Source organism: Saimiri boliviensis, chromosome 7, assembly GCF_048565385.1.
Source record: "Saimiri boliviensis isolate mSaiBol1 chromosome 7, mSaiBol1.pri, whole genome shotgun sequence".
Taxonomy (NCBI): domain Eukaryota; kingdom Metazoa; phylum Chordata; class Mammalia; order Primates; family Cebidae; genus Saimiri; species Saimiri boliviensis.
In genome coordinates this window covers 14,251,925-14,324,013 of record NC_133455.1, presented here as the reverse complement: position 1 = coordinate 14,324,013, position 72,089 = coordinate 14,251,925, and positions in this window count along the sequence as shown.

Sequence of the window (72,089 nt, the reverse complement as noted above, 5' to 3'; positions counted from 1 at the left end):
TCAAGGAAATAAGAGAGGACACAAACAGATGGAAAAACATTCCATGCTCATGGTTAGGAAGAATCAATATTGTGAAAATGGCCATATTGCCCAAAGTAATTTATAGATTCACTGCTATCCCCATCAAGCTACCATTGACCTTTACAGAACTGGAAAAAACCACCTTAAACTTCATATGGAACCAAAAAAGAGCCAGCATAGCCAAGACAATCCTAAGCAAAAAGAAAAAAGCTGGAGGTATCATGCTATCTGACTTCAAACTATACTATAATGCTACAGTAATCAAAACAGCATGGTACTGGTACCAAAACAGAGATATAGACCAATGGAACAGAACAGAGGCCTTGGAAGTAATGCCACACATCTACAGCCATCTGATCTCTGACAAACCTGACAAAAACAAGCAATGGGGAAAGGACTCCCTGTTTAATAAATGGTGTCAGGAAAACTGGCTAGCCATGTGCAGAAAACTGAAACTGTACCCCTTCCTTACATCTTACACAAAAATTAATTTCAGATGGATTAAAGATTTAAACATAAGACCTATAAAAATCCTAGAAGAAAACCTAGGCAATACCACTCAGGACATAGGCATAGGAAAGGACTTCATGACTAAAACACCAAAAGCAATGACAACAAAAGCCAAAATAGATAAATAGGATCTAACTAAACTTAAGAGCTTCTGCACAGCAATAGAAACAATCATTAGTGTGAACTGGCTACCAACAGAATAGGGAAAATTTTTTTGAAAGCTACCCATCTGACAAAGGGCTAATATCCAGAATCTACAAAGAACTAAAACAAATATAAAAGAAAAAAACAACCCCATCAAAAAGTGGGCAAAGGATATGAACATACACTTTTCAAAAGAAGACATTTATGTGGCCAACAAACATATGAAGAAAAGCTCATCATCACTGCTCATTAGAGAAATGCAAATCAAAATCACATTGAAATACCAACTTATGCCAGTTAGAATGGCGATCATTAGGCTGGGCGCGGTGGCTCAAGCCTGTAATCTCAGCACTTTGGGAGGCTGAGGTGGGTGGATCACGAGGTCAAGAGATCAAGACCATCCTGGTCAACATGGTGAAACCCCGCCTCTACTAAAAATACAAAAAATTTAGCTGGGCATGGTGGCACGTGCCTGTAATCCCAGCTACTCAGGAGGCCGAGGCAGGAGAATTGCCTGAACTCAGGAGGCGGAGGTTGCGGTGAGCCGAGATCGTGCCATTGCACTCCAGCCTGGGTAACGAGAGCGAAACTCTGTGTCAAAAAAAAAAAAAAAAAAAAAAAAAAAAAAAAAAAAAAAAGGCGATCATTAAAAAATCTGGAGACAACAGATGCTGGAGAGGATGTGGAGAAATAGGAACATTTTTACACTATTGGTGGGAGTGTAAATCAGTTCAACCATTGTGGAAGACAATGTGGTGATTCCTCAAGGATCTAGAAATAGAAATAACATTTGACCCAGCAATCCCATTGTTGGGTATATACCCAAAAGATTATAAATCATTCTATTATAAAGACACATACACACGTATGTTTATTATGGCACTGTTTACAATAGCAAAGGCTTGGAACCAACTCAAATACCCATCAATGATAGACTGGATAAATGTGGCACATATATACCATGGAATACTATGCAGCCATAAAAAATGATGAGTTCCTGTCCTTCACAGGGACATGGATGAACCTGGAAACCATCATTCTCAGCAAACTGACACAAGAACTGAAAACCAAGCATTGCATATTCTCACTCATAAGTGGGTATTGAACCATGAGAACACATGGACACAGGGAGGGGAACATCACACACTGGGGTCTGTTGTGGGTTAGGTGGCCAGGGGAGGGATAGCAGGGTGTGGGACTGGGGAGGGATGACATTAGGAAGAATATCTCATGCAGGTGTTGGGGGATGGAGGCAGCAGACCACCATGGCACATGTATACCTATGTAACAATCCTGCAAGATCTGCACATGTACCCCAGAACTTAAAATATAAAAAAAAAAAAATTTTTTTAAATGTATCTTGGAGATTTTTCTGTGTCAGTTCAAGTCTATCTCAAAAGTCTCAACAGCTGTGTAGTAAGAAACCCTTTTAAAGAATCAGGGCAGTTCAACGATGTAGTGGGCTACTTAAGAGCTTCTTTTTAAGAGGTTCGTTTTTGTCCCTGGAGGAACCAAGTAGAAGGAAGATAACAATTTGGAGAGGGAGGTTAGCATTACATGACAGGTTGGACTATGGTGGACTTCAACAACCATACTTACCCTGGAATCCTATCATTCTCTGGCTTGACAGGAAGTTATCTAGATTTCTTCTCCTTGGCATAAGGTTGCTTGAGTACCTGACAGTGGTTGACTAAGCTGTGTTAAAAAATCATGATTCGGCCAATAATGCCACATGGATGATTAAACATGGAATGTTAGGTCCATGGCCAGGCGTGGTGGCTCACGCCTGTAAGCTCAACCCTTTGGGAGGCCAAGTTGGGCAGATCACCTGAGGTCAGGAGTTTGAGACCAGCCTGGCCAACATGGTGAAATCCCATCTCTACTAAAAATACAAAAATTAGCTGGGCGTGGTGGCACATGCTGGTAATCCCCACTGCTCAGGAGGCCGAAGGAAAAGAATCACTTGAGCTCGGGAGGTGGAGGTTGCAGTGACCAAAATTGTGCCACTGCACTCCAGTTTGGGCGACAGAGCCAGACTCCGTCTCAAACAAGCAAGCAAGCAAACAAACAAAAACAACAAAACAAAGAGAGAGAGGGAGAAGAAGAAAATTAGATCCATGCGATGCCAAACAACTTTGTGAAGTGCTACCCTCCTTACTGGGCTATTTCCTTGAATGCTCACAGTCAAAGCAAGACACGCTGCTCCTGTGGACTGGGGTTGCCTGATCTTTTGCTGTGGGTGAAACAGCCTCCTTGATGAGAAAGCAGGTGTGACAGGCAGAATAATGGCCTCCCAAAGATGTCCACATCCTAATTTCCAGAACCCATGAATATGTCATGTTACAAGGCAGAGAAGAATTAAGGTAGTATATGGAATTAAGTTTGCTAATTAGCTAACCTTAGGGAGATCAGACTGGAATTGCCAAAAATAACCACAGGGTTCTTAGATGTGGAAGAAAGAGGAAGAAGGGCCGGTGTCAGAGTGGTGCAAGATGAGAAACACTTGACCCCCATTGCTGACTTTGAAGACGGGAGACGGGGCCATGAGCCAAGGAAAAGAGCCGCTGGAAGCAGGAAAAGGCAAGAAAATGGAAAATGGAGTCTCCAGAAAGGAATACAGCTCTGCAAGACCCCTTGATTTTAACCCATTGAGACCAGTTAGCAAAAACGGGCTTCACAACGGTAAGATAATAAATGTGTGTTTTTAAGTCACTAAGTTTGTGATGGTTTGTTACAGCACCAGCACAACCTAGTACAGAGCCTAGTACAGAACCAGGTAAATAACTTGGGCGATCTAACAGCAATCTGCATTTAGTGAAAGAGAAAGCCGTTTTCCAGTTTTTGACGTATCTTAAAATAGTGGTTAAAGGGACAATGTGCTAGATATGTAATCTTGAGAAAGTCACTTCACCTCGATGAGCCTCAATTACCTCATAAGCAAAGTAGGACATTGCTTATACCTGGCTCCGTGGTTTGCAAACTTGGCTGCATATTAGAATCTCTGGGGAGGCTTTTTAATCAGCATCAATGAATAGGCCCCTTCCTACACCAGCTGAAAAGAAACGTTTTGGGTGGGATCTAGACATCTGTAACCAGAAAAAAAAAAAAATGTCCACAGGTGATTCCAGCACATTGTTGGAGTAGCTGAGAACCATTGACCTGGCCCAGGTAGTGGGAGGTGTGGGGAGAGAGGATGTTAGACCAATGATTAGAATCACCTGGAGGAGCTTTTGCAAATCCTGGTACCCAGGTCATATCTCAGACCAAGGAAATGAGACTTTCTGGGAGTGAACCTAGGGATCAAGATTGTCTAAAGCCCCCAGGTGATACTAATGAGTAATCAAGGTTGACAATTTCTGGTACAGATATAGTGGAAAAAAAGAAAGCACTTGTTATAGGAGGAGTTTACTCACTGTTATTATTGTTTTGTTTTTCTCTTGAGGGGCAGTATAGCAATTGTGATTGATCGTATGAGTGTTGGGATCAGCCAGACCTGGCTGGGATGACTGGGATCACTCTGGCGCTTTCTGGCTGCAAGACCCAAGCAAGTGCTTCTCTCTGAGCTTCACCTTCGTATCTAGGAAGTGTGCCCCAAAACATGGTGAGTGTCATGGTTGGACAAGAGAATGTTTGTAATGTACTGTGCATCTGGTCAGGCAGACAGTGGGCACTAAAACATGTTTTGGGGGGCAGTAATTACTGTGATTAATACTAAGACCCCAGAGTGGGTTGACAATATTGGCTTCACTTGCTAAACTAAGTGTGTTCACAGCTCCAAGCCTCAGTTTCCCCTTCTGTGACATTGACACTACTTACCTTAAAGGCTTCTTGTGAAATGGGTATACATTTCATAATGTACTGTATACATTTAAAAAATGGCAACTTGAATGAACACACACACTAAAGAGAGGTCACATACCTCCCCTCGTTGCTCTGTCAAACACACCTAGTTTTAGAGCTGAGATCACAGTCTGGCTACGTCTATCCAAAATATGTAATTATTTGATCTGAATCATGTTTATATATATTTTGAAACTGGTTTCCATTTCTTTAAAATCAAAAGCTTAGCCAGGCGCAGTGGCTCATGCCTATAATCCCAGCACTTTGGGAGGCCGAGGTGGGCAGATCATGAGGTCAAGAGATTGAGACCATCCTGACCAGCATGGTGAAACCCCATCTCTACTAAAAATTCAAAAAAATTAGCCAGGCATGGTGGTGTGTGCCTGTAGTCCCAGTTACTCGGGAGGCTGAGGCAGGAGAATTGCTTGAAACTGAAAAACGGAAGTTGCAGTGAGCCATGATTGTGCCACTGCACTCCAGCCTGGCAATAGAGTGGGCTCTGTCTAAAAAAAAAAAAAAAAAAAAAAAAAAAATCCAAAAGCTTGGCCAGGTGCAGTGGCTCATGCCTCTGATCCCAGCACTTTGGAAGGCTGAGGTGGGTGGATCATGAGGTCAGGAGACTGAGAGCATCCCGGCTAACACAGTGAAACCCTGTCTCTACTAAAAATACAAAAAATGAGCCGGGCATGGTGGTGGGTGCCTGTAATCCCAGCTACTCAGAAGGCTGAGGTAGTAGAATCACTTGAACCCTGGAGGCAGAGGTTGCAGTGAGCCAAGATTGTGTCACTGCACTCCAGCCTGAGTGACAGAGTAAGACTCCATCTAAAAAAAAAAAAAATCAAAAGTTTGTATATACATATATAAATGCCTGATTTCTCTTGAAATATGAAGTTCTGGCAGCTGTTCCCAAGTTCACAGGTCATACTTTCTAAAACTCAGTAGTAGCATTTAGATGACATCAGGACTTAGTCAGACTCAATGCCCCTTTTTATAATAGAAAAATCTTATAACACCCTCTTTACTAACTGGAAATGAATTTCACAGATAATATAATCTATATATACATATAACTTCAAAAAATCAATATTATGTCCTAACAATATTATCATAGAGAATAAAGTGAAAGCATTTACAATAAGATAGCACCTATATCCAGTATTTCAATATGTAAATGTTGCATAGGACTCTACCATAAAACATAATGATATAGCCAGATAATTGCTTCTATATATAATCACTGTGACAGCCACAACTGCAAACACAGACTTGTACAGATGTGTTGTGTCACCTACAAAAAGTATCACGCACAGGGCTCCTATCCGTGACCTGATTTTCTGAAACAGCGCCTAACTTTTATTGAAGCTCTTAACAAAACAAAGACTAACCTTTGATCAATTGACTCAGCAGTTGTCTCCCTGTAAAACTCAATGTCTACTTAAACCATGCAGAAATGTTGAAGGGGGTTTATATGTACAAGGGAGTTAGGGTTAGGCTCAGGCGATTATGAAGAATTTGCTTTTTACGGATGTACGTATTTGGAAGGACATTTATGAGATTGTATTGCACATCCCCAGACCTGGTGACAAGCCAAACAAACCCCACGGTGTTCCAGACCTCCCCCAGGGGGCAGCACCATCCCCATCGAGAACTTTTGCTTTAGGACAAGAAACTCGTAGACACTTTTGGGCTCAAGGGCTTTCATGGAACTTGATTATGGAGACTGTTTAGCCACGTCTCATATTTCCACTTATCAAGTGCTTGCAGTAGGAGATTGTTTTTGTTTTGCTTTTGTTTTTCATGGTGAGAGGCATTTCTTTGGGTGAGAAGAATCTCTTACTGTTATTATGGAGTCAACCGAGGAAGCACAGATTTATTATCCCAAGCCAGGAAAGCCATAAAAATATGAGATCTGTCAAAAAGAGCAATTATTTACTTAAAATGTAATAATTATGATAACAGTAATGGCTGTCTTTACTGAGCACCTACCGGGAACTATGCTGAGTGCTTTCTAAGGGCATTCTTATTTAAAATCAAGACATGTTTTTAATTTAGATCAGATATGTGCTATCAAGATCGAGATTAGTCTGTTTGTCTCTCTCTTTCTCTCTCTCCCTCCTCTTTCTTTCTGTCTCTCTCTTACACACAGATGTGGTCCCTGGATATTGCCACACAGGTAGTCCCCACGTGGGGAAGCAAGGGAGAACGATGCAACATTTATTGAGCACCTACTATGTGCTGGCTTTCAGGAATTTTATATTTTATCTCCATTTAAATTGCTCAGGTCAAAAACCTTGCAGCCACCCTTGATGTTTCAGAACTCTGCATCTAATCTGCGGGCAGTTTTGCTGGTGTTACCTGCAGAACGTTTCCAGGGTTTGATCACATCCTCATCCCCTGCTGCTAGCAGCTTGGCCCCGCCCCCTGTTACTATAAACACTGATTATTCCCGCAGTTTCCTAACTGCTTCTACCCATCTTTGTCTTCCTCTTCCTCTCATTAGTCGCCCAGTTCTATGCCAAGCTATATGGGAGCTGAGGCCAAAGGAAAAATCAGAACACTAATCTTCCATTTTATTTAAAAATGTTGATATTTTGTTCATGATGGCTTTTTGCATAAATTTTGAGATTTTAAAAAAGATTGCACTAAAATATTATTTATCTTGATTACTGGGGGGATTTTTAGCTCAAGGCAAATGTCTCACTTGCCACACTCTAGTTTTTAAAACATAAGCCCAGTAGTATGATACCATTGCTCACAAACAACAGCTTACTCAGGAAAATCCCAAGTCCTTACTGCAGCCCACACAGCCACGCATGGTCCACTGTAGCCTTTCCTCCCATCTCCTTCCCTGCGATTCTTGGGTTTGATCACTCCATTCCAGCCAGCCTGGCTTCCTTGCTGTTCCTTGGACACTGCAGGTCAACTTCTGCCCAGGGCTTTGCTTACGTTTTCTAGAATGTTCCTTCCCTACCCATCTGCTTGGCACATTCCCTCACCTCCTTCAAGCCTTTGCTCAGAGCTCACCATTGCAAGGAAGGCCATCCCAATCACCTTCATCACCCAACCTGTGGCAACCTCAGCCCACACCCCTCCCCTGCTCTGCCCTGGCACCCCTGGCCTTCTAGAACCTGCTCTGTGTTATCAGTTTTCCATAGCATTTATCACTTTGCAAATCCTAGATAAAATACTCATTTATTAGGACTGTTGTTTATCTTCCTCCTAGTGTGTAAGCAACTCAGGAGGAGGAATCTTGAACTCTTTTGCTCACTGAAATATCCCATGTGCCTAGAACAGTGCCTAGCACATGGTGGATGCTCCAGAAATATGTATTACATGAATTCAAAATTGCATATAGTTCTTATATTCTTCTCCTGGGACACTACTATTATTCCCATCATACACTTGAGCAAACTGAGGCTCAGACATAGATGGGTTTCCCTGAGCCGCACAGTGACTGAGCAGGATTTCAGCCTGGAGTTTGGACTCCCACGTCCTCTTTGTTTAATTGTGGCAGCACTAGGGGTGGTGGTTAAGAGCACAGGCACTCAGGGCAAACCACTAGAGTTCAAAGGCTGGGTCAGAATGGTCCTAGCTGTGTGATCCTTTACTCTGCATGACTTATATGATCTCCCTAGGTATCCTTTCACACTTTCAAAAATAAAGCAAAACAAAAAGACTAATGCAGTATGGTCCTAAATCCAGCAGTTACATAAAATAAATCCTTTCTCTCAGCTCAACATCAAATACAAGGTCAAACTTTGACCGTTTTGTCTTCTGAGTATGTCTCTTAAGCCTGTTCCCTTCTCTCCATCTTCACTCTACCACCCTAAGCCAAGCTGTGAGCATTTTTTTGCTTGGATTATTGCAGTAGCTCATCTCCCTGCATTCATCCTTGCCTGTACATCATCCTTTACATGCCAGCCAGAGTCATCTTTTATATAAATCAGATAATGTTTCTCACATGCTTTAAACCCTTCATTATCTTCCCATCAACCTTAGAACGAATCTGGCCTCCTTACCTACCCTGTCCAGTGCTGCGTGGCCTGGCCCCTGCCTCTCTCCCTTGCAATGCACCAGTCCCTGGGCCTTCTGTCACTGCCTAGGACCTGCCAGACTTTTCTGCCACAGGACCTTTGCACTTGCTTCTCCTTCTGCTTGGAAGGTTCTTTCCTTGTCATGCAAAGCTTAGCTCAAAAGCAACCTCCTCAGAGGGCTAATGCAGAGCTTGGGGATGGTGATGATGATGGTGATGGTGATGGTCATGGTCATGGTGATTGTGATGGTGATTGTGATGGTGATGATGATGGTCATGGTCATGGTCATGGTGATTGTGATGGTCATGGTGATTGTGATGGTGATAGTGATGGTGATGGTGATGGTGATGATGATGGTGATGCTGATGGTGATGATGATGGTGATGATGATGGTGATGGTGATGGTTATGGTGATGATGATGATGGTGATGGTAATTATGATGGTGATGGTAATGGTGATGATGATGATGGTGATGGTGATGGTGATGATGATGGTGATGGTGATGATGATGATGATGATGGTGATGGTAATTATGATGGTGATGGTGATGATGATGGTGATGGTGATGGTGATGGTCATGATGATGGTGATGGTGATGGTGATGATGGTGATGGTGATGATGATGGTGATTGTGATGATGATGGTGATGGTGATGGTCATGGTGATGATGGTGATGGTGATGGTGATGGTGGTGGTGATGGTCATGGTCATGGTGATTGTGATGGTCATGGTGATTGTGATGGTGATAGTGATGGTGATGGTGATGATGATGATGATGCTGATGGTGATGGTGATGGTGATGGTGATGATGATGATGATGGTAATTATGATGCTGATGGTGATGGTGATGGTGATGATGATGGTGATGGTGATGGTGATGATGATGATGATGGTGATGGTAATTATGATGGTGATGGTAATGATGATGGTGATGGTGATGATGATGATGGTGATGGTGATAGTGATGGTGATGGTCATGATGATGGTGATGGTGATGGTGATGGTGATGATGGTGATGGTGATGGTGATGATGATGGTGATTGTGATGATGATGGTGATGGTGATGGTCATGGTGATGATGGTGATGGTGATGGTGATGGTGATGGTGATGATGATGGTGATTGTGATGATGATGGTGATGGTGATGATGATGGTGATGGTGATTATGATGGTGATGGTGGCAGGCATTGCAACAGGAGATAAGACTCACCTTCCTTTGTTCCTTTCTTCATATTTCAGGTTCACCTTGTGTCTCCTCACCATGCGTACAGCCCCAATCATCTGGGGCGCCAACTTTGGGCAGGTGACAGTTTTGGCTCTACATGTGTCTACAGCTGAAGCTACTCCCCTCACCCCCCAGGAATTTCATCTGGCTTTGCTGATGTTCTGGTATGCACCTGTCTTTTTGTTTTGCTTTGTCTAAGCCATGCTAGTTAGGTTTTCCTGTTATTGGCACTTACCTTCTCAGTGGGTCCAGTGTAGGGCAGGCAAGAAGGAGCTTTGTGCTCCTTACAGCAGGCGGTGGTGCAGATTCAAGTGAAGGGGATCGCGTGGAGTAAGGGGTCACCGGGGAACTGCTGAAGCCCATATGAACTCCCTGGGGCTCTCTGCTGTGGTTCACATCATTCGGACCGAGGGAGCCTACCTGGCTACTTCATTTCCAGCTGTTCCCCTAGGTGTGCCCTGGCCCTTGTCTATTCATTGTTCAATGCTTTGTATCTTGCCTAGAGGCTTCCCTTTCACCTCTCCACCTGAAACATGTCACTGCAGCCTCCAAGGCTCAGCCTGAAAGTCACCTCTTCCTGGAAGCCTTTCCAGGTCTGTGATCACATTCCTATATGCACTTCTGTAGTTCTTTCCATGTGCCTTGTTATGATGGCACTGAATCTCGTTACATTATAGGTTGTTTCCTGTCAATGACTTAGTCCATTCATTTATTCACTCATCAACTTTATACAAAGCTCTCGTTGTGTGCTGTGCAGTATTCTAAAACAGTGTTTCTTTTTTTTCTTCCTTTTTCTTTTTTCTTTTTTGAGATCGACTCTTACTCTGTCACCCAGGCTGTAGTGCAGTGGTGTGATCTCAGCTCACTGCAACCTCCGCCTCTTGGGTCAAGTGGTTCTCCTGCCTCAGCCTCCAGAGTCGCTAGAATACGGGTGTGCATCACCACATCTGGCTAATTTTTGTATTTTTAGTAAAGATGGAGTTTCACCATGTTGGCCAGGCTGGTCTTGAATTCCTGATCTCAGGTGATCCACTTGCCTTGACCTCCCAAAATGTCAGGATTACAGGCGTAAGCCACTGCACCCAGCCAAGAACAGTGTTTTGTAAGCGTGTTTTTGAAGAACTTTCTGCTTCAGAGTCAACAGGAGCCCTTGTTAAAATGCAGAGTCTCAGGCACTACACACAAGCTGTCAAGCTAGATTGTCTGAGATCAGGGCCCACGGATCTGCACAATTAAGATGGAGAAGATCTACTTGCTATACTTGCTGTTTAGATAAAAAGATCTAAATATCTACTTGCTCTTGTAGAGAGTGCTAAGTTGACAAGGACATGGTCCCTATCCTTGCCATACTCTTAGTCTGGTGGACTGTCCGTCTTCCTCACTAGCTGTGAATAACTCAAGGACATGGATCATCAGGACCTAGACCAGTGCTTTGTATGAAGCAGTGGATGTTTGTGAATGAATAAGTAACACATTCATTCAAAAGTGCTTATAGAGTACCTTCCACGTTCTGTATACCATTCTAGACAGGAAATAGCAATATCTATATCTGCTTCTGTATCTGATACTGCAAGTCCAGTATCATGTCTAAACCAAATAGACATCTCTGCTGTCTTAGTTCATTTGAGTGTTGCTTCAAAAGAAAACCCAAAGCTGGGTAATTTATAAGGAAAAGAGATTTACTGGGCTCACAGTTCTGCAGGCTGTACAAGCAGCATAGGGCCAGCATTTGCTTCTGGGGAGGGCTTCAGGCTGCTTCCATTCATAGCAGAAGACAAAGTGAAGCTGCCATGTGAGGAGTTCACATGGCAACAGAGGCGAGAGAAAAAGAGAGAGAGAGGGAGAGAGAGAGAGAGAGAGACAGAGAGAGAGAGAGAGAGAGAGAGAGAGAGAGAGATGAGAGACAGAGAGAGAGTGAGTTACTAATCACTGCGAGGATAGCACCAAGCCATTAGGGAAGGATCTGCCCCCGTAAACCAAACACCTCCCATTAAGTCCCACCTTCAACACTGGGGATCAAACTTCAACATGAGGTTTTGGGGGACAAATTCCCAACCTATGGCACTTGCCCTCACAGAACTCACAAAATGAAGCAGTAAATAAAGGAAATCCTAATTTTGCTTTGTGACATTGGTCTGAGCCTTTTGCTTGAGTCCCAAGTCCCATATGGCTGATTCCTGGTGATGCCTCTAGCTTTACCCCATAACACACTCCTTGCTGTCTCTGCTGCAGCCACTCAAATCTTCTTTCAATCTCTCCTACTTCCATGCTCCCTCCTGCCACAGGGCCTTTGCCTATGCAGTTTTTTCTACTCGAAATGGCTTTCTCTCCCTTCTTCATGTGGATAATGACTTTTTTTTTTTCTGAGACAGAGTTTTGCTCTTGTTGCCAGGCTGGAGTGCAATGGCATGATCTCGGCTCATCATAACCTCTGCCTCCCAGGTTCAAGTGATTCTCCTGCCTCAGCCTTCTGAGTAGCTGGGATTACAGGCATGCGCCACCATGCCTGGCTCATTTTGTATTTTTAGTAGAGATGGGGTTTCTCTATGTTTGTCAGGCTGGTCTCGAACTCCTGACCTCAGGTGATCTGCTGGCCTCAGCCTCTCAAAGTGCTGGGATTACAGGCATGAGCCACCGCACGTGGCCAATAATGGCTTTTATCAGTCACTCCCTATGTTGGTCATTGTCTTGGCAGAGAAGCCTCTCCAACCCTTTTCTTGGGTCACTTCCTCCATTGTAGATCCTCTGAGCACCAAGACTGCTCTTTCTGGGCACAACCACAGTTACATATTTGCCTGATTTTTAGATGAATGTCTGCGTCCCCTGCAAAACTGAGCTCTGTGAGGTTCAGAGGCCAAACCTGTCTTGCCCATCACTTTGTTCCCCACATCTATTTTAGGGCATTGCGCCATAAATATGTAATGAGTGAAAAAATGTGTGGTTTAAACCTTGAATCTTGACTTCTGTGTCAACAGCATGCAGTTATGTGTGCCTGTGACAAGAACAAGCCATTGCAAGAGCAACAGAGGGTCCACGGAGGACAGAGGGCCTGACCTTTTCTCCTTCCCAGGGTGAAGGCACAATGAACATATCCCTATGATAATGGGATACTACAAATGGTAAAGAGCCCAGCACTGGGATGTGAAGAGCGGAGGTTCCAATCTTATCTCTGCACTCATTAGCCAGGTAGTATCGGGCAACTCACTGCACACATATGGGCCTCAGTATTCTCATCTGCAAAATGGGTTGATGACCTACTTCACAGGGTCATTGGGAGAATCAACACTTGCTGACATTTATGGAACACTAACCATGTGCTCATCTCATGCTCAGAATTGCCCAATGGACACGGTAGCAATAATATCATCAAATTTTAGAGATGGAAACACTGAGGCCCAAGGTCACGTAGTGAATGGTGGATCCCGAGTTTAAGGCAGTCTGGCTCCAGAGCCTGTGTATCTAACTGCTGTGCTGTATTGTCGGATGGCCTATATGTGGTTCAGGAGAGCACAGAGCACGGTGCCTGGCACATACAAGCACTCGCTAAATGTGGTCTGACCTTCTTATTGTCCCCATGGCTCGAGTTAGGGGTCAGAGAGGACTTCTCTGGCAACTATTGATGGCTTGGCACAGTCAGAGAGAGAAGGAAAAGGTCTGAGGAGGGAACCTCAGCCTTCGAGATGCTTAACATACTCCTGCAAGTCGCTCAGCCCCACATGAAAAGGCTTTTTGACAAACATCTTTATCACCAACATGAAAGAGACCATTTTATGCTGGGGAAATGGTGGTGCTCAGACCCTGGCTTTCCAGCCATTTCTAAAGGTGACCTGAAGCTGGGAAATTTAACCCTTTTTCTTTTGGCACTTCTGAAATCCTTTCCATATTGTTCATCATCTCAGCAGATACTTATTCAGCAACTGCTGCATGCCTAGCACCATGCCAGGCATCATGGGGCATACAAAAGAAACAGGAGACGCAGCCTCTGCCCTCTAGGAGAGTGTGGTCTTACAGGGTAGGCTTGGGATTCAGACAAACTTGCCTTGCATCCCAGCTCTACAAGCAAAGTGACTTCAGATGTGTATCTTAACTTTGCAAAACCTGTTTCCTCACCTGTGAAATAGAGATGATAACATCATCTTCTTCAAAGGCGTGTTATGAGCTAATGAGCATAAAATACTCAATACGAAGACTATTTGAAGAGAATTGTTAAATAAATGTTAGCCATTAGATGGTGACGGTGATGATGATGGTGGTGATGCTGGTGAGGAGTAATGATTACGGGAATAATAGTGATGGAGATGATGCTGATGACAGTAAGTTAAGTCCCAGTTTGTGATGGGCAGATTTATGACCTTTACTTACATGGGTTCAGACGGACCTGGGTTCAGATCTAAGCTCTGCCGTATCTTCATCTGTGTGACCTTAGACCAGTTCCTCAACCTCACTGAGGTTGAAGTTCACCATGTTTAAAACCGTGATGAGTGTCCCAATGTTGTACAACTGTCTCACCACATTCAGGAGTGCACTCACAGAGGGGCTGCTGCCCAGTAAGCACCTGTTAAGTGGCATTTTTCCTCCCTTTCCTTTCCTCCCTCATAGAATCTCTTATTAAATCCCAAGGAATTGCATATTCTCAAGAAAAGAGCCTGAACCCTGAAGTCTGTGCTATGGTCTCAGCACTCTTCTCCAAGGAAGAGGAATCTCCTTAGACTAGGGTTGCATCAGGAAGTGTGTGGGGACCAGGTGCATCCAGGCCTTCCATAACCCTAGAACTGTGAGTCAGAAAAGGTCTAGAACTCAGACAAATACCTACATTCTTTCTTTCTCTCTCAGTGGCCATAGACTCTTTCTCTTCTTTTGTGGTTACTTGGTGAGAAATGTCATCCTCCTGACTCCTGAATTTCCAGGTCTTCAGTTTAAACAGACAGCAGAGCCTGAATAGCTCCTTTAATTCCATCCCAGGTATTCTTGGGAAGAAGACTCTGATTGGTCCAGTTCTAGGGAGGCATCCTCCACTGTCCAACCCCCATTGGCTGGGAATGTGGGATAAGGGGGTGGGGCTCAGAGAGTATAAATATAGCTGCCAAGGGTTTCAGTGGAGTGTGGAGTGAGGGATATTCTTAGAGGAGGATGAACACCAAACTGCTTATTGTAGCTTGGCTAAGATTTGTTGCACAATTCCTATGAGCAAGGCACTGTGCTAAGACCTCTGCATGTATTATTATTGAATCCTCCCAATAGTCCTCTGAGTGAGGTTCTGCTTTTATCCTTACTTCAAAAATGGGTAAAGTGAGACTTGAAGAAAGATAGCAATGTGCCCAAATGCACACAGTTGGAAGTGGCAGAGCCTTCACCCAGCCTCCCCTCATGTTACCGTTTCCCTGGGGAGCTGCTGCCAGACTGATGTGCTCTTGCTCTTTGAATCTTGAACAAGAGGCTCCATGCTTTGGTGAAACTCCAGCTGCCTGATGACGGTTGTTTTAAAGTTAGAGCACCTGAGGTTTGATCACTTAGCATTAGCTATGCTGGTCATAGCCTGTTTTCCCGAACTGTGTTGAGAAATGCAATTTGTAGTATCCCAGGTGGAAAATTTCTGATTCTCTCTGACGGAGGGTGCCAAGGAGAATTGGTCTCTATCCTGGTGGAAACATAAACGTCAATTCTGAGAATGAAGGGGGAAAATAAGGTCCTGGAAATTGATGGAAAGCTGTCTGTTTGGCATCTTGAAATTAACCAGGACTCCCCCTGTTGCTGCCTTCTTGGGCTCTGTCTATAGAGTTCTGAGGTACATTTCTAATCCTCCTGTTACTTCCTTTGACCTGGAAAAGAATATAGATTGTTAGGTGCTTGGGCCATGGAATTTACACACGGGGGGAATTGACCTGATGGGGGATGATGAGGCTGTTCACTGACTAACCACACAATTTTATGTGCAGATGATGGACGTGTCCAGGACATTGCCTGGTACACAGCAGGTGCTCAGCACATATCTGTTTTGTTCCTTTCTGTTCCTTTAGAGCAAATGTCATGCTGAGTTTGGGCCATTATTTGCTGTTATTGACAAATATCTGTTGCTAACCAGCAGAGGGCGCGATGAATGCATTTGGTGCAAATGGAAGGGAGGACATTCTAGGAAAGAGGAAGTAGTACACCACAATGCAACATTGCACTGTGTAGTAAGCTTACTGATAGTTAATGCCTCCAAGGACATACTCTTCCAGATATTCAGCAACCAGTTATTAAACACTCATTATAGTCTTGATCCCGGATTAGATGCTAGTAGGGATGTAATAAACCACATTATTCTCTACCTCCATCAGCTATAGTAAAGCAGAGCCCTCAGTTTACAAGGTTAAGGGGACAAGGGTAACAAAAGATATAAAGTGATAGCTACCACTTATTAAGCACTCACCAAGTGCCAGGCATTGTAGCTTGGCCAAGATTTGTTGCACATTTCCCATGAGCAAGGCACTGTGCTAAGATCTCTGCATGTATTATTATTGAATCCTCCCAATAGGAGGATGCATTTGAATCCTGTCAAATGCATTTCATATGTCATCTCACTTCAGCTGCCCAACAACTCCTGCAAATAGGTAGACATTTTACAGAAGAGGAAAGTGAGGCTTATGAAAAGAGTTTAAGTAAATACAGTTTTGAAGGGTAGAATGGGGATTTAAACACAGGTCCCTATGGCTTCAAAGTCCACACATTTAACTTCAAAGCATAGTGGCTTCGACAAGCAGTTTAGGCAGTAGAGAACTGTGATTGTGAGGGATAATGAGAGTAACTATTCTTTCATCTTGCCATGTTAGCTATCCCTGGGCATTTAGTATTACAGTTAAACTGTATGTGTCTTGGCAAGCAGATTTAGGATGCTATATTGTGATCTAATGTCTGTAATAGCATATATGAAGCAGAGAAGCAGATATACCCTCTCCCTTCCATACACCTTTCTTAGGGTCTTCAGAGTAAGTGGAACAAGAATAAATGCTTAAAGTGAGAGAAATATGGTCTTATACATTCCTTCTCTGAATAAATAAAGTCTGGTGCACCCTCACCCTTAACATTTGCACAGGAAGTTGATATTAAAGAGCTTGAATAATGTTTCACATTCATTAGGATATTAGTTATCTGTTTATAACAAGCTTGTTTTCCAAAATATTCAGGGTAGCTTACAAGAATGCATAAAAAACAGAATAAAATAAATAAAAATTAAGATAAAGAAGACAAAGAAGGGAAACTATCTGGAAAAATAAGATAAACTCAGGAAAGAGAATAATGCATAAATTACACAGCAAATAGCATGATCCTGATCTGTAAGCATCCTGAAGCCAATGCAGAGAGGGAAATGTGCCAATCAAAGAATGAGTAGAGTTCATAAAGCAAAAAATTTGGTGGCTCAGGAGATACACATCTATTCCTGATTCTAAGACCAGGAAGACACTGATATTTTCTCCTGGGGCCTGATAGAAAGGACACTATGTAGAGTAGTGAACAGTATCTTTAGCGATGCCCTTATAGAAAACATGACTTTCATTTGACTGCTTTGTAATATGTCCCACCAAAGTGGAATTTAGAAAAGCAAAAGAGTTCTCATGAAGGGAAGCAATATAAGGTACAAGTAATCTGCTTCCTGATAACATAGGATGCTATTAAGATCACACTGTTAGCAACATAAAGAGAAAATAGCTAACGAGATTGTTAGAATCATGAAGATTACACAGGTAGTGTAAACATCTAGGTCAAGTTTGGAAAGTGGGTTTAATATTGCATGGCATCCCCAATCAATTACAATGGAGAGACATTTGAGGTTCTGTCTGTGATGAAAGTGTGCTGTAATTGATTAGTGATGTCTACCATGGGTGAGGGGTATCATTGATGCTAAGAATTTGCCATCTGAGGTTTGGACTGCTGTTGATGCTTGTTAAGGACCCTAGCCCTGAATGAGGTCATGGGTCACTTCAGTCACTCTAACCCCTTACTTCATGACAGTTTTGTTCCTAATTGATCTCATGCAGATGGGTATCTCTTATCTTGATATATTCCCTAAATCAGCCAAATGTAATGTTTCATGAAGCACTAAAGGAGAGTCAATAAATCTTCCTATTGGTGTCTACGTCCTGTTTTGCCTCCAACTGTCTGGGGCCATAGGAGAAATCCCAGGTCACTGTACTCCATTCTCTCATAACACAGAGTTGGAAGACAGCCAGTCAGCAGAGTGCTTTGAGCAAGAGAAGTGGCTTGAGGAGAGCTGGTTTTCTTGTGTGTTTCTGGAGCTCAAATGTTTCCAAACCAGGAGAAGCCCTTTGTTCTTCAGGGTCCTCACCCCAGACACAGCAGCTTCCTATTGTAGGAACTGCATCTGGAGTTCTTCACCATCACAGATGATCAGAATCACGTAGTGAGCATGACTGACAGGAAGGACTCTTGGATTTCTCAAGTCACTTTCCACAGCAACAGCTAGGAGGAAAAACCAGGGAATCCACCAAAAGCCAGCAGAATGGAATGCAGAATCTTGATTACACTCTCATTCATTCATTTACTCCTTCAACAAACACTTCCTGAGCATTTCCCATGTGTTAGGATATTTCTGTTTGTTGAATACAAAAACATAAATACTTTTTTTCTGCCCCAATCACTCAGAGCCCATCTGGATAGACAGTCATGTATATAATTCCAGTGCAGAACGGCAGGACGTGTGTAGTTAGAATATATTCAGAGTACAAACTGGAGAAATGGTGAAAAAGAACAATGGCAGCCATTTATTGAAAGCCACTTGCTGTGTGTCAGGCACTGTGTGGAGTGTTTATATACATTATTCCACTGAGTGCTCACAACAATCTATGCAATAGAAAGGCACTATTATTGTCCCCATTTCACAATGAAATTGAGGCTTATGGTAGGGGGTGCCCAAGGTACCAGGTAGCAGAGCTAAGATTTGAAGACAAACTGTCTTTAGATGCAATGAAGGGACAGGCGTAGGATAACTGCTATAGACATTTCTACTAGCAAAGGGGAGATTGTGAGGTATGCAGAAATCACTGGTCCATAGCAATCCTAAACTCTAGCTAGGCTCAGATTGGCAGTCTTTTGGTTCAGACTCAAGGCCTGGAAATAATTCTCCATGGCATTGGCTTCATTATCTGGGGCTCTTGGTTTCACCATTCAAGTTATCTTTTTTTTTTTTTTTTGAGATGGAGTCTCACTCTACTGCTTAGGCTGGAGTTCAGTGGCATGATCTCGGCTCACTGCAACCTCTGCCTCCTGGAAGTTGCTCACTGCAACCTCCGTCTCCTGGGTTCAAGCTTCAAGAGATTCTCATGCCTCAGCCTCCTGAGTAATTTTTGTGTTTCTAGTGGAGATGGGGTTTCACCCTGTTGGCAAGGCTGGTCTGGAACTAAGTTATCCTTCCTTTTTTTAAAAAAAGGTGGTGTGTGTCATTGCTGAGTAATTTTTGCAGCCTGTCTCCCACTTATAGAAATGTTGTGATCTGAAGGTCTCTTTCAGTTTTGTTCTCTCTCTGTCCCTATCAGTTTAAGATCATAGTTTTTTTTACAAATATAATTATCTTAAAAATTTGTGTGTTTCCAGTAAAGTGTCTAATTTAATTTCACGTGCATAAACCACTGTTCTGTACACTGCAAAGTGAGCAACTTTGGAAGGGTGTAAGTGTCAAAGAAGAATTCACAGAAAAAGATGAGACTCTTACGCTGTCCCTCTGTGATGTCTGGAGCAGCTGCAGTCATATTACATCCATGAGGGGAGGAACAAAATCATTGCAGAGAAGCTGATGCAGAACGCTTCTGTAGTTGAGCTACTGAAATAACTAGAGCCATCTGCCCCTAAATATTTTTATCATGAGAAAAAAAATATATGTTTTTAAAGGCCAAACAGTGAAAGCATCCTGGCTACCTACATTCTATTTTTTTCTTTTTCTTTTTGGCTTGGTATGCTTTGCCTACCTGACGTTTTCTTGTCCAGCTAATTTGTATTTGCTCTATAAGACTCAGACCCACTCCTTTCCTGACACCTCCTGCCCTTTCTCGCCCCAGGCTAGGGACCCCTTCTCTGGGCTCCAGCAACTCCTGTGCTTACCTTTCTTATAATACCTATCACAATCATGAGTAACTCAGATTCTTTCTGTAGAAAGCCAGGGTTGAAATAAATAGTAGTCCTCACATGGTGCTACAAGTGAGCGATTACTTGTCTGTATACTTTCATCTGGTCCACAGACTAAGTAAGCAGTGTCTTTTTCTTCTTTGTCCCAAAGCCCATCATTTGGCATATGAGAGACATTTGGTATATGCCTTTCAAATGAAAGGGTGAATGAAAAAGGTGCTATACCAACTTCTCTCAGAACGGAGGCATGGGTGTCCGCCATTCAGGATGCCTGAAAAGAAAGAAAAGACCTGGATCCCTGGTAGCAGACCTAAGGTCCCTGACCTCTGGATTTCTTGTAATGTGGTAGGAACAAACACGCCTTTGTCTGCTGTTACTTGCAGCCAGATGCATTCTGAGCTGAAACAGAATTGTCTTCAGGAATGCAAAGCAGTACCTAGACTGAAACTGATTCAGTTCAGCCAAGGACCTGCCCTCATTAAGACTGGCCTCCCAGCCAGAACTTATGGCAAAAGGAGGGCTCTGGGCTCAGGCTTAGAGGTCAAGTGAGGTGGCAAAAAAGGAGGACCCCAGAGTCAGAATGAAAGAGTTCAAGTCTTGACTCTACCACACATACTTGGGAAAATAGCTTAACCTCTCTAAGCTTGCATTTCCTCCCCTAAAATGGGGATCCCAACAGTGCTTACCTTATAGGGTTGAGTAGAATAATTAAACAAGATGATGCATGTAAATCCTTGGCTCATAGTAAGGATGCAATAAATATTTACTCTTAACTATTGTTACGTGTCTGTGAGTGAGATCAATGCGTAGGTCAGTGCCCAAATCAAAGATTTCTATTTGGAGATGCTGCACACCACAGCCCTCCCTCTCTTGGAGATTCACAATGTCATGAAATGTTCTGAGAGGTCCTGGAGTAAACTTGTTTCTCTACCTTTTAAAAATTTGTAGCACATTAAAAGCTTGAGAAAAAGCAATGTTATATAAAATGCCCTAGCCTCTTGCTACTCAAAGTAGAATCAACATCACCTAGGAGCTTGTTAAAAATACAGAATCTCAGGCCCTCCCCAAGACATACAGAATCAGAATCTGTACATTCTAACAAGAGTCTCCAGGGGAATCATGTGCACATTACGGTGTGAGAAGTGCTGGACTAGGAAGGATTGCTAAGGGGGATATTGAGGCACGTGAGTCAGTCTCAACCATCAAGGGGGCTCCAAGCTCTCATACCTGAAACCAGTAAAGCACAACGTAAATATATATATATATATATATATATATATATATATATATATATATGTATAAAATAGGGGGAGGAGTTAAAATGTTTGATGTCGACTGTGCCGTAGGGATAACTAGATGGGAAACAGAGTATGTAGCTTGCAAAAGCCTGGGAAGTCTGCCTAGATGAGGTGAGCCTAAAACTGAGATTTGGAGGATAGGGATGTGGGAAGGCATGGGAGTTTGAAAGCTGTGAGTTTGAAGAGGAAGACAAGCATGGCTTTTCTGGGCCAGTTAGACTCAAAGGCTTTGAGATGTTCACCCTGATGTGAGCTCCTTGCTCCAGTTTCTCAACCAGTCAACTATCTTAGGACTATTTTAATTTAGCCCTTTTAGTCTTAGAAGACCTTAAAAGCAAGAGTGGAACTGTGAAACTCCTAGCTTCAAAGCCTCCACTTTAGTTGTGTGCAGAAAGTCTGTTGGTGCCAACATACCAAAGTCCTGGGCTGAGAAGCCTTTCTTTCCAGGTCCCTGCCTGTTCTAGGCACTGATGTGTGATTGGCATCATAACAATACTTACCACTCAGTGAGCACCTACTGTATACTGGCTGATATGGTTTGGATCTGTGTTCCCACCTAAATCTCATGTTGAAATGTAATCACCAATGTTGGAGGTGGGCCATATTGCCCAGGTTGGTCTTGAACTCCTGGGCTCAAGTAATCCTCCTGCCTGGGCCTCCCAAAGTGCTGGAATTACAGGCATAAGCCACTGTGTTTGGCCAATAAAGTCCTTTCATTTGGAGCTTCCCTATCTATCTCTCTTGGCACTTCTGGGGTCTATGTTCATCAAAGCCCTCCAGGGCACTGTTGCCTTCTAACACTGTGCCATGCTCAGCAGTGATGAAACTTGAATTTCCCGCAGGCATCTGTTTGTCTTGGTGCTTCCAAGAGTCCACGGCCTCATCCCTATTCCATTCTGGGTAAAAATATAGACAGACCAGGGATATTGTGACATTTAGAAGCCTCCAAAATGTTGTTAATTTACATCAGTTTATTAGGAACTGGGAACTTAGAATCTCTTTAAAGGATTATTTGCAAGAGCTGTTTTTATTAGCATGCTGGGTTTAGGTTTCTGTTTAATAATGCCCTGGTGGGCGAGTTGGAGGGAGAGTTGATTGTGTATGGGAAAATGCATTAATCAAGAGTACTACTGATGCAGACAGAGTTGGATTAAGAAGCAGAGTTGGATTAATCAGGGCAGTGGTCCTGTTTCAAGAGGGGATAAAACATCACTGGAAATAAAATCAGACAGAAAAAAAAAGTGTGTTGTCCAGAATATCCTTCAGGAAGATTCCAGGATCAGGTAACTTGCATAAGATGCTTGGATGGGGATGGGGAGAGACAGGCTGTCACAATAACTGAAGTTCAATCAATTTCCTTCCAGGTAAGTGGGACCCTGTTACCTGAGGGTTTTGCTCAGTGGGCCATGCAGGCTTGGTGCTGGAGCTGAGTTCCCTGGGCAATGGAGGAGAAGCTCTGGTGATTAAGATAGGGCTTTCCATAAACTCATTTATTCACTGTATCAATCAATCATTCAATCATGTGTCTAGTAACTATTTACCTGGCTCCTACCTGGAGGAGCCATGGCTATTCTAGATGCTGGTGATGTGGCAGTGACCATGACAGACAGGGTTCATGTCCTTCAGGAACATTCTAGTAGGGATGGTGGTAGACAATAAACAGATACATGAATAGCATAATTTCAGGTTGCACTAAGGTGTGGGCTGGCCAGTGGTCTACGAGTTGACTTTTTCTGGAAACTCCTCAAACAGGGATGAAGGTGAATCCCTGCACCAACTGGATCCTCTCCTTTGGGAATTTGAACCAGAAAGATGGCAAAGTTGGTCAGTTAGTAGCAGTAAGAGGAAAACCTCCATCTTGTTGCTGCCTAATTTATCATAGTTCATTAAAATACTCACTTCTTTATTTTATTAAGTTCTGGGACACAAGCGCGGATTTGTGACATAGGTGAACATGTGCCGTGGTGGTTTGCTGCACCTAAAATACCTACTTGTACTCTCTTGGAAATACTGCGGAAGGCATCAGTCTATTCTTCCTCCTTTCTTCCTCACTCTACCCGATAGGAGTACGTAGTTCATCTGTTGGTGACGCTGGGAACAACACCTGAGCACGACCAGCTCAATCTTTTCTTCAAGCTCCAGTTTCGGAGTTGCCCCACTCTAAGGAGCTCCATGCCTGGCTCTTGCTTCTATGTCACAGAGTGAGATGCTTTCCATACCCCCTCAGGCCTCTTCTGGCTCAGCAGGTGCGGAGCTGGCTGTGCCGGGAGCCTCTACTCTTGGCTCAGACCTCTGCTCCAATTTCTAGTCTTGAAGAGAAAGAGTAGAGTTCTTGCCACTGGTCGCAAGTCTACACTGTGTTTGTTGCCCAACTTTACCTCCCCTAAAGCTGATATCTTTATTTTGATTTGAGGGGTGGGGGGGGTGAGGCCTGGGAAGGATGGCAGCTGCTTACAGGTGGATCTAGAATTTGAACCCAGGTGGCCGGGCCTAAACCTGCACCCTTGATAATTTTGGTGTATAGATAAGGCCCTGTACCTCCCTCGAGGAGCTGCCCACTCTATGCTCTGTGACTATTTCTCTGTGACTATTTCCCAGTTGGGTCATAACCCAGAAGGAGAAGAGATGTGATTGGAAACACAGAGAGCTCAATGGAACTAGAAGCTTGTACAAAGAGAGGCAAGACAGAATTTGTGAACTGTGTCAGCAACAGATCTCTAGAAGGAAAAACATTCTGCAGCTCAGGGGATGACAAGATAACCCATACCTTGAGCTGTTCTTAGATTTTGAGGCTTCGTATTTCCCAATTATGCTCCTGCCTTGGTATGGCCTGTGGTCTGGCTGGCTGATTGTTCTACGGTTCCCTAGAGATGCCTGTCTCTATTCCTACAGTCATAGTCTTACAACAAGCTTCCTTGCTTGTGTTAGCTTGAGTGAATTCTTGGCAACCAGAAGAACCTCACTAACATGAAATAAAAAGACTTAATAGACAGCCTTTCTTCATCCCCAGAGATTCAACACGCTTTAATGGGCAAACTTCTTTTTTGGAAGCTGTGGCATAGGCAAGGTTCGTTTCTAGACCTTGAGAATAATAACAGCTAATATTTAGAGTGTTTTCTATATATCAGGTAGTTTCCAAGCTCATATTAGCTCATCTCATCCTCATAACACGATTGCATAGGTAAAATTATTTCCACTTACAGAAAACTGAGACACAGAGCATGTAAGTAATGTGCTCAAGATTTCATAGCTGGTAGGAGTTATGGTCACAGCTAGTAGAAGTTTCATTTTCTCTAGAAGTAGCTCCTAATTCAAGGATTTGAGAGCAAGTGGGGAGCAAAGGGGAGTGAGGGCATGAGACAAGAAAAGGAAGACAGCTACTCAAGGGTGAATTTTCCAGCTAGCTACCACTGTGGGCATCTAGAACTTAATTCCGCTGGAGAAACACTGGGAGCCAGGTAGACCACGCGCCTTAGCTATATCCCACCCGAGGGAGGAGGGGATTCTGACTCTATACAGTTGACCTTTGGACAACACAGGCTTGAACTTTGCGGGTCTACTTATATGCAGATTTTCTTCCCCCTCTGTCACCCCTGAGACAACCCCTCCTCTTCCTCGTCCCCCTCAGCCCACTCAACATGACAATAAGGATGAAGACCGTTACGATAATCCACTTCCACTTAATGAGCAGCAAATATATTTTCTATTCTTTATTATTTTCTTAATAACATTTTCTTCTCTCTAGCTGGCTTGATTTTAAAAATACAGTACATAATGCACATACAAATATGTGTTAATAGACTATGTTATTGGTAAGGCTTCCAGTCAACACTAGACTGTTAGTAATTAAGTTTTGGGGGAGTCATAAATTGTGTGCAGATTTTCAATTGTGTGAGGGTAGGCACCCCGAGCCTCGTCGTTGTTCGAGGGTCAGCTGTATCCAGTACTCACTTCTCTCAGGCATTGCTGGAGCAGTGCTCCTGCACTGGAGGGCAGGTATTAACGCTCTGGCACTTCTGCCTGGACATACAGGCAGCAAAGTGGACTCCAGCGTCAGGCAAAGGCCCTCAGGTAAACACGTGCAGGTGCCAGCTGTTGAAAGAACATGAGCTCAAAAGTCAGACTGCCTGGGTTCAAATCGTGGCCCTGCCACTTGTAGCGACATGACCTAAAAACATCACTCAGTCTCCTATTGAGCCTCACCTTCCTCATCTGCAAAGTGGGAATTAAAGGGTGACCAGCAGCTGGGGATTGCTGAAAGCAGGAAATAAGATTACATATTCGAAATCCTAGCACAGAGTAAGCCATCAGTCAAAATAGCCAGTACTGCTGCTGCTGTTGATGTAACTCTGGTGCTAAGCTGTCATTACCCTCCCTTCTCTGTTCTTCCCAATTCCAGCCATACACAGCTCCTCAGATAGCCCCACGCTCCTTCATATGTCTCTGCTGTGGCTGGGATATTTTTCTCTATACCTCACCTACTTCCCAGCCTGTTCCATTCATTCCTCTAGACCCAGCCCCATAGTCACCTCCTTAGAGAAGCCACCTAGAGCTCCTGCCCAATCCCAGCAGAATCAAGGGGTGGGGGTGAGGCATGGGAAGGATGGCAGCTGCTTACAGGTGGATCTAGAACTTGAACCCAGGAGGCCGGGCACCAGAGCTGCACCCCTGGCCATTGTGGTGTCTGAATAAGGCCCATACCTCCCTCGAGGAGCTCACCATGGGCTGGCTTCTTTCTTATGAGACAGCATGCTCAGATTTTCACAGAGAGTGAGCACGGGGCCAGCAGAGCTGGATTCTGCTGGCATTGGGGTAGGGGCTCTAGGCAGCTTCTCTAAGGAGGTGACTATGGGGCTGGGCATATAAGAATGAACAGGACAGGCTGGGAATTGGGTGAGGTGTAGAGAAAAACATCGCAGCTGAAGCAGAGACATACAGAGAAGCACGGGTATGGCTGGAAGAACGGAGAAGGGAGGGTAATGACAGGTTAGCACCAGAGTTACATCAACAGCAGCAGCAGTACTGGGTATTTTGACAGATGACTTACTCTGTGCTACGATGTCCAATATGCAATCTCATTTACTGCTTTCAGCAATCCCCAGCTGCCGGCCATCCTTTAATTCCCACTTTGCAGATGAGGAAGTTGAGGCTCAGTAGGAGACCGAGTGATTTTCTGAGCTCCTGTAGCTAACTACTGGCAGGGCCATGATTTGAACCCAGGCAGTCTGACTGCTGTGCTCATGTTCTGACACTTAACCATAAGGATCTCTCAAAAGGCCTTGTAGTTCATGAGAGAGATCTGAACTTGACTTTTTAGAGCAAGAGACTGATTTAAGTGACTTTTCAGAGATTGAGCCAACAGGAGATGGTGACCAAGTGAATATGGGCTGAGGATGTTTGACCCCAAGGACTGTAGACATGTGCAGCACAGAGGAAAAAAAATGAGATGTAGGATTTGGAATTAGACCTGTATTTTAAAATGCTGTCTTGGCTAGGTACAGTGGCTCATGCCTGTAAGCCCAGCACTTTGGGAGGCCAGAGCAGGCAGATCATTTGAGGTCAGGAGTTCAAGACCGGCCTGGCCAACATGGTGAAACTCTGTCTCTACTAAAAATACAAAAATTAGCTGGGCGTGGTGGTGGGCTCCTGTAATCCCAGCTACTTGGGAGGCTGAGGCAGGAGAATTACTTGAATCCAGGACGTGGAGGCTGCAGTGAGCCAAGATGGCATCACTGCATTCCAGCCTGGGCGACAGAGCAAGATGCCATCTAAAAAAAAAATACTGTCTTCTAGATTCATCCATCTCTCTACAAAGGACAGGAACTTGTCGTTTTTTATGGTTGCATAGTATTCCATGGTGTATATGTGCCACACAGTTTTGTCCAGTCCATAATGAGAACACTTGGGCACAGGGAAGGGAACAACACTCACAGGACTAGGTAGGAGAGGGGAGGGGAGGGGAGGGGAGGGGAGGGGAGGGGAGGTACAGCGACGGGGGTCAGGGAGGATGGGGAGGGATAACGCTGGGAGAAATGCCTGATGTAGGCGATGGGTGGGGTGGGGAATGGAGACAGCAAACCACCATGGCATGTACGTAGCTATGCAGCAATCCTGCAGGATGCAGGTCGTGCACATGTACCCCAGAGCCCAAATGCAATTTTTTTAAAATGCTGTCTTTTTTTTTTATTATTGCATTTTAGGTTTTGGGGTACATGTGAAGAACATGCAAGATTGTTGCATAGGTACACACATGGCAGTGTGGTTTGCTGCCTTCCATCCCCTCGCCTGTATCTGTCCTTTCTCCCCATGCTATCTCTTCCCACCTCCCCACCCCGCCGTCCCTCCCCCATTTCCCCCCAACGGACCCCAGTGTGTGGTGCTCCCCTTCCTGTGTCCATGTGTTCTCATTGTTCAACACCCGCCTATGAGTGAGAACATTCGGTGTTTGATTTTCTGCTCTTGTGTCAGTTTGCTGAGAATGATGTCTTAATCCCGTTTTGAGGCCCTGGCTAGTGGTCAGTCAGTTCCTCTTTGTGAACATCTGATTAAGTCACACTCCAGGCACTCTGCACCACCTTGGGGCTCTCACACTTGGGGCCGCTCTGTACCACCCCAATTGCCCCAGTGCCAGGTACCATGTAACTAGGGTTAGTCCCTTGTGCTGGAACCCACACAATTATTCAACTTAGCAAATCCACGAGAAGTCAGTGAAACCTAGCTAATTCCACCCTCCTTGTCATATATAAGCTTTTCCTTATGGTCCAGCTTGTTGTCACCCTGTCCCCAGGTACAGGCCCTTGCATGGCCCTGCATGGTGAACAATTCTGTTTCAGAGCTGGAAGTAACAACAGGTTCTGCCCTCCATCTATCTGAGTGTCACTGGATTGTATGTCACCATCCAAAGAATCCTTAAATCTCACACACCACCACCTGGGCTGGAATCCCGGGCTCTGCCACTTAACCACCGAGTGATCCTGGGAAACTCACTCATGTCTCTGAGTCTCGGGTTTGGTTTGGTTTGGTTTGGTTTTTTGAGCATTTTTGAGACAGAAAACATTTTTTTTTGAGACAGGGTTTCACTCTGTTGCCAGGCTGAGGTGTAATGGTGCTGTTTTGGCTCATTGCAACCTTTGCCTTCTGGGTTCAAGTGATTCTCATGCATCAGCCTCCTGAGTAGCTGGGATTACAGGCACACACCACCACACCCAGCTAATTTTTGTATTTTTAGTAGAGATGGGCTTTCACCATGTTGGCCAGGCTGGTCTCGAACTCCTGACCTTAGGTGATCTACCCACCTTGACCTCCCAAAGTGCCGGGATTGCAGGCAGGAGCCACCGCACCCAGACTTGAGTCTCAGTTTTTTCATCCATAAAGCAGAGTCAATATTCAATGCCTTGAATGGACCAAGGAGAAGAGAAAATTAAATAATGCAGACAGAGTCTCCGGCACATGTTAGACGCCCCCCTTTTCCTCTCATTTTCACAAAGAGCCAGTGTGGGCGTTAGAGAGCAGGGATAAGGCTTCCCAATGGTTTCCAGAAATCCCAGAATAAAAATATCATCTCTTTTGTCCACTATGAAGACCCTGGTCAAGTCCTCTTTTGAAAACATCAGCAAAATATATTTTTGGGGGGCAGTACTGAGAGGCTCGGGGGGGACCCTTAGATGAACAAATAAGCCATTTGTGCTGTGTGCAGACCTTGCTTTTCTGGCACCGGTACACCTATTTCCTCCTGGCCTACAAATGCCAGAACACCACTGAGCGTGCCCATTCGACTTCAGAGATGTTTATGCTACAGGGCAGGGAACACGATTCCTCCAAATGGCTGTGGAGCCAGGAGAAGGTCTGCAAATCACAGCACGGAGCCCCTCCCAGCTTCCATCACCGTGTTTCCTTCTACCACGCAAGCAGCGGAGGAAGAGCCCCCTGAGACCATCAAAATGAAAAACACCAGCCTGTTTTCCACGCATGGGGGGACGTTGATGCATCCGGAATCAGCTATTTCACAACCTGTTTGTCCGGAATCTTCTATCTAAATTATATTCCTCGAAATTTAATAAATGAGGTTTAATAGAATGCACTCGGGCAGCACTGATGAAATCTGTCGTGGAAAATATTACGATTTCATTGTTTTTCTATAACCTCCTTGGGACCCGTTTCTTCTTATTTCCACACCTCCTCCTTTCCCTCCCATTTGCAGGTTTTTAAGTTTTTAGCTTAGCTTTGGAGTCTGGTGAGGCCGCTGGAGAGTGATTCGCTCTCTCTCACCTCCATTACCCACAGCAGGGAGGGGCTGGATGCCTGGGTCTCACACTTGCTGGGAGTAAACAAAGTTATAAACAGTTGTTTTAAAAAATAGTTGGTTTCCGATGAGAAATTTCTGCATTCGATTTGTCTTGTGTACCTAGAATGCCACAGTAGCACTTCTCCCCCAGGGAAATATGTTGGACATTTCAGCTTCGGTGTATAGCCTGTCACGAATGCCATGGAAACCCAGAGCTGCACAGAACAGATAAGATCATTGCAGACGCAGAGACTGCCTGGTCTGTGCTGGGCACTGCACTTCACAGCTCTACATGATGTTTAATCCCTAGGACAACCCTGTGAAGTAGGTCCTTTGATCGTCATCAGTTACTGCAAAGGAAATTAGGACTCAGAAAGGTTTAGTAACTTACTCAAGTTGCACAGCACCGAGCAGTGAAGGCAGAATTTGAACTGAAGTCCATCTGGATTGAAGGCTCATAGCTTCAGCTTCTTTATAACACTGATTTCTGCTGTCTCACTTTACAGATAGGAAAACTGAGACTCAGGGAAGTGAAGAATGAGTCATGGTTAACAGCCTGGGTTATAGAGGACAAATTCTTTTTGACAGGGTCTTGCTCTGTCACCCAGGCTGGAGTGCAGTAGTATAATCTTGGCTCAGTGCAACTCCCACCTCCCAGGCTCAAGTGAACCTCCCATCTCAGCCTCCTGAGTAGTTGGGACCACAGCTGTGCACCACCATACCTAGCAACGTTTTTGTATTTTTTGTAGAGACAGGGTTTGGCTGTCTTGACAGCCTGTTGCTCAGGCTGGTCTTAAACTCCTGAGCTTAAACAATCCACTTGTCTTGGCCTCCCAAGGTGCCAAGATTACAGGCATGAGCCACTAGAGATCAAATGCATTTGTGGTATCACCTGCGGCAAATTGCTTACCCTCTCTGAGCCTTGGTTTGTACATTTGTAAAATGGATTACTATGAGGATTAGGAGAGAACAGATGTGATGTGCTTAGCACATGCTTGTCATGGAGTAAATACTCAATGAATTTTAATGGAAAAAGAAATGACCACTTCAAGGTCAGTTAGAATTGTGTGTGGCTGTAACTGAAGACCAGGCAATCTTGTCAGGAATTGTATTTGGTTCATAAATCAAGAGGCTTGCTATCAGATGCTCAGGATTACATCTGCAAGAACATCCTCAGGGACCCAGGCCCCTTCTACTTGCCTGCTGTACCATTCTCCATTTTCATAGTGTGGATCTCTTCCTCATGGTGTCAGAAAGGCTGCTGTTGCACCTTCAAGCCCTCTGTCCATGATCCAGGCAATAGAAAGTGGGTGTGGCAAACCCCTTTCTCCGCAGAAGCTTTGTCTTTCTGTCCCGGAAGACACTATCCCTAGATTTGTGTCTCCTCTCTGGCCATAACCACCCCTAGCTGCAAAAGCCTCTGGGAAGGTGAAGGTGTTGGCCACATGGGCTGAGTATTTGTGAGTTGATATTTGAACTTGGATCTTATTAAGGCCAAAGCCTCAGGTCTTACTACAATGCTACCCTTCCCCTCACTGCCTCTGGTATGGCCACTGGAAAACCGAGGCCCCAAGAGGAGAGATGACTGATCACTGCCACCAGGACACAAGTTAGAGCCGGAGCCGGTTTCCTGAGCTCCAGTCCAGTCTTTCCACCATGCCAAGCAATCTTACCAATGGTAATTTTATGTTTACGTAAATTGAAGCCCTCTAGTTCTAAATCCCAGACCTTATCTTCAAAGAAATAGGCCAGAGGATGTGACGGGGCTGGAGGACAAAGCCAGCTCAGGGGCAGTGCTGGCCTCCGGCAAAAGGCACTCAAGAACCCTCCTCTAGCTTCAGTGTTTCATAGCCAGAGCCCTTTGATGTTTCCTTAATGGCTCTGACGTTCCTCATCCCCAACCCTCACTTTAGGGATCCGAGTGTCATCCATTCCCATCCTGTGCCCTCATTCCATGGAACGCTGCCTGCTGCTCTGTAAGGGGACACTCCTGTCACACAGGTGCCTCCACGCTCAGATAACCCAATAGGCATCGGTGACATTGAACGTATCAGTAAATGAGCTCATTCCACGGGTGGACTTTGCATAACCATATGATGGATACTCCTCTGAAAGAATTTTATTTTATTTTTATTTTTTTTCTTTTTATGTATATATATATTTTATTGTATTTGGGCTCTGAGGTCCATGTGCACATCCTGCATCCTGCAGGATTGTTGCATAGGTACATACATGCCATGGTGGTTTGCTGTCTCCATCCCCTCCACCATTGCCTACATCAGGCATTTGTCCAGGTGTTATCCCTCCCACCCTCCCAGCCCCCTCCCCTACTGTGCCCCCCTCCCCTCCCCTCCAACCCCCACCTAGCCCCGTGAGTGTTGTTCCCCTCCCTGTGCCCAAGTGCTCTCATTGTTCATCACCTGCCTGTGAGTGAAAACATGCAGTGTTTGGTTTTCTGTTCTTGTGTCAGTTTGCTGAGAATGATGGTTTCTAGATTCTTCCATGTCTCTACAAAGGACATGAACTCATCATTTTTTAGGGCTGCATAGTGTTCCATGGTGTATATGTGCCACATTTTTTTTTGTCTAGTCTATCATCGATGGGCATTTGGGTTGGTTCCAGGTCTTTGCTATTGTAAACAGCACCGCAGTGAACATACGTGTGCATGTGTCTTTACGATAGAACGATTTATAGTCCTTTGGGTATATACCCAGTAATGGGATTGCTGGGTCAAATGGAATTTCGATTTTTAGACCCTTGAAGAATCACTGCACTGTCTTCCACAATGGTTGAACTAATTTACACTCCCACCAACAGTGTGAAAGTGTTCCTTTTTCTCCACATCCTCTCCAGGATCTATCTGTTGTCTCCAGATTTTTTAATGATCATCATTCTAACTGGCGTGAGATGGTATCTCAATGTGGTTTTGATTTGCATTTCTCTGATGACCAGTGATGATGAGTATTTTTTCATATGTTTATTGGCCGCATATTTGTCTTCTTTTGAAAAGTGTCTGTTCGTATCCTTTGCCCACTTTTTAATGGGTTTGTTTGTGTGTGTGTTTTTTTTTTTCCTGTAAATCTGCTTTAGTTCTTTGTAGATTCTGGATATTAGCCCTTTGTCTGACAGGTAGATTGCGAAAATTTTTTCCCATTCTGTTGGTTGCTGGTTTACTCTAATGATTGTTTCTTTTGCTGTGCAGAAGCTCTTAAGTTTAATTAGGTCCCATTTGTCTATTTTGGCTCTTGCTGCCGTTGCTTTTGGTGTTTTAGTCATGAAGTTCTTGCCTGTGCCTCTGTCCTGAATGGTGTTGCCTAGGTTTTCTTCTAGGCTTTTTATGGTGTTAGGACTTATGTTTAAATCTTTAATCCATCTGGAGTTAACTTTTGTATAAGGTGTAAGGAAGGGGTCCAGTTTCAGCTTCCTGGATATGGCTAGCCGGTTTTCCAAACACCACTTATTAAACAAGGAATCCTTCCCCCATTGCTTGTTTTTATCTGGTTTGTCAAAGATCAGTTGGTTGCAGATGTGCGGCATTGCCTCTGAGGCCTCTGTTCTGTTCCATTGGTCTATATTTCTGTTTTGGTACCAGTACCATGCTGTTTTGATTACTGTAGCCTTGTAATATAGTTTGAAGTCAGGTAGCGTGATGCCTCCGGTTTTGTTCTTTTTGCTTAGGATTGTCTTGGCTAGGTCAGCTCTCTTTTGGTTCCATATGACATTTAAACTGTTTTTTTCCAGTTCCATGAAGAAGGTCAATGGTAGCTTGATGGGATAGCATTGAATCTATAAATTACTTTGGGTGGTATGGCCATTTTCACAATATTGATTCTTCCTAACCATGAGCATGGAATGTTTTTCCATCTGTTTGTGTCCTCTCTTATTTCCTTGAGCAGTGGTTTGTAGTTCTCCCTGAAGAGATCTTTCACCTCCTTTGTTACTTGAATTACTAGGTATTTTATTCTCTTTGTAGCAGTTGTAGATGGGAGTTTGCTCATGATTTGGCTCTCTGTTTGTTTGTTATTGGTATATAGAATGCCTGTGATTTCTGCACATTGATTTTGTGTCCTGAGACTTTGCCGCAGTTGCTTATTAGCTTAAGGAGGTTTTGGGCTGAGATGATGGGGTCTTCTAAATATACGATCATGTCGTCTGCAAATAGGGACAATTTGATTTCTTCTTTTCCTAATTGAATGCCCTTTTTTTCTTTTTCTTGCCTAATTGCTCTGGCTGGAACTTCCAATACTATATTGAATAGAAGTGATGAGAGAAGGCATCCTTGTCTAGTGTCAGTTTTTAAAGAAAATGCTTCTAATTTTTGCCCATTCAGTATGATATTGGCTGTTGGTTTGTCATAAATAGCTTTTATTGTTTTGAGATATGTTCCATCATTACCTAGTTTATTGAGAGTTTTTAGCATAAAGGGCTGTTGAATTTTGTCAAAGGCGTTCTCTGCATCTATTGAGATAATTGTGGGTTTTGTCTTTGGTTCTGTTTATGTGGTGAATTACGTTTACAGATTTGCATATGTTGAACCAGTCTTGTATCCCCAGTATGAAGCCTACTTGATCATGGTGGATAAGCTTTTTGATGTGCTGTTGGATTTTGTTTGCCAGCATTTTATTGAAGATTTTTGCATCAATGTTCATCATGGATATTGGCCTGTAGTGTTCTTTTTTAGTTGGGTCTCTGCCATATTTTGGTATCAGGATGATGTTGGTCTATAGAAAGAGTTAGGCAGTATTCCCTCTTTTTGTATTGTTTGGAACAGTTTCAGCAAGAGTGGTATCAGCTCCTTGTTGTATGTCTGCTAGAATTCAGCTGTGAACCCATCTGGACCTGGACTTTTTTTGGTGGTTAGGCTATTAATTGCTGCCTCAACTTCAGCCCTTGTTATTGGTCTATTCAGGGCTTCAGCTTCTTCCTGGCTTAATCTTGGGAGTGTTCAAGTGTCCAGGAATTTATCCATTTCTCCCAGATTTACTGGTTTATGTGCATAGAGTTGTTTGTAGTAATCTCTGATGGTAGTTTGTATTTCCAAGGCATTGGTGGTGATCTCTCCTTTATTGTTTTTTATTGCATCTATTTGATTCTTCTCTCTTTTCTTTTTTATTAGTCTAGCTAGCAGTCTGTCTATTTTGTTGATCTTTTCAAAACACCAGCTTCTGGATTTATCGATGTTTTGAAGGTTTTTTTGTGTCTCTATCTCCTTCAGTTCTGCTTTGATTTTAGTTATTTCTTGTCTCCTGCTTGCTTTTGAGGTTTTTTGATCTTGCTCCTTTAGCTCTTTCAATTTTGATGGTAGGGTGTCAATTTTAGATCTTTCCTTGTTTCTCATGCAGGCATTTATTGCTATAAATTTCCCTCTAGACACTGCTTTAAATGTGTCCCATAGGATCTGGTACATTGTGTCTTCACTCTCATTGGTTTCAAAGAACGTTTTTATTTCTGCCTTCATTTCGTTGTTTATCCATTGGTGATTCAGGAGCAAGTTGTTCAGTTTCCATGTGATTGTGTGGTTTTGAGTGCTTTTGTTAATCCTGAGTTCTAATTTGATTGCACTGTGATCTAACAGACTGTTTGTTACGATTTCCATTCTTTTGCATTTGCTGAGGAGTGCTTTACTTCCAATTATGTGGTCAATTTTAGAGTAAGTGCAATGTGGTGCTGAGAAGAATGTATATTCTGTGAATTGTCCTGTAAATGTGTATTAGGTCTTCTTGGTCCAAATCTGCGTTCAAGTCCAGGATATCCTTGTTGACTTTCTGTCTCATTGATCTGTCCAATATTGTCAGTGGAGTGTTGAAATCTCCCACTATTATTGTGTGGGAGTCTAAGTCTCTTTGTAGGTCTTTAAGAACTTGCTTTATGTATCTGGGTGCTCCTACATTGGGTGCATAAATATTTAGGATTGTTAGCTCTTCTTGTTGCATTGATCCTTTTACCATTGTGTAATGCTCTTCTTTGTCTCTTTTGATCTTTGTTGGTTTGAAGTCCGTTTTATCAGAGACTAGGATTGCTACCCCTGCTTTTGTTTTCGTTTTTGTTTTTTTGCTCTTCATTTGCTTGGTACTTCTTCTTCCATCCCTTTATTTTGAGCCTGTGCGAATCTTTGCGTGTGAGATGGGTCTCCTGAATACAGCACTCTGATGGGTCTTGGCTTTTTATCCGGTTTCCCAGTCTGTGTCTTTCGGTTGGGGCGTTTGGGCCATTTGTATTCAACGTTAATATTGTTATGTTTGAATTTAATCCTGCCATTTTGTTGCTGGCTAGTTGTTTTGCCCGTTAATTGACATGGCTCCTTCATTGCGTCGTTATTCTTTACCATTTGGTATGTTTTTGCAGTGGCTGGTACTGGTTATTCCTTTACTTGTTGAGTACTTCCTTCAGTAGCTCCCGTAAGGCAGGTCTTACAGCGACAAAATCTCTGAGTAATTGCTTGTCCATAAAGGATTTTATTTCTCCTTCACTTATGAAGCTTAGTTTGGCCAGAGATGAAATTCTGGGTTGAAAGTTCTTTTCTTTAAGGATGTTGAATATTGGCCCCCACTCCCTTCCTTCTTGCTTGCAGGGTTTGCCGACATATCCACTGTGAGTCTGATGATCTTTCCTTTGTGGGTGACTCGAACTTTCTCTCTGGCTGCCCTTAGGATTTTTCCTTTCAACCCTGGTGAATCTGACAACTATGTGCCTTGGGGTTGCTCTTCTTGAGGAATATCTTTGTGGTGTTCTCTGTATTTCCTGGATTTGAATGTTGGCCTGCATTGTTAGGTTGGGAAAGTTCTCTCGGATAATGTCTTGAAGAGTGTTTTCCAACTTGCATTCATTCTCCCTGTCGGATTCAGGTATGCCAATCAAGGGTAGATTAGGTTTTTTTCACGTAATCCCATAGTTCTTGGAGGCTTTGTTCATTTCTTTTCACTCTTTTTTCTCTAATCTTGCCTTCTCGTTTTATTTCATTGATTTCATATTCTATCTCTCATACGCTTTATTCTGCTCGATCGATCTGGCTGTTGAAACTTGTGTATGCCTTGCATAGTTCTCGTGCTGTGTTTTTCAGCTCCATCAAGTCGTTTATGTTCTTCTCTAGGCTGGTTATTCTAGTTACCATTTCGTATAACCTTTTTTCAGGGTTCTTAGTTTCTTTGCATTGGGTTAGAACATGGTCTTTTAAATCAGAGAAATTTGTTATTACCCACCTTCTGCAGCCTGCTTCTCAATTCGTCCGATTCATTCTCTTTTTTTGTTCCCTTGATGGCAAGGAGTTGCGATCCTGGGAGGAGAAGAGGTGTTCTGTTCTTTGATGGTTTCCTCCTTTTTGCGCTGGCTTTTCCCCATCTTCCTGGATTTCTCTCCCTTTAATCTTTGAAGTTGGTGATTTCAGGAGGAGTCTCTGAGTGGACGTTTTTTCCTATTGAGGTTGGAGCTGTATCTTTTTCGGCCTGCAGAGGGCGCCGCTGGGCTCTCGGCGCGGTCAGGTTGCCGGGTGGGTGGTCCCTCCCTGGGGTTTGTCTGCAGGTGAGAGCGGCCCCGCCTTCCCCATGGCGTCTTCCCAGAGCTCCATCTTCCTGGTTGGGGTCAAGCTGGGGTATTTGCTGCCAAGCTCTCTGGCCAGGGCTTCAGTTTGAGCTCTGTGGAGGTGGGGCCTGCCGGCCTCATGGCCTGTGTCCCTGCCTTCAACTCTGCCTCCCTCTGTGGGACGGTCCCTCCCGCTGGCGTTAGTCCTCACTCCCGCCCAGGTCCCTGCAACGACTTGTTGCGCCCCGCTGTAGCTGCTGCTTAGATTTGCATGGACTCTGGCAGGCCGCCGTCCACCGTGGGTTGCAGGAGGGATGAGGTAAGCCAGGATCTGAAACTGAGCACCGAGGGGGTTAAGTCCCCCGACCCTCCCAGCCGGCTGCACGTTTCAGGTGGGGACCCCCCTCCTGGCTTGATTCCCACCCCCACCCCCACCCCCACCCCCACCCCCGCGGCTCTCGCCCTGCTGTTCCTTCCTGGGCCCAGTTCCAGGCCCTATCAGCCCCACAGAAAAGAACCCGGCACCTGGTTTGGAACTGTGAAGTCCTTCAGCGGTTTGCTCTCATTAGCTGGGAGCTGCGTTCCAGCGCTGGCTTCTCTCGGCCATCTTGGCATCCCCTCCCCCACACTATTTTTTTAAGACAGGGTCTCACTCTGTCACCCAGGCTGGAGTGTAGTGGTGCAATCACAGCTCACTGCAGCCTTGACCTCCCCAGGCGCAAGTGATCCTCCCACCTCAGCCTCCCCTACTAGCTATGACTCCAGGCGTGCACCACCATGCCCAGATAATTTTTATATTTTTTTGTATAGGCAGGGTCTCTCTATGTTGCCCAGGCTGGCCTTGAACTCCTGGCACCTTGGTGGATCACTTGTAATCCCAACGTGCTGGGATTACAAGTGTGAGCCACCGCACCTGGCCTGAAAAAACATTTTAACAGGGGCCTTCTGGAGACAATTTTCTCCTCCAAGGGTAACTCCACTAGGGAAGGTCCTAATTCAGCAAGTGGTTGGGTGGGCTCCCCCCTACAGACACACACACACACACACACACACACACACACACACACACACTCGCCAGAAGTGTCAGGAGACCATCAGGTGATGGTCAGGCTGTTAACTGTCTCTAAAATAACAATTGGTCACAGTTGGTGCCAGGGAAAGGCTGTCTCTCAATAGATAGAAAACACCTGAAACTGGTGATCAGCAGCTTCCCAGTAAGCTCTCAGGAGTTGGGCAGGTGGGCTCAAGCATGTGCATGTGGACAGCCCACCCCAAGGGCAAAATCGGGGGAGTTGTAACGCAAGACCCTGGCATTATGCCGGCGTATAAAACTCCAAGTCAAAAGATCAAACCGTACACTTGATCTCTCAAGTGGTCTGATTGGCCCTCTTCCAAATGTACCTTCCTTCTTTTCATTCCCATTATAAAGCTTTTTAATAAACTTTAACTTCTGCGCTAAAACTTGCCTCGTTCTCTCTGCAATTCTGCCGCCTCTTGAGTTCTTTCTTCTGAGGAGGCAATAATTGAGGTTGCCGCAGATGTGTATGGATTCACCACTGGTACCGTACTTTGGTGCCATGTCTCAGATATGTTCCACCACTAGCCCCTGTCTCTCCTCTTCTGCAGTGAGTGGAGGTCATGCATTGAAGACTGCAGCAACACATGACGAACGGAGCCTGGATCCCTGAGTGATTGGTTGGAGGAGAGCGGTCAGGAAGACCTTCGGAGCTGCATCAAACTGTGAAGTCGGTAAGAAATAAACTTTGATTGTCTTAGGCTACTGTGATGTTAACTTGGTTTATTATGGCAGCCAGCAATGTCTTCTTATATCACACAGGGTCTGTGATGCCAGAAATTGCTATCCATTGTTATCTGTTTGCATCTACTGATTTGCACTGGAGGCTTCTGGGGGATAAATGCCACCAGCCTCAGTGACTTGGTGTTCAGACGTAATGCCATGCATGATAGCTAGGGTAGAGGGAGATGGAGCTGAATAAGGAAAAGTTGTAAAGGGACCAAAGGATCCATTGAGGTGAATCCACTGGTAGGGGAACGTTTCAGTGGGCATTGTGACTCAGTTTCAGCAACAAGTCCTGGGGGCTCAAGGAAGAGTAGTTCTGAAAAACAAAAAAAAAACAACTGTGATTCTTACTTTTATCATCACAGATTTAGCACTGTTGGGAGAAAAGGATTGTATGGGTAAAAATGCAAAGTGCCACAACACAGTGGTTCCCAGCACCAGTGCAGTGGGGTCTCCTGCGGGGCAGGTGATAAGCTATTTACATCGTTAGGAAAGTCAGTGCCAATCTGAGGGAGCTCTGAGTGCCACAGCTGGAAAGCAGTGCTGTGGCAGTGGTGGTATAGAAACAGCAGCTTCCCTGTAATCCCAGCACTTTGGGAGGCCAAGGTGGGCGGATCATGAGGTCAGGAGATGGACATCATCCTGGCCAACATGGTGAAACCCCACCTCTACCAAAAATACAAAAAAAAAAAAAAAAAAAAAAAAGAAAAGAGCCAGGCATGGTGGCGCATGCTTGTAGTCCCAGCTACTTGGGAGGCTGAGGCAGGGGAATTGCTTGAACCCGGGAGGCGGAGGTTGCGGTGAGCCGAGACCGCGCCACTGCACTCTAGTCTGGCAACAGAGGGAGAGTTGTCTCAGAAAAAAAATAAAAATAAATAAAGAAACAAAACAAAACAAAAAAACCCAGCAGCTTCCAGGAGTACGAAATACTAATGCGACGTCATCCCATAGGAATTTCTAGACTGGAATGAGAAACTTGATGGGGATCAGGGATTTTGCCAGTTATGCCTGTGGGAAGGGGGACCATGGAGCTGTTGAACTCGGGTTTCTCCCTGCGCGTGACTGTATTTGTGTGCATACCAGCCCTAGAGTCCTGGCAGCGCCCAGGGCACCGTCCACAGCAGGCAGCATATCTGTAAAGGCAAAGTGAACACAGAGCAGCCCAAGGAGAGGAATCCCAAGGGGATTTATAGCAAAGGAAACAGTAGGACAGGCACTAGCAGGCTCATCCTTGTTGCCTGAGCGCACCGGAAGATAGATGGTGGCTCTAAAATGTCACAACAACACCCAGCTGGTAGGGGCCCCAACACCTTCCTTTCTTCCTCCAAACTGTTTGTCTTTTCAGATTTAGCTGTCAACTTCCTTCCCCTGCCATCTCTCTATAGGAAATCACGGCCCTTACCCAGCACGGGTGGTCTCTCTGTCACCAATTTTTAGCTGCTTAGAATGTGAACACAAAGAGGAAAATATGATTTTAAAAAAATGCATGACTGTAACTGATTTATTAATAGCCCATCATGTTAGTAATGGGCAATCTATAAGTCTGTTCTTAAGAATTTATAGGGCAGATATTCCAGAACCCTATTAAAGACACCACTCACAAATGCCTGCAAGCCTCAATCTATTAACTTAAGCGGTGGGAGAATAACATTATCTGTAGGAAAACAAACAGAGATCCAGCCCCCAGCTCTGATTTCCTTAGATGCTCCAAAAGGCACACAGTAAGTAAGCAAATTGTATGACGTGCCGTCGGCAAAAGTGTCCTGTGCGTAGATATCAGCCATTGCTTTCTTAACACGTGTGTGTGCATTTCAGAAAGGCTTGAGCTTGGGGAAGCATGGAGGTGGGATCAAGACATCACCTGGGCTAGGGCCGGTGGCTCAAGCCTGTAATCCCAGCACTTTGGGAGGCCGAGGCAGGCAGATCACTTGAGCCCAGGAGTTTCAGACTAGCTTGGACAACATGGTGAAAACCTGTCTCTACAAAAAGTACAAAAATTAGCTGGGCGTGGTGGCATTACCTGTGGTCCCAGCTACTCGGGAGGCTGAAGTGGGAGGATTGCTTGAGCCCAGGTGGTGGCGGTTGCAGTGAGCCGTGTTCGTGTCACTGCACTCCAGCTGGGGTGACGGAGTGAGACAAACAATAATAATAAAAAATTAACGAAGTGATACATGCTTCGACGTGGATTAACCTTGAAAACATTATGCTAAGTGAACAAAAACAGTTACAGAGAACAAATATGCAATGATTCCATTTATGTGAAATGTCCAGAGTAGGCAAATCTATACAGAGAGAAAGGAGGTTCGTGGTTGCTAGTTGCTGGGAGGAGAGAGTGAGAGATGGGCTTTCCTTTGGGGATGATAATATGTTTGGGGATTAGATAGAAGTGATGTTTGCATGCGTTGTGAATGCAGTACTAAATGCTGCTGAATTGTACATGTTAAAATGGCGAATTTTATGCTGTAAATTTTACCTCAATAAAAAATTAATTTTAAAAAATTACTAAAGGAAATACAAACCAAAATCCAGATTCCCTGGCTCTGTATTAGGAGATTTTGCTTCGGTGTATCTGGGGCAGAGCCCAGGACTCTGAATTGTAGAAGGAAATCTTAGCAGCTACTTCTTATGCAAGGCCAGGTTTGACTGCCCCCGTCTGAGCTAGAACTTAAGCCATAAAGATTCAGAAGCCGGTTGGGCACTGTGGCTCGTGTTGTCATGTTTATAATCCCAGCACTTAGGGAGGCCAAGGTAGGAAGATTGCTTGAGTTCAGGAGTTTGAGACCAGCCTGGGCAATGAAGCAAGACCTCGTCTCCCACTAAAAGAAAAATCAAATGATGTGGGCATGGTGGTGTGTACCTGGAGTCCCAGCTACTCTGATGGCTGAGGCAGGAGAATCACTTGAGCTCAGGAGGTTGAGGCTACGTGAGCTATGATGGCACCAGTGCCTTCCAGCCTGGGCAGCAAAGTGAGACCCTGTGTCGAAAAAAAAAAAAAAAAAAAAAAAAAAAGATTCAGAGAGACAGGATGTGTCAAAAATTTAAGCCATGTCCCTTAAGTCTTTGTTATGGACCAAATGTTTGTGGCCCCCACCCTGCCCCAAATTTATATGTTAAAGCCCTAACCCAATGTAATGGTGCCCTTGGGAGGTAATTGGGTGTAGACGGGCTCATGAGGGTGGGGCCCCCATGATGAGATTAGTGTCCTCATAAGAAAAGGAAGAGTCCAGAGCGCTCTACTCTACCACGTGAAGGTACAGCAAGAAGTCAGCCATCTGCAACCTTGCAACAGGCTCCTTACCAGGAACTGAATCTGCCCTCACCTTGATCTTGAACTTCTCAGTCTCCAAAATGTGAAAAGTGTTTCTTGTTTAAGCTACCCAGTCTATGGTATTTTGTGATAGCCCCCTGGGCCAAGACGGCCTTCTAAGACTTCCACGTTCGTGCAACGCCTCTGCCCAGAATTCTCTCCTCCTTCTTGACCTCGGCAAACTTATCCTAAACCCCAGCTCAAGTTCTGACTTTGGAAGGCTTGTTGAATGCGTCTTCTCACCTTCTGAGGCATTTCGTCATTACTCAAGGCATTTAGTGGCTTGAATTAATTCAGTCTTGGACTGCATTCGATTTGCCTTCATCTTGCCTCTGGTTCTACCGGCTGCATAATTTTTTCTCCTACTGTCATTTGCATTTATTTTCTGTTGAATTACTCCCATGCCATCAGTTTTGGTTTCTTCAGTGTCTTCTGGGATATCTTTTTCTTCTCTGCAACCTCCTCTTCTGGCTGAGTAACAATCTGTTCCTATTCTGCAATGATCAGCTCGATGTGGCAGGGAGAGCTCATGTATGGGTTAGTCCAGCCATGAGCTCTTCAAGTCTGGCGGTGCATTTTTAGGTGCTTTGTTTGCCTGCGTAAGCTCAACGACCAGAGAGTCTACATCTAAACTCCTAAGTTCAGTGGGACTCTGCATTTGTTAAGTACATACAGCAAAAATTCCACACTCTTTTTCTGGGCCACTTTCCCTGTGTCCAACCTTACTGTTTGGCCTGGGCACACCCAGAACGCTGTCCTTGTCACATTGCAATGATACACATTGTTTCTGTAAAGTGGTGGCTTTTCGTATGGGCATACCCATGATGGCCCAGGCAGTTCCACAGCTCTTCTTAAAGTGAACATGAAGATTTGAACCCCTTGATTTGCATGGTTTTGTGGGGTTTTCTGGGTCAAGTAAATTGCAAACCATTTTCATGAGTCACCTCAAGATGCTTGGACTGCGTAATTTTTTCATTGTATGTTTATTTTTCTTCAATGTTATTAAAATATGAGGTTCATCCTTTTTTTTCTGTGAGAATTCACTTCTCTCCCTCATTCAACTCTGAGCTTCAATAAGGCAGGGTTCCCATCTTGTTAATCTAGCAGAGGCCCATCAAATGACTCCTTCTCCATCAGGCTCTGCCTCAAGTCAGCAGATTCACTTCCCTACCACACGTCTCATAGTAAGAACAACGCTGATCAAAACAGTAGAATATTGACAGTGTGTCTTATCGAGCACTTAAGTCCCAGGCATTGCAGAAATTCTTTACATAAATCTTTTTCTTTGATCCTTACAACAACCTAACAAAGATACTGTTATAATTATCACCCTTTTACAAATAAGAAAACTGAAGTCAGGAGAGCAATTTGCCCAGTGTCAAAGAGAGCAGAGTGGAAGATGAAAGTGAAGCTGAAGTGGAATTCATCTGCGTCTGACTCTTAAGTCTATGTTTTTAAACACAACCTCCCACTTGCCTCCCATTCTTTGTGCCTCAGTTGGTGCTCTTTGCACCTTTGCCTTGTAGGCTGTGGTTCCCCATCATCCATTCATTCAGCAAACTTTTTGAGACAGTGCATGAAGGGGTGGAGACTCAGATGAATGAATGAAGTGTAATCCCTGCTTATATTTGAGATTTCTGTTTGTTCACCGAGCAGCTCCCACTTTCGTTTCACAGATCATTTCCTTTATTGAGGTAACCTCTTCCCACTGGAGACAGTGTGATGGGGACATAATTGGGGGTTGTGCCCTACTCTGGCCAAGGAGCGGGCCTTTGTGCTTAACAAGGCCAGTCCATCATTCCCTCCCTGGAACTTGATGCTGAGCATAGGGACAAGCGGCTGAAGAGATCTGGGGTTCTATTTCCATACCAGCTTCCTGGAGCATTCTCGGTTCATTCCCAAGGCCCATTCTCCAAACTCACATTGATTTCTTGAGCCCTGACTTTCTTCCAATAAACTCCCTTGCTGTTTTAAGTTAGCCAGCGCAGTCTCTGTCACCTGCAACCAAGGAGCCCTGAATTATACAGGTAAGAAGTGTGTGCAGTAAGAGTTCAGGGCAAGGGCATGTAATTCAGCCTGAAGAGGTCAGGGAAGGCATCCTGGAGGAAGTGACATCTGAACTGAATCTTGGAGGAGTAATAAGATATGGAAAGGAATGGGAGAAGGGTACACAGGCTGAGGGAGAAGGATGCTCATTAAAAAACATCAGTAGCTTCTATTGGGCACTTTTCCTACTTAGCTCGTGTAACAACTCCTTGAGGTTGGTGCTATCACTGCTCTTATTTTATAGACCTAGACAAGACTCAGAGAGGCAGTGTAATTTGCCCAAGGCCACACAGCTAATAAATGATCAAGGTGGGGTTTGTGCCTAGTTCCATCAGCCTCCAGAGGTCTTGATTTCACCTTAGGAGGATTAATATTTAGTCTCCAGACACCCAGTCGAGGGGCCATTCTGGTCAGCTGACAGTATTTCTCCTGGGGCAGTGGTGGTCTTTTTGGTAGTGTGATTACCATTTCTGGGTGTTCCTCAAGGAGGCCTCTGCAGGCATGTGGGGCTCATGGCTGAGTCATTTCTATTTTCTCAGTAAGAGTTATCGTTTATTTCTTTTTAGGAGTTTGGGCAATTAGAGGGGCCAGGTGGCAGGCCCTTGTGAATTGCCTTTGTTTGTGGACCGGATGCAGCCTCCCCTGTGGCTAGGGAAGCAGGGAGCTGCTGTGCATCTAGCTTCTGGGAGGGCATGAGGGGCTGTCAAGAGCAGAGAGAGCCTAGAATGCAGCCAAGGGCAAGGCCAAGTCAGGGAGGGAGGGCTTCCAGGAGTGTGTGTGTGTGTGTGTGTGTGTGTGTGTGTGTGTGTGTGTGTGTCTGTGTGTGTGTGTATGTATGAAAGAGAGGATGGGGGTTGGGGGACAGGACATGTACTGAATTTCCACAGCCTAAATTAATTTCTCCTTTTCTTAGCCTCCCCTTTCCTTCCTTCATTCAGTTTATGCGTTTATTTTTGTCCTTTCAAATATTACCGTTCATTTTAAAGAAAAATTCAGTTATAAAAATGGAAAACAAATAGAACCCAAGTTCATGGTCCCCAAATCAATCACTGTTTACAATCTGTCACTTTGGGAGGCTGAGGCAGGCAGAAAACTTGAGGTCAGGAGTTTCAGACCAGCCTGGCCAACACGATGAAACCCCATCTCTACTGAAAACACAAAAATTTGCTGAGCATGGTAGTGGGCATCTGTAGTCCCAGCTACTCAGAAGGCTGAGGCATGAGAATTGCTTGAACCTGGGAGGCAGAAGTTGCAGTGAGCTGAGATAGTGCCACTGCACTCCAGCCTGGATGACAGAGTGACACTCTGTCTTAAAAAAAAAAAAAGTCTGTGATCACCCACTTTTATCCTCTTCTGTAATCTTTTACAAAAATAACTAAGTGGGTAATGGGTGCACCAAAATCTCAGAAATCACCGCTAAAGAACTTATGTCACTAAATACCACCCGTTTCCCCAAAACCTACTGAAATAAAAAAAAAATTTTAACCCCAACTGAATGGTATATCATATATATTTTTATAGAAGAAATTTTTGTTCACTGCGTAGTTTGTTTGGATTTACAACTGTTTATTGGGTGTCTCCTGTGTGTCAGGCACTATCGTAGGCGTTGAGGATACATCAGTGAACAAAAAGACAAACATGCCTGTCCTCCAAGTATAGCCAAAGTCCTCACTGAGACAGGACTCTATGTGGTCTGCCCTCCATGTTGTTTCCCTGACGTCACCTCCTGCCACGATCCTTTGTCTACTCTGATGCAGCCACAATAGTCTCTTCTCTATTCTTTGAACAAGGCAATGAGGGAAATGCCTGCCTCAGAGTCTTTGCACTTGGTCTCTTTGTCGTAAAGCCTGTTCCCTTAGCTCTTACACGATCACTCTCATTTCCTTCAGGTCTTTACTTCTTAACAATGCCTTCCCTGGCCACCTCTTTAAAATTTCTAATTCTACCCAACTAATTCGTACCCTTATCTGCTCTAAAGTTTCACCCTAGTATGTATCGCTAATAGCCTATCCGATTTCTTTTTCTTTGTTGTTATTACGTTCAGTAGAGTATATACACTCCCTAAGGGCAGGGATTTTTGTCTGTTTTGCTCACTGCTGTATCTCCAGTGCCCAGAATTGGCACATACCCATTGTTTAATAATGTTTGCTAAACTAATTGAATGAATAAATGAAAACAAGTCGACTTATATATGTTTCCCAAAATGCTGGGCATAAATACCATCTTATTATAGTTTTTATTTACTTGACTATAGATGAGGCTACGCATCTTTCCCTGGTTTTTGTTATTTGTGTTTCTTCTCCTGTGAACTGCCAACTTTTCTCCCGAGTTGCTTATTTTATTCTGATAATTTACGGGAACTCTCTATATACCGTTGCTTTTAACTCTTTGCTGGGTATGTGCATTGCAGATACTTTCTCTGGTCTGTAGTTTCTAAAAAATTGTGGGTCGCTTTTACTTATGATTTGTTTTGCTGTGTATAATTAAAAATCTCTGTTGTAAAGTTTACATTTTAATGGGATGAGACAATGAAATAAAAAATAAACAGTTATACAGCACATATATATTTTAATATATATACAAATATTAGAAGGACATAAGTAGGAGGAAGAAAAAGAGGGAAGGGGATACGTAGTATGTGTAATTTAAAGGGAATGGTCAGGAAAGGAGTCACGGAGAGAGACATTTGAGCAAGGATGAGGTGTGCACATTTGTTAGTCCTGTGATAGGAGCTAGCCCAAACCTGGGTACAGACTGCTGGTTATACTTAAACCCACAGCCGCCGTTTTACCCAGGCTTAGCAGCACAGCAGCACATAACCCCCTCCAGCACCCCTTGCTCTGAAAGAAAGTTCCACATAACTCTAGGTGATCTGGAGGGAAAGGGTAAATGTTATCATTCCCCTAACTATACCCTCACTGGCTCCCCATATCAGCACTTCTGTAATGACACCCTCCTTTTGAGCTATAATGGAACAAATTTTTACTGTACTGCCCCAGACTCATCTTGGTTAGCCTGCACTTTCGGTCTCACTAACTGCATTTCCACTTATCGGTTCAACAATTTCTCTAGACCTGTACTCTGTACACCTGTATACATCTTGCCCCTTGTAAATATCTACAGTGGGCCGCAAGGTTTAACCCCCATTGCCCCCTCTGACTCAACTACACGCTGGAAGCGAGTTCCTCTAGTCGTAACCCTACTAGTAGAACTGGAAATTGCTGGGTCTGCAGCCATGGGCATCTCAGCCCTGGTGACTGGGGACCAGAACTTCAAGGCCCTATCCCACCATATAGACTCAGATATACACCATTTAGAAAACTCTGTTTCCAAACTTGCAGACCAGGTGGACTCCCTAGCCTACATAGTACTCCAAAATAGATGAGGGCTGGACTTAACTGTTCCTAAAACAAGGGGGGCTCTGTGCAGCTCTCAATGAGCAATGCTGTTTTTACGCTAATAAATCTGGACTTATCCGAGACAGCCTTGCCCTAGTTAGGCAAAGTCTAGAGACCAGAAAACACCTCCGAGAAGCTTCTGAAAGTTGGTATCAAAGAATGTTCTCCTGGCCCCCCTGGCTAAACTCCCTACTCACTGGATTGGCAGGACCCCTAACCCTACCCATATTGGGACTAGTGTTTGGCCCTTGCCTTTTAAATCAGTTACTCAAAATAATCCAGACAAGAATCAATTCTGTGAAGTTAATGGTCCTAAGATCCCAGTATGGGCCCTTGAGCCAGACTGATCAAACGGTCTTAATCAGGGAATCGGTGATTTGATTCATGTACAAAACAACAGTGGGGAATGAGATAGGGGCTAAAACAGAAGCCTAAGCACCGCCATCTTAGCGAGAAGCCACCTGGGCCCTGGGCAGAGGTTTAGTTCTCAGAACTGCTACTGTACTAAAATTCTCAGAAGTGTTAAGGGTAAAAATTTCCACTGCTACACTCCTCCCCTTGCAACAAACCGAAGACTTTAGCTTCTGTACAGACAGCTTGCCTTGCACACCCCTGTGCCCCCCTGAACAAGGATGTGGATTTGCAACTTAGATGCCTTGATCCCCCTGAGCTCGGGGCCACGGGTTGGAGAGACCTGAGTCCTCCCGTGGCCGCCGGCAAGAAAGACCCTGCAATTTGGCATACTTTTGTCTTGGTGTTGATTTTCTGTGCTCACCCCGGTGCAACAGTACCGCTTCAGTTGTAAGTTGCAGAAACTTCCTTGATCTTGTTAATTCAAAAGGACATTTATTAGAAGCATGATACTGGACAGACCATGGACTCCCAGGGCAGGCGTGTGCCTGGGACATGAAAAGGTCGACACAGAAAACTGGAGATTGAACCAGAATACGGCAGTCCATCTCCATTTTTTTCTGCACACTTGTTTCAGCTTTCTTAGCAGACGGAATCTCTCTGCCACTTAGTCCACGTGGGGTGCAAAAGATGGCTCCTGACCATGTTCACGCCTTACAGGTCCAGTTACCCAGGGAGACTGATTTTCTTGGTTCCAATTCTGTATTTCCAGGGAGTGGAATCTTATTGGCTGGGCTTGGATGAGGTGTTCATCCCTGGTCCAATCAGCAGCAGGAATAGTCCCATTGTACAAACTGGAGTGGATTAAGGGTATGGCGGCTCTAAGACCCCATTTAAACACTGATTATGCATGCAACGTCCATGGGCAAGACACACACACACACACACACACACACACACACACACACACACACACATATAATGAGGCTTCTCATCTGCTATTCTAAATACTTGGTGTGGGATTTCCACCTTGACTTTATAATCAGAAAAATCTCCTTTGTTTTTAATTAAAGAGATAATTGGACTTTTTTTTTTAAAAAAAGTGAGCTAGAGAACAGGGGGGTATCTCCCAGCTGAAAGCACAGAGTTCTTTGGAAACAAATTCCTGCTTGCTATGACTACTCATGATGCCAACTAATACAGCCAATTACAGCAGTCAATCTTAGATTTTTCTGCAGCCTGACATTTATCTAGTGGTCCACTTTGCCTCTCAGTTTTGCTGATAGCAATTGGAGGAAGGATTAGAGTTCTTACTTGGAAAGGCCAATAAGCAAAGGCCCAGGACCCATTTGAATCCTCTCCTGTCCTTTCTAGTTTTTACTTGACTCTGACTCATTTGATATGGTTTGGCCGTGTCCCCACCCAAATCTCACATTGAATTGTAATAATCCCCACATATCAATGGCAGGGCCAGGTGGAGATAACTGAATCATGGGAGCCGTTCCCACACACTGTTCTCTTGGTAGTGAATAAGTGTCATGAGATCTGAAGGTTTTATAAATGGGAGTTCCCCTGCACAAGCTCTCATGCCTGCCTCCATGTGTGACGTGACTCTGTTCCTCATTCGCCTCCCCTCGTGATTGTGAGGCCTCCCCAGCTTTATGGAACTGGGAGCCAACTAAACCTCTTTCCTTTATAAATTACCCAGTCTCGAGTATGTCTTTATTAGCAGCATCAAGACAGACTAATACATCATACAAAGAATTAGGGATACAAAATGGGGATTGCAGAATGGACCAGTTTTTGTCTTAAAGGAGCTTGTGGTTTTAGTGGAGAGATAGACTAATCACACCCATCAACCTGTGATTATAAACGGAGATAATGCTGTGAAGGAAAGAAACGCATTCATGAAAATGCACAATAACGAAAGGAGACTAGGTTGGAGAGTTAGAAAGGAAGTGACATCAGAGTTGATATATAAAGGTAGGGAATTAACCAGGTGAGGGAGGGTCCCAGGGTGTTAGAAGAGAGCAATGTCAAGGTTCCATGGTAGGACATTTGAGGTCCCAGTCTCTCTTGCCTAAGGGCCTCCTATTCCTCTTTTGGAAAACCTCATTGCCTGAGCGACCATGAGGAGGCCAGTGTGGCAGGTAGGAAGAGAATGATCAGGTGGGTGACTCAATAAGAAGAAGGGAGGCAGGGCACACCCTGTATGCGTGGCCTTCTGAGCTATGATGAATACATTGGTCTTTATCTAAAGGACAATGGGAGGCCATTTAATGGGCTTTAAGTGGGGACAACATGATTATATCTGTGTTTTGAAAAGGTTCTCTGCCTAAAGATTAGATTGGAGCTAGAGTGACTGTAGCAAAGTCAGAAGGGCAATACTTGCAATTGTGCAGGCAGGAAACGTAAATGGGTTAGATTAGTGTGGTTTAGGTTGAGACAGAGATAAGAAGATGGATTTGACATATTCGAAAGCGATTTAATAGAGAAAATAGACAGGGCCTAGTAATAGGTCAGAAAAGGAGCAGGAAAGGGAGGGGGAGGGGGGAAGGAGGTGGGAAGGGGGAGGGGGAGGGAGGTGGGAGGGGGAAGGGGAAAGAAGAGGCGAAGTTTGGAGATGGGGAAAGAGGGGAAGCCATGAATGATGCCAAGTGACTTGGGGCACTGCGTGGATGGCTCGTGAAGACTGGGTGTGTTGGAATAGAAGAAGATCACGGCTTTGACCTTGGACACGCTGAGCATGGAATGCATTTTAGACAACAAATATGATGTATTATGTTCAACAAAAGATGTTGAATACAAAGTATTTTCTGAGTCTGTAGCTGAGAAGAGAAAACTCTCCTGGTAGATATTTGGAAGTGTTTGTCAATAAGTGGCAGTTTAATTTTGGGCATGGATAAAACAACCTGGAGAGAGAATAGAGTAAGCCTTGGTGTTCCTCACTAAAACTCAGCGAAAAGGCAAAGTCCAACATCCCTCCTTTTTTCAACACTCACTATAAACACAACAAAATAAACCTCTCTTCTTTCTCCTTGGGGCAGAAAAAAAGGGTGTGGTGAAACAAAGTGAATTTTAAGCAATGAGAAGCAGTCTATATATATGAAGTGAGGGCGGCAGTTCCTACCTCCTGGGATAGGATCATATGGCTGGGTTTTACTGGCCTGCATTAGTGGCTTAGTGAACAGGGACAAGTGGTTGCATTAGAAACCTCTCCTGATCACAGCGGAAGCATGACTGTGTCACTGCAGAATGATGATACTTGGGGTCTCGATCTCTCTTGCCTTCTATAGGTCCTCCTGTTATTCCACAGGTCCCATTCCATAGGTCTTGCCTCCCATGGGCCCTCCTATTCCACATTTGGAAAAGGCTATTGCTTCTCTTAGCAAGAGCAACACATGGATCACTGCATCAGGGTATAGAAACCTCATTCCAGGATCTCTAGCTTGACATGAGAGCGAAGTCTCTAGTCACTTAGAGAGCAGGGGTGGCTGCATAGACAGCAATAATGGAAGAACAAGAGCAATGAACATCAGGAAAAACCGCTTCTGGGAGATCGGCTGGGGAGTCGGGCCTTGGGAGAATGTATCTGAATTGATACCTGACACCTAGCCTGATATTAGGACATATTAGTGTTAAAAAGACCAAAGAGGTACTATTTTTTTTTTCCTGCATATTTGGGCGGGTAAAGTCTCCCTGTTGAGGCACTCTCAAGTATCAGTAAGAGGGTGGCATCACATGTCCCCAACCTAGCGGAAACTGGGGATGCCACTCGCAGACATTTACATGATGTGCAAGCTTTCCCATGATTAATGAATGGCAATGAGCCCTACAGCATCATGTTGGTGAAAAGCGGGAGAAGATGTTGCTGTTGGTCTGAGAAGATGTGGGAAAAGGGTCAACATGCCATTCTGGGCTATGCAAATAGCAGTGGAACATTCTTTCAGGAGTAAAGAAAGCTGGGCTTTGCTGCTTGTTCAGCCCCTAATCTTTGAAGTCCTGGGATGATCTTGAGCAAAGAATTCTACCTTTCTGAGAGCTTCCAAAGACCCTTTCAGAAAATGGGAGTGGTGACATGAGGCGTGCTTAGCAGAATAATTTTCTCCAAAAGGGATGCATTTTTTTCTCTGGATGACTGCCTCCCGTTTGTGAAGACTTCGTGCTTTTCCCCCATGATCTGGTTTGTACTGGTTGCCATTTACTGAGCACCTCCTAGACACCAGGCATTGTCCCAGGCACTCTACACGTGCTACCTCACACAATCCTATGTGGTAGAAGTGATTATATGTCTCCATTGAAAGATGCGAAATCCAGACCTTAGAGAGGTTAAACAATCCACCCAAGGTCACACAGCCAGGAAGGGGCAAGGCTGCCGTACCCACACGGGTCTGCTGAGGGCAAAGCAGGTGTGCCTTTTCTTTAGCTAGACAGACGAGAATAACCAGCAGTTCTTTGCCTTCTCTAACTCTCTCAGGATGAAGTACAAAACTCTTCTGAAAAAGCTTAGCATTGCAAAACCAAGCATCCTGGAATGAAACTGTAAAAAATACATTTCAAAAGAACATAATGAGGTTTAAAAAAAATGTCTTTTCATTGTTTTTCTTTTTTCCTTATTATGAAAGCAATTCATGTTCACTATGGAAATTTGGAAAATACAGAAAAATATAAAGAAGAAAATAAAAATCACTCTAATCTTATTATACAAAGAAAATTGCTGTTAACATTTATTTTATCTCTCAACAGTCTTTAGTATGCCTAAATGTACATACATATATATTTTTAACATAATTGGGATTGTCCTGCCAAATTGCCTTCCAGAACGGTTGAGCTAATTTACATTCCCACCAGCAGTGCTGGAGTATATATCCCTCACCCTGACCAGCACAGAGGTTTTTTTTTGTTTTTGTTTTTTTCTCTCTCTCTTTTGTCTTTGCAAGTATAATATGTTTAAAAGCCAGTCTTATTGTTTCCATTTGCATTTTTTGATACTGAAAACACTGACTTAATAAAAATTTAAACATTTTCAAAGCTTATTAGACATATATATTCTACTGAGGATTATATTTTTCGTTAATCTTTTATTGGAGTTTTAGTTTTCTTTTATATGTCTTATTGATTTGTAAGAGCTCTTTACATATGACAGGGTTTCTTTTTTATTTGTCTGGGCTAGTTGGGAGAAATGAACAGTTTCTCCTTTGTCCTTTATCTTCATTAAAATTTCTTCTTAAGAAGTTGGTGTTTGGTGTTCTAATTTACCTTACGATTTTTGGAGGAGCAAAAACGTTCCAAGTTTCTTAAAAAATCTTGATCAAATATATAGATATTTTCTTTTTGTTAAAAGTTTAAAAGGTATATTTAAGACTTTACCCCATCACTCTAGATTATTTATTAGCTAACCAATGTCCCCTGGTTTCCCTAGCTTCGGTGGAAGGTAGGTATCCTCTGCAGAAAGGGAGAGGAGATGGACTCTGATTTAAGTCATTTGGAGAAGAAAATGTAAATGCAGAGGAAAGAGGAAGCAGTGGAGAAGCCTGCTTTTATTATGTCCATTTTTACTCACGAAGAAACTGAGGACTAGAGGGGTAGAGCCAGTTGCCCAAGGTCACTCATCAATTTGTGGACTGAGTCATCTGTTCAGATTCTTAAGGAGCGGGAGAAACCTTCACCAGGCTTCCTGCATCCGTCCATCCATCATCCTAGTTAGTGCTTGATGGGAGTTCTTCCTCCGGGGTCTTGTCTGCATTTTGAACAATTAAGAACGATAGAGAAGTGAAAGTTCCGTTCTCCGGGTATGGTGGAAGTTTATGAAAACAGTTAAAACCAATTATAATTGACCCTTGAAGAACAGGGAGATTAGAGGCACTTGACCTGATCCCCTGCTCAGTCATAAATCTGCACATAACTTTGGACTCCCCCAAAACTTAACTGCTAATAACCCACAGTTGACGGGAAGCCTTACCAAAATACAAAAGTCGACGAACGCGTATCTTGTATGTTACTTGTATTTTATACTTACCGTAAAGTAAGCTAAAGAAAATGTTTAAGAAAATCATAAGAAATAGAAAAAAGATTTACTATTCATTACATGGGAGTGGATCATCATAAAGGTCTTCATTCTCATTGTCTTCGTGTTGAGAAAACAGAGGAGGAGAAGAAAGAGGGGAGGTGGGTCTCGCAGACTCAGAGGTGGCAGAGGCAGAAGAAAATCCAAGTATAAATGGACTTGTGCAGTCCAAACCCATGTTGTTAATCGGTCAACTGTACAGTCAAGGATCAAAAATAATTTTTGGTTAGTTGTATCTAGGATTGTCCAAGCCACAGTTCTTTTCTGGTGACAAAAGTAGTCGGGGGTTAATCATCGGCTAGGCTGCTACTTTTATTAAGGATATGGGACTACAGCCCTTTTGGAAGAGACTGGGTAGATTTCCTAATGTCTTGTAGTGTGTCAAGCACGATAGTCTGTCATCTGGGGGCCAAACTGGAGTTGTTTGGATGCAGGTACTCTAATAAGGCACTCTGTTCAGTCTTCACAACAGCTCTAAAAAGCAGCTACTGTTACAGGGAAGAGGTCCTGATCCAGACCCCAAGAGAGGGTTCTTGGATCTCACGCAAGAAAGATTTCAGAGCCAATCTGTAAAGTGATAGCAAGTTTATTAGGAAAGTAAAGGAACAACAACAACAAAAAAATGGATACCCCATAGACAGCAGCCCCAAAGGCTGCTGGGTGCCCATTTTTATGGTTATTTCTTGATTATATGCTAAACGAGGGGTGGAGTATTCATGCATCACCTCTTTAGATCATGTAGGGTAACTTCCTGATGTTGCCATGACTTTTGCAAACTGTCATGGAGCTGATGGGAGTGTAGCAGTGAGGACGACCAGAGGTCACTCTTGTGGCCATCTTGGTTTTGATGGGTTTTAGTGGCCTTCTTTACTGCAAACTGTTTTATTAGCAAGGTCTTTGTGACCTGTATTTTGTGCTGATCTTCCGTCTCATCCTGTGACTTAGAATGCCTAACTGTCTGGGAATGCAGCCCAGTAGGTTTCAGCCTTAATGTACTCAGCTTCTGTTTAAGATGGAGTTGCTCTGGTTCAGAAGCCTCTGACAGTACCAGCTTTATTCCCATTTTACAGATAAAGAAACTGAAGCACAGAGTTTAAGCCATTAAAGACGCCTTGACACATGGCCCAGGAATGACCAGGCCTTATTCCCAGGGTTGCCGTCACTCTCCCAAGGTGATCTGACTCAGCTAATTATGCTGATGAGGGCAAGTTAAAGCTCAAGGTTACTCATGCTGATAAAGGGCAAGGTGGAAATGCTGTGAAGATTATGTATAATAATCTGCCTATGTCTACCCCAGCCCAACTAGCAGCAGGTCCCCCGATTGCATATCTATTACCACTTTCCTCTCTTCCTCATCCCCTTCCCATCCCAACCTCCATCTGGAAGATCTGCCTCATCAAACTTCTTTCTCATCAGAGGGAGACAGTGTTTCTCTCCAGAGTGGCTCTTGGCGTGTAATTACTAATCAGATGTAGGAAATCAAGAAGCATTTCCATCCCCCCATTTTCCTTCTCTCCTCCCCTCAAGGGACACCTTTCTGGGGGAAGGTGACTCCTTCAGGAGTTCAGATTAACATCAACAACAGGGGTGGGGAGGCGGGGAGAGGATGAAGAAAGGCATCAAACTCGTTTGCAAATTGCAAATGACAAGGCATCTTTTGCTGCTGGTTTGCTCTCTGCTATTTTAAGGGGCCTCATTTAGCATAATATTTGCATCATTTGTGTCTTACCGGATAATTAGGAGTAGAGACAAATTCTTCTTGTTCCCAGACTAAGGGCATTGGGGTGGAGAAGAAAGGAATCTCTGGAGATGTCTCAGGCTGGAAGCTGTTAAAAGTTACTCCCTCCAGCCCCCCTTCTCTTGCTGAAATTCCCAGAACATTAGACATTCTGAACTGGGGTCATTGCCCCTCGTTTGGCTTCAGGGACCCCTCTGAAACCCTATGCAGAATTCTGTGTTTATAAAATTGCTTGCAATTCTTTTTCCCTTGGAGAGAAGGTACATAGCTTTCATCAGCCTCAGAAGTCTGCAACTCTCAAATTAAATGACATACAGTGGGCATCCGCTTTGCCTCACCAACATCCTTGTACCCTTTTTCAAGTCCCAGCATCTTGTTTTTCCTTTGGGGAAACCAACCCTCTTCCGTCCTCATTCCATTTTAGGTCTGCCCTATAGGACTTTCTGTGATGATGGAAATGTGCTCTAGAATCCACTTTTCCAAAGAGGGCCAGGAAGCTGCCCCTGCTTTAGGCAGCAGCCATGAGGGGCCCTGGTGGTGGTCTACATTTTAGCCTGGTTTCTCCGGAAGCCTGTCAGATTCTCCCTTCCCTCTCATTTGCTTGTGTTTCCAGTGGCTACTGCGGTAATGAGTCAATGGCTGAATATATTTAAATGCAAAATACCATTATCCTTCATTAAAAGGCTTGTCACCACTGGCCTCTGTAGAAGAGAGTGATTATGCTATTAAAGGCCCCTTGACACATGGCCCAGGAATGACCAGGCCTTATTCCCAGGGTTGCTGCTGCTCTCCCCAGGATGATCTTCTACTGACTCAGCTGCTTATGCTGATGAGGGCAAGTCAAATTCCTGTGAAGCCAAATTTGTAGTTGGGGGAGGGTGTCAAGGGCTTAGGACAATGCTGCCTTTTTTCCAGCATCCTCCCAGGTGTCTGAGTAAAATCCTGTTCCCTGCTAGAGATCCACTTCCCGTCTCTCTGACCACCGGATTCTCAAGCCTGACTTGACATCTTCTTTCAGTATCCTTTTAGAAAATGTGACTCTCCTCGAATAGTCTACCATTCAACTTTTAAAATCGAATCCTTGCCTAGGACAGGATTTGACAGTAGTTAACAGCAGCATAGGCTGTGGAGTTGGACATAACCATGTTTATAATTCTGCCTCTTATTCACCGTGTGACCTTGAATAAGGGCAGACAATTTTCTTTTTTTTTTTTTAATTTTTTTATTGCATTTTAGGTTTTGGGGTACATGTGATGAACATGCAAGATTGTTGCATAGGTACACACATGGCAGTGTGTTTTGCTGCCTTCCGTCCCCTCACCTGTATCTGTCATTTCTCCCCATGCTATCTCTTCCCACCCCTCCCCCATTTCCCCCCAACGGACCCCAGTGTGTAGTGCTCCCCTCCCTGTGTCCATGTGTTCTCTTTGTTCAACACCCGCCTATGAGCGAGAATGACAATTTTCTTTAAGCCTGTTTGCTTAATTTCAAATAGGGATAAATAGTGTGGTAGACACTGTTGGTCCCTACTCAATAGCAATGCCACGTTTCTTCTTTTCTTGCCCATCTCTCTCTATAGAGGTTGAAAAAGCCAGATACATTCCCACCCTTTCTTGTAGCCAAGGGTAACCATGAAACTAAGTCTTGGATAATGAGATAAAAGGAAAGTTGGCCTAGAGGATTCTGGAATAATTTTTTTCGAGTAAAAATAGAGTAGTGCTTGAGAAGAGGTCTTTTGCTACCTTTCTTCCTTTCTGCTTTGGATGCTGTTGTGTGAGGTAGTGATGTCTGGAGCCATAGTAGCCATTTTGTGACCATGAGGCAACACATTTGTGAATTTACAACTAGCACTCTGAGGTTGATGGAACAGCAGGATATAAGAACCTGGGTCTTTGATGGTGTTATTGAGATGCTGAACCAATAGTGGGGCATTCTACTTCTTTGTTCAGAATGTCCTTATTGCTTAAGCCTTTGGCAGCCATATTTCCTGTTATGGGCGGAGAAATATCATTTCTAAATGATATATCAATCCCAGGCTCATAGGTTGTTGTAAGGAATAAATAACGTAATATATGAAGAATTTCCCACAGTCTCACAAGCATGATAGCATACAGTAAGAGCAGCATTTATTACTGGCAGGAATAGCAGTACCCAGAGATTCACAGGTGAGATTTGAGGAGGCATAGGGAAATTTGTGATGTGGAAAATTTGACTCTCTTTTGCCCTCCTTTCTTACCTGGATAGATATTAGAATCTGAAAATGTTAGAATCAGAAGGGAGTCTTCAATCTTAGATTCAGCTTAACCCTTGTCTTTTTACAGACAAGAAAACTGTCCCTTGGAGTAGGAAGGAGACTCTCTGAAAGTCACATAAATCATGACACATGGTGGCAAAGGCAGGGCTGAAGATTGACATCTCTTGGATTTGGAGGCCAAAGTTCTTCTGTACTCAGTTGCCTTCGTTCTTCTTCCAACAAACTCAAAGGTTGTTGGCAGGGAGAGGTTAATAAAATGAGACATCATATGGGGAATTGTTGTGATTCTTAGTGCATGTGGATTAGTGTTTTGCTTCTCTGTCAAATGGGCGGAAGATATCCTGGAAGGGGGAGGGTGTTAGCTGGAGGCTCTGTGCCTTGCTGGGTGGTACATCTATATTCATGGATTCATTAATCCATTCACCGATTGATTCATTTATTCAAGAACTATTTACAAAGTGCCTACTCTGAGCTAGACATTGGGTAGATTTTATTTAAAATTTGTGGGAATGGGCCAGGTGCGGTGGCTCATGCCTGTAATCCCAGCACTTTGGGAGGCTGAAGAGGGCAGATCACCTGAGGCCAGGAGTTTGGGACCAGCCTGGTCAACATAGCAAAACTATTTTTGTAGTAAAAATACAAAAAATTAGCTGGGTGTGGTCTGAGCTACTCAGGAGGCTAAGGCACGAGAATTGCTTGAACCTGGGAGGTGGACATTGAAGTAAGCTGAGATGGCACCACTGCACTTCAGCCTGGGTGACAGAATGAGACTCTGTCTCTAAAACAAAACAAAATAAAATAAAAAATAAAATAGGCTGGGCGTGGTGGCTCACACCTGTAATCCTAGCACTTTGGGAGGCTGAGGCAGGTGGATCACCTGAGGTCAGGAGTTTAAGAACAGCCTGGCCAACATACTAAAAACCCGTATCTACTAAACATACAAAAATTAGCTGGGCGTGGTGGTGCACCCCTGGAATCCCAGTTACTTGGGAGGCTGAAGCAGGATAATCACTTGAACCCGGGAGGCAGAGGTTACAGTGAGCCGAGATCATGCCGCTGCACTCCAACCTGGGTGATAGAGCGAGACTCCATCTCAAAAAAATAAATAAAATAAAATAAAATAAAATTTATGGGAATGAATTGGGGCAGAGAGTGGTAAGTGAAACTCCTGCTCTCCCCACCCCACTCCTGGAAAAGCCCTATTGTTTGTCAAGTTAAATTGTCACATGTAAGGATAGATTTATAATCCACTTGCCATAGTGGATTCTTTTCTGTTTGGATTCTCCAATAATGTGCCATAAAATCTGATGCTATTCCCTATTTCTGGGATTACCTTTTTTGGGACATGTGTTGAGAAGGTCTTAGTTACTCAGTGAAGGTTTGGGAATGGTCATACTGATTTCCAGGCCTCTTTCCTTGTAGGGTGAGGGGTTACATTGAGATGGGGCCTGGAGCATGGAAACTTCACATAGGAAGTGAAAAGACCTGACTTTGGAGATGGGCAGCTTGGGATTGAAGGCAGATGGCAGTGGGAAGAGGGTGAAGAAAGGTAGAAGAACCTAACCTTTCAGGTCAGAGGGGCTTGTATTCTCATTCTTCCCTGCTAATTCCCAGCTGGGTGACCTTGGGTAAGTTGCTTGCCCTCTCCGTGCCTCATGGATCTATAAAATGTCGTAGAGATAAAATGAGATGCCATATTTAGAGCTCTTTGCATAGTGGTTGGCGCACACACTCTCCCAAGATAAGGATTTGGGTGCCAGTAGTGTATCTGGAAGGTGATCCCAAGAAGTACCCTTGGGGGTAAGTGAAGTTACAAAGGAAAGGGAAAAAGTCAATACAGAGTTATTACTGGGTAAACTAACACCAGGGGCAACTGAAGCTCAGTCCCACTGCAGACTTCTGGGAGATATGGTAGAACATCTCTCAGTCATCTCACTTATGAAGTAAAGAAGCTGGGCCATTTATCCTCCGGCTCCCACCCACTATGGGGTAAGTAAGTGCTGCCACTGGGACATGAACTCCCAGAACTTCCAGCATGTCTTGAGCAAGCAGGGAGGAAGCTTTCATGTGGATTCCTGCAATGCAATGCTCTTCACTCTTGGAACAGTGAGCACCGAGGATGCATGGATAGACTGATCTGAGTTCAAAGTCACGTTCTACCACTTACCACTAGATATGTTTTCTTGAGCAAATCATCTACTCTCTTGGCCACTCAAAGTGTAGTCCATGGAGGCATGGGTGTCGCCAGGGAGCTGTTAGAAATGCAGGTTTGGGGCCCCCAACCCGGATGTATTAGTTATCTGTCGCTGCCAAACAAATCATCCCCAACCGAGCAGCTCAATCACACATTTACTATCTTGGCCACAGTGTGTTACTTTCATTGACATGTATGGGGGCTGCTGGTTTGTGGTTAAGGACAAGGGAGATTTAAGGCCAGAGGCCTTGGGGAGGAAGGAGAGAGAAATAAAGTCAGCTGAGTGTCTGTCCCTCTTTTTACCAACTCTCCACACCTAGCCTAATGGCCTAATTCTGAGGTCTAGTAAAGTCAGCAGCTGTGATGAAAAGTCAAAGCTGTCTGGTTTAAGAAACATGTCAGATGCTGCACCCAAGCAAAGCTTCTTGGGGATAAAGTGAGAGCATGTCTTAAGGAAAATTTCGTCTCATCATCTCTGCTCGAGGCCTCAGTGCCGAAGGTTCATGTTGGCCTTTAGAGGGTACGGCTGGGGATGGGGGCAAAAGTCAAGGAGAGCGCTCTGAGCGACTGTAAGACCCAGCTGTCTGCTCTCTGCCCTCCTCCAGCCAGTGGCTCAGGAACTGTGCCAGCACATGGGGGTGCCATGGAGTAGCTGCTCACTATGCTTACGGTGCTGTTTTAAACTCCTTAGGTGTATTAAGTAATTTAATTTTTACAGCAACCCCATGAAGTAGGTATCTGTTATTATCCACATAATCCATATGAGGAAACCAAAGTTCAGAATGGTGAAATAACTTGCCTTGCCCAAGGTCACACAGAAGTTAATGTGACCTCAGTCAGGTGTACTCACAGAATGCCAGTTCTGACACAGTCACGTTGCACGCCTTTAGGTCATCAGGAAGTTGATGATTGCACTTCAGGGCATGTTATCTTATGTTGGTTTTCAAGTTTTTTCCACATGTCTTGGTCGGTTTGTGTTGCTATAAAGCAATACTCGTGGCTTGGTAATTTATGAAAAGAGGTTTATTTGGCTCACAGTTCTGCAGGCTGCACAAGAAGAATGGTGCCAGCATCTATTTCTGGTAAGGGCTTCAGGCTGCTTCCATTCATGGCAGAAGAAATGAGATCAGATCACATGATGAGGGAGGAAGGAAGAGAGAAAGGGAAGGTGCCAGGCTGTTTGTAACAACCAGCTTTTGGAGACACTATCAAGGGCACTAACAGAGCAAGATCTCATTACTGGGAGGACAGCACAGAGCTATTTGTGGGGCATCTGCCCCCATGACTCAAACACGTCCCACCAGGCCAACTTCTAACATTGAGGATCACATTTTAATAAGAGGTTTGGAGGATCAAATATCCAAACTACAGCACCAAGTTACCTTTGCTTCTTCCAACCATCTTTCACAAAATACATTTTTATATTTCTACTGATTCATCCACTCATTTATGTAACAAATGTTTATTGAGTGCTTACTATGTGCTGGTCCCATTCAAGGGGCTGGAGATGCACCAGGGAATGCAACAGACAAGATCTCTGTGTCTGGGACACTCATATGCTTGAGGGTGGAGGGGGAGACAGGTAATAGACAGATGAATTAGCCACTATATTAGAAAACAACAAGTGCTATAGAAAAAAATGATCAGGGTAAGGGTGATTGACAGTGTGTTGCGGAATTTTAAATAAGGTGATCATGATGACTGGGTACGGTGGCTCATGCCTGTAATCCCAGCACTTTGGGAGGCCAAGGCATGTGGATCATGAGGTCAGGAGTTCAAGACCAGCCTGGCCTAGATTGTGAAACCCTGTCTCTACTAAAAATATAAAAATTAGCTGGGCATGCTGGCAGGAGCCTGTAACCCCAGATACTTGGGAGGCTGAGGCAGGAGAATCACTTGAACCCAGGAGGCAGAGGTTGCAGTGAGCCGAGATTGAGCCACTGCACTCCACCCTGGAGGACAAAGTGAGACTCCGTCTCAATAAATAAATAAACAAACAAACAAACAAATAAATAAATAAATAAATAAATAAATAAATAAAATGATCGATCAGGAGGTGAGGGAATGAGCCATGTGGGTACCTGGGGGAAGAGCAGTCCAGTCAAAGAGAACAGCCAGTGCAAAGCAGATGGCCAAAGCATGCTGGGTGTGTCCAAGGAGCAGCAAGGAAATTAGTGTGATCAGAATAGAGAAAGCAAGCAGAGGGTAGTGAAAGAGATTATCATAGAGGTAGCTGGGGCTGTAAACAGGTAGGGCTGTTGCAAAGACTTCGGCTATTCCTCTGAGTGATATGGAGAATCACTGGAAGGTTTTGAAAAGAGATGTGACTTGAGTTATATTTCAAAAGGAACACATAATACAACAGTGTTATATTAAGAATAGGCTATAGAAGGGCAAGGAGAGAATCAGAAATACCAGTGGGGAGGCTACTGCAAAAACCCAGGTAAGAGATCATGAGGGGTTGGACTAGATGGAGCTGGTGAGAAGTGACCAGATTCCGAATACAGAGATGAAGAGTTTCCAACAAGCACAAGCATGAGTTTGAGATTTGTTTTCTCCACTTGTCACAGCTGTCCAGGTCATGGGGGCCTGGGTAACTGAGATTCTTTGGCACCAGAGGCAGCTACTAAGACCCTTGGCTTCTTCACAGGGCTGCATAGATCAAACATGTTGCACCTAGGAGTTATTGCTGGCAACATCTTTAGTCTCTCTGGCAGGGAGATAGTGGAAGCTTTTATCTTAATTAAGTTACATGGGGCACCATCATCCATCCATCTTCTGCAATTAACCTGGGGGAGAATGTGAGGATGATGATGGCAGGGAAGACAGCCCCAAGCCGATAAATATGGATCAAAACAAACTGGTTGGAGTCTCAGAGGACTCATCAGAAAGGAGGATAGAGGAAAAAGAGGTCTTGTCAAAGACGTTTTGGTGGAGAAAGGAGTTCAGAAGGCTGTCTTCTGGTGGAGGATTGATTTAGGAATCACTCCAGTGGACTGAGCAGTGCTTCCTAAGCTTGCCTGAATGAGAAAACACCATCTGTACTCCCTAGACTTGTGGTCAGAATGCCGGGACCATGGAATCTACTGATGTCTGCAGCTGGGGTGGCTTGAGTAGGCTGTCACAGCTGGATGTGATGTGGTGGCATTACATTCTGGATATGCATTAAACTCATCAGTAAAGAACTAGAAAGATGAAGGAAGAAAGGAGAGAAGGAAGAAGGGAGAAAAAGGAACAAAAAAGAGGGTGGGAGGAAAGGTGGGAAAGAGGAAAGGTGGGATGGGGTATGGAGGGAAGGAAAGAAGGAAGGAGGAAGTGAGTGAGAAAGGAGGAAAGAAAGGAAAGAAGGGAGACAGGGGTCGGGCGCAGTGGCTCACACTTGTAATCTCAGCTCTTTGGGAGGCTGAGACAGGCAGATCACTTGAGCTCAGGAGCTGGAGACCAGCCTGGCCAGCATGGTGAAACCCTATTTCTGATAAAAATACACAAATTAGCCAGGTGTGGTGGTGCACACCTATAATGCCAGCAACTTGAGAGGCTCAGATGGGAGGATCGCTTGAACCCAGGATGTTGAGGCTGTAGTGAGATGAGATTGTACGTCAAAAAACAAAAAAAGGCTGGACGTGGTGGCTCATGTCTGTAATCCCAACACTTTGGGAGGCCAAGGGGGGCAGATCACGAGGGCAGGAGATCAAGACCATCCTGGCTAACATGGTGAGATCCCGTCTCTACTAAAATACCAAAAATTAGCCCAGTATGGTGGCTCATGCCTGTAATACTAGCTACTGGGGAGGTTCAGGCAGGAGAGAATTGCTTGAACCTGGGAGGCAGAGGTTGCAGTGAGCCGAGATCGTGCCACTGCACTCCAGCCTGTGTGACAGAGCAAGACTCCATCTCAAAAAAAAAAAAAAAAAATTAGGGAAGGAGGGAAGGAATGAGGGAAGAAATTTAGGGTCCTCTATGAGATTGCAATCTGTTGCGCAGCCAGGGATAAAACTCCCTAGAATAAGGGCAGTGGGTTTCTGTCCAAGGTGCTGAATTTTTGGCTCGCTCTTCTTTTGATGCCCCTTCTTGGTTCCTACATTATTTTGGGGGGTGGGAGGGAGGAAGGTCTCACTCTGTCACTCAGGCTGGAATCCAGTGGTACCATCTTGGCTCACTGCAACCTCTGCCTCTCAGGTTCAAGCAATCCTCCCACATCAGCCTCCTCAGTAACTGGGACTACAGGCGTGTACCACCACACCCTGCTAATTTTTGCATTTGTCATGTTGCGGCTGGTCTTGAACACCTGACCTCAAATGATCTGCCTGCTTTGGCCTCCTAAAGTGCTGGGATTACAGGCATTAGCCATCATGCCTGGGTCTACATTCAGATTTTGATAAGTATTTATTAAGCACCTATCGCCCTTCACCACACTCCAGGTCCTGTGATACACCATGGAAATTCAGCAATGAGTAAAGCTGGCAGAAAAGCTTCTTAAAGCTTATGTTCTAGTGGGTGGAGATAGATAAGAATTAGGGGGAAAAAGGTAAATTGTTTATTAGAGGTAAAAAGTGCTTTGGGGGAAAAATAGAACAGAAAAGAGGATCAAGGAGGGCAAATTTTGATGCATCTGTAAATGGTATTGTCAGCTTAGGCATCAGTGAGATGGTGACTTCTGAATAAACATTTGAGAGGAAGCGAGCTATTCAGGTTTGCCTGTATTTTCACAACAATCGGTAGTATCATTCACATATCCCACCAAATCCGTATTCTTGCCCACACCCGTGCTTTTGCTTATGATGTATCTTCTTCCTGATATGCTCTTCTCCCCAGCTGTGATCACTACTGTGTTCAAAGTTGACCCCTTCTTTAAAAATCCTTGTGTATTAATAAATATCACCTCCCTTAGAAAGCCTACCCTAATTGTCCTTTAAAGGGAAGTGATATTAACCTTCACAGCACAGTATAGGCATCACTACCTGGCTCTTTGTGTCTTTGACTGTGTTTCTTCATTGTTTAGGTCCTGAGGTTGTCCCCACTATTCTGGAAATTCCTAAAAGGTAGAAACTCTGCTTTGATGGTTAAGATCACAGAGTCTGACACTTTTCAAAAGAAGATATTTATGCAGCCAACAAACATATGAAAAAAAGCTCATCACCACTGGTCATTAGAGAAATGCAAATCAAAACCACATTGAGATACCACCTCACAGCATTTAGAATAGCGATCATTAAAACATCGGGAGACAACAGATGCTGGAGCGAATGTGGAGAAATAGGAATACTTTTACACTGTTGGTGGGACTGTAAATTAATTCAACCATTGTGGAAGACAGTGTGGCAATTCCTCAAGGATCTAGACATAGAAATGCCCTTTGACCCAGCAATCCTATTAGTGGGTATATACCCAAAGGATTATAAATCCTTCTATTATAAAGACATATGCACACAGATATTTATTGCGGCACTGTTCACAATAGCAAAGACTTGGAACCAACCTAAATGCCCATCAGTGATAGACTAGATAAAGAAAATATGGCACATATACACCATGGAATACTAGGTAGCCATAAAAAAGGATGAGTTCATGTCCTTTGCAGGGACATGGATGAAGCTGGAAACCATCATTCTCAGCAAACTGACACAAGAACAGAAAACCAAACACTGTGTGTTCTCACTCATAAGCGGTTGTTGAACAATGAGAACACATGGACACAGGGAGGGAAACATAACACACCGGGGTCTGGGAGGTGGGGGCATAGAGGGGGAATAGCAGGGGGTGGGGTGATTGGGGAGGGATAGTATTAGGAGAAATACCTAATGTAGATGACAGGGTGATGGATGCAGCAAACCATCATGGCACGTGTGTACCTATGTAACAACCCTGCACGATCTGCACATGTACGCCAGAACTTAAAGTATAATAAGTAAAATTTTAAAAAATATATCATGGTGTCTGGAGTCAGACAGATCTGCATCGAAATCCCAGTTTCTCTACTTGATAACTGTGAGGTCTTGGACAACTGACTTTACTTCTGTGAACTTCAGTTTTCTTATCTGTAATGAAGAGGTAATAATATCACCTGCCTAATGGGGTTGTGGTAATTAAACATCAATGAATGAAAGACATTTAGCAAGATTCCTGGGACATGGTTGGCATTCAGGAAATGACAGCTGGCATTATAATTACTTTTCCTCATATTCCCTCTGCCTATCCAAGGTCCTGACATACAGTTCTTACCCTATAAAATATGTGAATGAACACATTTCTTTATAAGTCTTTCTCAAAGAGTGGTCTATCAACCATTTGTACAAGAACCAAGCAAGGGAACTTATTAAAATGCATATCCCTGAGCTCTCTAGCCCATCCCTCCTGAACTTAGAGGGCAGGAGCTCAAGAATCTGAATTTTAAACACTGTCAGGGTAATTCTTATACACACTACATTTTTAGAATAACTCGGAGTAAATACAGTGCAGAGATAAAGGACATTGACTCTGGAACTAGATTTTCTGGGCTTTAATTCTGGCTCCACCACAACGAAGCTGTGTAACCTTTGGCAAGGTATTTAACCTAACTCTTCCCAAGTTTTTCCCTCTGAAACATGGGGATGGTAATAATAGTAGCCATAATATAGAGTTCTTTTGGAGACATGTATGTAGTAGATCTATATATTTAGTAAGCATACACACACACACAATAGCTGATAGCTGTTCTAAGTTATACATCTGGCATACAGTGAGTCTTAGTTATTATATTCTGTTTGCAAGCAACCTCTGTGAATAGTTAGTTCACATGAATTTTACCAGGGGGCTTTTGAGATTGTTTTGGAGGTCTCCTTCCCTGACAGCCTTGCTTCACTCTGTGTGCACAGCTGTTCTGAAGACATGAACCTTAGTCAGAGGGAGAATGAACCCAAAATGAGCCTCAAGCGCTTGCCCTGCTGCTGCTACTGCTGGTAGGAAAATAGCGCTCTCTCTGCTCTTTAAAGAGTTCCTCTGGCAGATGTGCATACAGCTGTTCCACCTCCTTCCTGCAGGCAGAGAGCAGGCATATGCTGCCAAGAGTTTGAGAAAGAATGCCATCACCAACTCACACAAGCAATGCCTGCAATGTCTTCCCTCCCCTTCTCTTCCTGAATTTCTCCTCAAGGAGGTCATGGGTGAGAGACATCTCTTAGTTTGAGCTACCTCTAGAGGGAGAACTTGAGGTGGGAAATCCCCAAGAGGAGAGAATTTCTAGGAGTGGAGAAGGAGGGAAAGAGGAAGCAATCTGAAAGGGTGGCGGTGGCTAGGATATACAAGGTTTGTTGGTTGAGTTTAGTTCTAACAACAGTGTCTTGCTGTGTGACCTTGGGAAAGTCACGTTACCTCTCAGATTCTTATTTCAAGATCACCAGCACAGTGTAGTGGAGTGAGCAAAAGGTTTGGAGCACAACCCATGTAGGTTGGAATCCTGGCTTTACCCATACCAGCTGTGTGACCTTGGACAAGCTGTCTTCACTTCTTTGTATTCTTCATTTTCTCTAAAGAAAGATGGGGTGTGGAAATATTTGTCCTATGTGCTCAGCAGGTTTACTGCAAAGTTGAAGTGACCCAATGGATGTTCAAATACATCCAAAAATATGAAATGCTACAGATGAGTGAGGTTTCATCCACTCCATCTATGGAAACTTGACTCTCATCCCCCTGAGCCTCAGGCAATAGTGTGTGGGCACAAAGAATTGAAGACAAGCTGCCAGAAGAGGGGTTGCCTTGTTATGGGTGCTGCCTGCAGAATGATTAGGTTTCAATACACAGCTCACTCCATTTGCAAACAGCTCCAGGCATTGGCAGAGGAGAAGGACATGGCTTTCATCCATCATGATAATGCCTCCTTTTGGGAGGAAGTTTGGTGGTATGGTTGAGCGCAAGAGGCGTAAGATGGGCTTATTTTAAATCCCAAGTCTATCACTTATGTCTTTGTGACTTTGGGAAAATCACTTCATCTCTCTGAGCCTCAGCTTCCTTTTCATGAAAATGGAATGATCATGCCTACCTGATAGAATTATGGAGGATTAAAAGGGATAAAGTGTATATAAAAGATTTTGCCCAAGGTATTGTACTTAATAGATTTTCAATGGACAAATGCTAGTTTTTATTTATTTATTTTTTGAGTCTGAGAGAAGGACAGCCTTTGTAGGGTTGACAAGTGATCCCACAGCCACAGAAGCAGATATTTCATCAGCTGGAAATGTTAGGTATGTTCGAAAGAGCCCCAGACTCGGGATCACCGTGGCTGGAGGTTTCAACCCATTGCTGCTGTGTGATTTTCAGATGTGTCCCTTCCCTTCTCTAATTTTTAATTTTCACATCTGTAAAATGGGAATAAGCAGCCTTAATCTGTCTCTCAGGATTGTTATGAGGCTCAGATATACAAATTCACGAGAAAATGTCTTGTAAATTTGAAAGGTGCCATATAGCTGAAGAGAGGGAGCTATTGTATAGGACAGCTGCATACCATCTTGCCACCATAGACTTTCTATTCTTTACCATTCTAAAGCTTTTGAGCCAGGCAGACTAGGCCAAACAGAATTTGGCTTCTGAAATCCTGAAGCCTGAAAGTCCTCTATTTCTGGAGTCTGGATCTCTGGAAGTGGAGGACTGCCCTAGCTGCAAAGCTCCACCCTCCTCTGGTGACATCACACAGAGTAGAACCAATCACTCCAAGCTTCTTAAAGCTCTTCCCACTGGCAAATTTATTAATACCTGACTAGCTGAGCCAAGACTGTCCAACCGTTTGAGGACATGTTACAAACTGCCACCCACTCTGCATCCCACACCCTCATTCTCAGGGCCCTATGAGGAAACAGAAAGATGGGAGTTCAAAGAAAACTTAGCGAAAGTACTACTCACAGAGGAGCAGGCAAGGTTGGGAGAACCAATGAGGGATGTTGAGGCACCAAGAAACTAGCAATAGTTGGGGGCTGTTACCACCCCTAGGCTTAAATATGCAGAGAGGAGTGGGCCTACCAGAATTTGGTGACAGGTAGAACCAGGGAGGAAGCCAGCAGGAGCTGTAGTCAAGAAGGACTTAGCCACAGTGGGCTGGGTGCAGTGGCTCATGCCTGGTAATCCCAGCACTTTGGGAGGCTGAGGCAGGTTCAGGAGTTCTAGACCAGCCTGGCCAACATGGTGAAACCCCGTCTCTACTAAAAATACAAAAATTAGCTAGGCATGGTGGTGCATGCTTGTAGTCCCAGCTACTTGGGATGCTGAGGCAGGAAATCTGCTTGAACTCGTGAGACAGAGGTTGCAGTGAGCCAAGATCACACTACTGCACTCCAGCTGGGGTGACAGAGTGAGAATCTGACTCAAAAACAAAACAAAACAAAACAAAAAAAACAAGAAGGACTTCACCATAGCTGGAGCTGCAGCACTGAGGCTATGGGCAGTAGGGTTGGAGAGAGAAATACTTGGAACTCCCTTCTAGCTTTCTAATCTTTTCTGGTGACTCCTGTTGGTCAAACCCACTGGGAAGCCACAGGACAAGGAAACCTGTTGATACCAGCCATATAGGCCAGGCTCTCGGGACCTGGGGCAGTGCAGAGCATGGCAGAGAGTGGATCTGACTGGGGGAGTGCCACAAACACAGAATAACCAGTCCAATCCCAAATGTATCCCCGCTCACTTGCTCTGTTGGGCCCCCAGACCTTGTGTGAAATGTCCATTCTCCACTTTCTCAGAGCAGTGTTGTCTCCCTCAGGGACTTTTAAGAGAGCTGACACAAGAAAATTAAAGTTTTGCCAGGGTGCTAAAAGCAAAATGCAGGCAGAGTTGGAATGCTTCAGTCCTAGGCTGGGCAGTGAGCTCCAGGAAGGTAAGGAGGTCGATAGACACAGTGCCCCACTCTTTCCAGGACTGCTCTGGCTTTCTTCTTTCTTTGCTGCTTGAGGAGCATTTAATATTCTTGACAACAGCATAGTGATTAAGAGCATAGCTTTGGAATCAGACAGACCTGGCTCTTCCATGCCTGACTGTGTAAACTTGGACGTGTTTGTTAACCTCTCTGAACGTTGGGTCTCTCATCCATAAAATAGGAATGAAGCTACTTCATAGAGTTGTTACCAGGATTGAAGGATATGCTAAAAACAAAGGATCTGACCGCCTAGTAGACTGTCGGGAAGTGAGAGTTGGACTATTACATAGTTACTAGAGCATGACCTTCCCTGGTGGACTTATATGGCTGGGGTGCAGCCCTCTTTCAGCCCCGTCTCAGCATCCTTGCCTCTATCAGATGCGTGCTGCTGGCCCTGTGCCCCCAAGAAAGGCTGTTTGTCTGGCTCAGTCTGCAGAGCTCTGGGCAGGGAGGCTGCGAGAATGCAAATACGCTCTTATCTGAGCAGCTGCAGCTGCTTCCTGCCTTGAGTCCATCCCCAGGAACAAGGGCAGGCTCTGAGCCCCCCAGGATGCCTCAGGCTTCTTCTGGCCCTGCGAATCTATAATATCAACAATAATATCCAGCAATACCATGGGCTTTTCCATTTGCAAAGTGTTTTGATTTTCATCCTCCTGTTGTAGCCTCCCAATGGTCCTGAATTTTTATCGCCTACCATATTCTACAGAAGAGGAAAACCAAGGTCAGAATGGCCAAGAGACTTGCCCAAGGTCACACAGCTACTTGTTGGCAGAATGAGGATTAGAACCCATGCAGTTTAACACCAGAGTTAAAGATCATTGTATTAGGGAGGGTGCTTCTGGCTGCAAGTAATAGATTCAATATATTTAAAAAGACCTTCATAAAGTTTGTAACAGGTAGTCTGGAGGTCATTTGGTTCTGTGGTTAGTCAACATTTCAATGATGTCATCTGACTTGGATTCTTTCCATCTCTGAGTTCGTGGGAATTACCCTCAGGTCAGCTCCTCTTAAGGTCACAAAGTGGCTGCTGTGATTCCAGGTGTTACATGCAGCTACAACATCCACGGAAGATGAGAAGCCTGCTCTTAATTATGTGGCCTGGACCTCTGCCTCCTGACTGTGCAGTGCATTACGTCTGAGCTGACATGCCATGGGCACTTGAGCCTGGATCTGTGACCTCCTGATGATAGGCTCTTCCCAGTCTGCCACTCTTGTGACAGCTCCAGGACAACAGCTGCATGAGGCACTTAACGGGGAGGCTCAGTGGACTCCCAGGTGTTGCTGTCCCTGGCCCTTTAGGGGAAAGAAAATGCCACCAGACACTTGGTGCTCCATGAGGAAGGCTGTGGTCTCTAGGCCCCTCCACACTAGTTTCAGATAGCCTTGACCATCTGGAAAGAAATAGGTGGACTTTTTGCATGACACGTTTACTGTGGAATAGCTTGTTCCTTCAGCAAACACTTTTTTGACAAAAAATATTCCACAAAAAATTAAAGAGAATTCGTTTTCATCGTTTACATGCATTTCATCATCAAAAAAGGTTTTTTAAGGAAATAAATTCTCTTTTCATTAAAATTGTTTTATATGTGAATGTGTTTATTTGGGAACAGAACGAAGCTGATGAGAAACAGCTGAACGAACATGTGGTTTTAAAAATGTTACATAATGAAAGAGAAGGAAACAGGAACAAAAATTAAATAGGATAATGCATGTGACAGAGAAGTCTGGGTCCCCCACATACTTAACAACAAGAACATCTATAAATGTTGACACTCATGCAGGGAGGAATTAGCGCCAGTTATAGAGGACTTTCTATGTGACAAGCACTTTGCAAAATGACCTATTTCGTTTTTAAAATCTTCAACACAGCTCTACAAGGGAAGTATTTTATTATGCTGCTTTTACAGAGGAAGTACTAGAGGTTTGAAGAAGTGAAATGACTTACAAAGTGTTTCAGCTAAAACCTGGTAGTGCTGGTATTTGAACCTCGGTCTGGCTGAGCCTACAACCCCATGTGCCTATCTGCCCTGTTGGTCGGGTCTCCAGAATTCCAACTCTGTGT